The 72,089-nt window shown below is 36.0% G+C and overlaps 4 protein-coding genes across 21 annotated transcripts; 3 read left to right on the top strand and 1 right to left on the bottom strand.

Moving 5' to 3' along the window:
* Window positions 1–18,774: 18,774 nt before the first annotated feature.
* On the bottom strand, window positions 18,775–26,530 carry LOC113729053 (uncharacterized). 5 transcript variants are annotated; one of them, XM_072080507.1, is made up of 12 exons: window positions 26,391–26,530; window positions 26,187–26,241; window positions 24,718–24,752; window positions 24,075–24,395; window positions 23,932–23,985; window positions 23,628–23,711; window positions 20,186–20,311; window positions 19,740–19,807; window positions 19,410–19,479; window positions 19,213–19,278; window positions 19,064–19,141; window positions 18,775–18,983 (listed from the first exon to the last, which is right to left on the bottom strand). In XM_072080507.1, the coding sequence occupies exons 4-12, from the start codon at window positions 24,351–24,353 to the stop codon at window positions 18,942–18,944; spliced, it is 867 nt and encodes a 288-aa protein (XP_071936608.1). In that variant the 5' UTR covers window positions 24,354–24,395; window positions 24,718–24,752; window positions 26,187–26,241; window positions 26,391–26,530; the 3' UTR covers window positions 18,775–18,941. The 5 variants fall into 5 exon arrangements, with proteins under 5 accessions (XP_071936608.1, XP_071936607.1, XP_071936606.1 ...); XM_072080506.1 differs by having other exon boundaries at window positions 24,075–24,392; XM_072080505.1 differs by having other exon boundaries at window positions 24,075–24,392; window positions 26,363–26,505.
* Window positions 26,531–28,114: 1,584 nt separating this feature from the next.
* LOC113729052 (uncharacterized) lies at window positions 28,115–28,911 on the top strand. Its single transcript, XM_027253379.2, has 2 exons — window positions 28,115–28,696; window positions 28,771–28,911. Exons 1-2 carry the CDS (start codon window positions 28,115–28,117, stop codon window positions 28,909–28,911), a joined length of 723 nt encoding a protein of 240 aa, XP_027109180.2.
* Window positions 28,912–29,247: 336 nt separating this feature from the next.
* LOC113729051 (uncharacterized) lies at window positions 29,248–29,700 on the top strand. The gene has a single exon (XM_027253378.1). It carries the CDS (start codon window positions 29,248–29,250, stop codon window positions 29,698–29,700), a length of 453 nt encoding a protein of 150 aa, XP_027109179.1.
* A 27,273-nt stretch (window positions 29,701–56,973) lies between these two features.
* On the top strand, window positions 56,974–62,013 carry LOC113732503 (probable plastid-lipid-associated protein 10, chloroplastic). Of its 14 annotated transcripts, none has more exons than XM_027258321.2 (10): window positions 57,156–57,221; window positions 58,242–58,349; window positions 58,686–58,867; window positions 58,998–59,111; window positions 59,216–59,350; window positions 59,468–59,563; window positions 60,275–60,355; window positions 60,818–60,904; window positions 61,368–61,423; window positions 61,664–62,013. In XM_027258321.2, the coding sequence occupies exons 3-10, from the start codon at window positions 58,715–58,717 to the stop codon at window positions 61,779–61,781; spliced, it is 840 nt and encodes a 279-aa protein (XP_027114122.1). In that variant the 5' UTR covers window positions 57,156–57,221; window positions 58,242–58,349; window positions 58,686–58,714; the 3' UTR covers window positions 61,782–62,013. The 14 variants fall into 14 exon arrangements, with proteins under 14 accessions (XP_071936605.1, XP_027114121.1, XP_027114117.1 ...); XM_027258319.2 differs by having other exon boundaries at window positions 57,157–57,221; window positions 58,659–58,867; XM_072080504.1 differs by lacking the exons at window positions 57,156–57,221; window positions 58,242–58,349 and adding an exon at window positions 56,974–57,131 and having other exon boundaries at window positions 58,686–58,783.
* The last annotated feature ends 10,076 nt before the right edge of the window (window positions 62,014–72,089 follow it).

Here is a 72,089-nt window from a genome sequence, read left to right as displayed (position 1 = left end):
CACGCCGCTGTTCAGTTCGGATGCACTCTCGGCAGTCGCATCACTGGGCTATCACGCACAAAAATTATATCAATTTTGGACTAATCAACGTGCACAGGTACAGGATGGTAATGTAGTTGAACATCCTATATAATCGTCGGATAAGTACAGTCAGTGGCATCAAGAGCAGACAGTGCTTTATGTTTCAAACCGATGTGTCAAACTACCAAAATTAAAATTCTTACTCCAAAAACTTAAATTCAAGTATAGCGGTGAGTAGGGTCCTCTACTCAAGGACTAGATGATTTATTTCCATCCAAATCACTAAATAAAATGGGGATTTTAGAAATTTTAAATTTAACTAATTAACTAACTAATAAAACAATTAACGGAAATAAATAGGAATTAAATCAATAATAAACACGACTTTAGCTAAATATGCAACTTTTCAGATACGATTCACATAACTGATCATCAATGCAAAAATAGTTTAATTATTTATCAATAGATTGGTTATAACCATCAACAAGGTCTGATAGCCAACTTTTCCTTACTTTATCGGTAGTCAAGGTACGACCATTAACTATTTCCTTAACCAAGAAATAATCCTAACTACGACTATAGGATTTAATTTTTTGATTACATTAAAAACTAAAAAACCCCAACCCTAACCAACAAGCATGCTATAACGGTTTGTTTAAATTAAATTATATGTTTCCCTAACATGAAATCAATTGCACTAGTTACCCCTAGTATCAATCAATCAAACAATTACAGATTTAATTGGTTAATATGGTAGTAGATTATTAGGTTAATTTGAATATCGGGTTCTTGACATTCAAATAACAAAATAATCATAAGAAATTAAATCAAAAAATGTATGAATATCAATGAATTAAAAGAAACAATTAAAAATCAATTCAATCTCACAGATATTTGGAACCGCATCTTCAAGTTGATTCTTAACTAGAAAAGAAATTAGTTGTACATCGATTAGAAGAATCCCAAAACAAAAAAATGGTAAATCATAAAGGACACGTGGCTATGAAGAGTTGTCATTCTCTTCTTTTCCCAAGCAAAAGATATGACACAGAGTCGTTTCTGGCTTAGAAATATAAAGAGTCAAATAGCCCACGTATAGTTCCCTAACTAATCTCCTAGTTTTAGCTTGCTGAGAGAAAGTATATTCCTAATTGGAAAAGGAAACTTAAAAAGATAACGGCTCAATTATTTCCTAATTCAATAATCTATCTAATAAAGAAAGAAATCTTTTCAATCTTTAGCCAAGGTCCACTCAGAATTTGACTTGAACTAGGAACCTCTACGCATAGGAAAATTCCAAATTTTCTGGACTTGATAGTAGGTATTGACCGCGCTTGCGTCAAACTATGCGTAGAACTTTTAGAAAATACATTTTTTTGTTACTTTTTGCTCCACTTTCCTACAATTAAAACCATTTTCCAAATATGAGTAGAATCTACTAATTAATACAATATTTGGTCCAAAATCAAGGGAAAAATAATCACAAAATTATTAACAAAATGCACCCTATCAATTCTCCTTATATCTGAACTATGCTTGCCCTCAAGTACTAGAGTAGCTAATCAAGTACTACTAAGTAATTGAGTTCAAATAATAGTTATTACTCAAATCATCCATTGCCAAGGTACAATTAAAGCAAATGTCAAGTATTAATGACTAAGCTCCAAAAGATTTCTCTCCGATTAACTTTAAAACCAGGAACTCTTCCAATTTCTGACTAATTAATCTAAGAATATAAAATTCTCAACTAGCATTTGTCCACAAATGGTTCGACTATTAAGCAAAATCTCAATATTAAAACTCTTAGATTAGTAGGCTAACATAATCTTTCACATACTCTTACTCCCATTTGGTTCACATTAAGCAATGGCAATCATTATGACCCCTCAATCACAATCGATTTACATGGGATTCCTTCTGCCGAAAACTGATGTTTGGTGTGTTTGTATTGGTATAGGAATCAACATAATTAAGGTTTCTTTTTGTTTTTTTTTTCGGGCACTGTCTTCATGGCTCTATTCTCTGTCGCAACCTTCTGTTACAGTCCCGCTAGTCATCAACCCTTTGTCAAATGCTTGTGATCAGCTAATTTACACAACATCAATTGCTCTACCTCAAATCTCCGTAACCTCCAGATCTCTATCCAATTTTTCCCTTTAGTTTGACGTTTCAACAAAATCAAAAAATACCCAACAAAAAAGTTTCAAAACCACCTGCAACTCATGGCAGATCCATGGGTCTTCCCATCAAATCAAGATCAGAATCTATAAACCGCAACACCAGTTTGTTGCCCAATTCTTTGAATCCACCAAATACTTGTTATTGCTTTTAAAGTATGGTGTAGCTTTTGATAACTTGTAAGATTTTGCCTAGACAAGGTGTGTGATGTACACCGTATTTATTGGAATGTACAGCATGTTACTCATTAATAACATTATATCAAATGTTTTTACTAGATGGCTATTTGTTCCAATCGCCTATGAATTGACCATTAGTGCTTATGAGAGTGCATTAAATTAGATAGATTGACTTCAATGAGTGACAAGTACAAAAATACTTAGTGAATGTATAATCTGATTGAAATAATGTACACCATGTAATAGACCAAATACAATGCGTACAAATTATTGAATATGCGGTTAGTTGTCCACATGCATATTGTAATTAGTCGTTGCAGCCATAACTTGTACTGGTTTTTAGTAAATGTAATTTTACTTGTATGAGTAGTACTGATTTGTCTGTAAACACCTTATACAGTGTGATGTATAAATACAATCAGTTTATGAAAATGTACATCATCTTAAGTATTAGTTACTGGAATGTGTATAACTATAAAAGATAGTGCAATGGTATGCATACCTTTGGAATGGTTAACGGTGCTTTGACCAACTTGTGCATCTCCTTACACGCTGCAGTGGATATGTAATTTTACTTGTACGAATAATACTAATTTGCCTATAAGCACCTTATATGGGGTGATCTATAAGGTACAATCAATTTATAAAAATGTACATCATTTTAGCTATTAGTTACTTGACTTGTATATCTATAAAAGGTAGTGCAATGGTATGTATAACTTTGAAATGGTTATTGGCCTAGATAAGGTGTGTGATGTACACCATGTTTATTAGAATGTACAATATGTTATTCATCAAACATTATATCAAAAGCTTTTACTAGATGGTTATTTGTTCCAATCACCTATTAAATTAGCCACTACTGCTTAAGAGAGTGCATTAAATATTTAGTAGATAGGTAGTTTACTTCAATAAGTAGCATGTATATAAATACATAGTGAATATACAATCTAATTGAAATAATGTACACCATATTACCAACCAAGTACGATGCATAGAAATTGTTGAACATGCAGTTATTTGTTCACATGCATATTGCAATTAGTCATCACAGCCATATGCATAGTGCAATAGTATGCATATATTTGGAATGGTTATTGATGCTTTGACCTACTTGTGCATCTCCTTGCAGGTTGCAGTGGGTGTGTAATTTTATATGTATAATTAATACTAATTTGCCTATAAGCACCTTACACGGGATGATCTATAAGGTACAAACAGTTTACAAAAATATACATTATGTTAGATATTAGTTACTTGACTGTGTATATCTATAAAAGATAGTGCAATGGTATGCATAAAATTGGAATGATTATTGGCCCTTCGATCAATTTATGCATCTCCCTACAGTAGATGTATAATTTTACTTGTATGAATAGTCCTTGTTTATCTGTGAGTACCTTACACGGGCTAATCTACGAGGTACAGACAGTTTATAAAAATGTAAATCATGTTAGGTATTAGTTATTTGACTATGTATACATACAAAAGGGAGATAAGATATAGCGCAGCAAAAAGTAGTTATGTGAGTTGAAATGTATTCCACAAACTTTGGTATAGTTGATATTAGCATTTCTCTATAGAGTGTACATGTTGTTAGCCAATATGGAGTAGTGCTATATGTTGTGTATTCTTACATGGTCATAAATTTACAGAAATTAGTCTATTATTTGAATTTGTAATTGGTTGTTAACCTTTACACATTGTCACATGTATACACATAATGTAAAAATGAATTTAATATAGAGTTGTTCATTGGTTACATAGAGTTCATATAGGCGTACAAATTGGGGTCTGATTAGCTATACCCTGTATGTAATTGTTAATTCATTATATCTTATTCACCTTATTTTGCAGCATGTCATGGGCAAAGATAACTTCTTTTGACAAATCAATGGATTTCAATCAATGCTGGTGGAGCAAAGACATTAGATTGGATAATTTGATAGTTTCATTGTGCCAAACTTGTAACGCTCGTTAAAATATACTTACATGTAGTTCTTAGTGCATTACCACATGTTCAATCCATTTTACAATGTCCAAGAGGAAAAAAAGTTAAATCACTAATTTTAGATTCTGTTTTTCAGTATTGTACATTTAGTTAGTATTTAGTACTAGTTGTTGTTAATTTTTTATTGTTAGCTCGATCTGTTTTACAATATATCCAAAGCAATAACTTCTATTCTATCAATTGGTAAAAAAAAATTTTAACATTCTATTGCTAATCAGTAACATACCGATGTTGTACCCCATATTGGTATTTATTGACTTTCCATTTCTAATGTTTTACAAACTGTTTAGTCCATTATATGATATGTTTAAGGAAATAAAGATTTTTGTTTTACAAATTTGTGAAAACTAGTTACATTTAGTTACTTATAAGTTACATACATACTGATTTAACAAAAATTTAACTAGTCATCTACCACTTTTATGAAAATAGTGGTTTTAGATAAGATTTTAGTTGTCACTATATTATAATCTCAAAAAGCAGTAATTACCCATCAGCAAATTTGTAACACCCAACCATAGTGTCACTCGTTTCCACTTTTATCAAACCCCAAACTAAAAGCCTTAGAAAAGTGGTTGGGATGTCAATTTTGGCATATTTCTATCATTTAATTGCTCTTTGAACAAATATCTTTAGGTTGGTTGGGATATCAATTCTGACATACTTCTATCATTTAATTGTTTTTTGAATAAATATTTTTGGGTTTATTAGGTATGATGCCTATAAAAAAAATATATACATAAAGAGGGATGATGTGTCACTTAAAATGAAGAATGGATTCCTCAAAAAAAATGAAGAATGGAGAAGTTTGCTAAGTTTATAAACATAACAAAGTGCTTCTTTGTTAGATAATTTTATTATTTACAAACATTTCTAAAAATTGAACAAAAAATTAGCCAAATGTAAACTCTAGTTATAACAATATGTACAACAATTCTAATAGATATATACAATGTTTCAAACAAATCTACAAATTGAACAAAAATCTATGATTATTATAATGATATTGACAAGGATTCTTACCTATCACTACATAACATTTTCTATAAATCGAAAATTTACAAATGTTGTGATAACAAAAATCTGTCAAAAGAAGGTAAAAGAGTTGTACAATGCTGTTAACTAAGTTTCGCTTGCTCCATTTCTTCCTTCTCAAGTTGATTTCTTCTTTTCCTCTCTAATTATAAATGATGGGATTGGTTTTGCAAGTTTAGTAGTTCCCCCTATTTATATTTCTTCCTTGTCACTTGAATTCTTCTTTGTCCTTTTCCGTGCCATCTTGTCACTGCTCATGCAAATTGTAAAGGCCATTTACTATGTTCAACACATATCAGTTTGGCTAAAATTTCATATATTCTTATCTATGCAAATTAACACAGAGTGAGACCAATTCAACAACTCATAATTGCAATCAGTAAAACAGTTACATCTCACTATCCTACCAATATATTGGTGCAACATAAAAACATTGACAACTTACGTATTCAAGGATTTTGATGGTGTCTCAAGTTTTCATGTTAGTTGATTGTACATTTATGACCATATCAAAGTATTTCTACACTGTCACTGTTCTATCATATAATGTAATAGTTATCTAACAAGATGTACATGCACACTAATTAAGATAATTGGTAACCATTTTTTCACACTATAAGAAAGGCAGTCTAAACAATATGTCATTTGACCTACAAGATACAAATTACAATCTATACTCATACCGATCTAGTTTCAAGAAATGCATTTTATTTATTATACTACTATTCTACAAAAAGGTACAATGCTACAAGCATGAGGCAACAATAGTTACTGTTTAATATTGTGTGCACATCATCTTTCCCTCTCCTTCCCATCCTTTTATAAATTTACCTTCTATTGTCATTTAGATAGACATGGTTTTAGTGAAATACTAATTAACAACACCATAATAGTTTTACTCCGTGGTCACTATTTATTCACATAAAATAATACTTCTCCGACATGATGTCAAGAAACACTGAATTGTAACCAATTTCTTTCAGTAGGAAAGTCTAGCTAAACAATATGTACATAACATAACATGTGACAACCCCACCTTCCCCTAAGGCGAACCAGAGGGTTCGGCGGACCGCCTGCCCAACTTTCGCCGGGACTCAGTCGTTCACTTCAGTCCTCAATTAAAATCGAAATAAAACACAAGAATAAATATAACGACAATCCAAAACTTAACGCAAAACTTATATACATTAGAGTACAAACATCGAATATACAAAGGTTCTCAATTCTTCATACATCCAATCCGTGCCAAGCACTAGGGCGAGAACCATTACAAAAGAAAACCAAGAAACTAGTCTAGGCTAGTCTATCCAAAACTCCCGTCCTGGCTCGCCTTCCCTGTTAAGGAAAACAAAACTAAAGGGATGAGTTAAAAGCTCAGTAAGGTTCCGAACACATAACCAAACAATCAATCCAATGCATTAAACATAAAGTATCAATAATTCAAGAAACATTTACAATGGAAAGCGATAATACCACATTCATTAAAAGGATACGGGCTCACAGGGAGCCATGCTTTCGTTCGTTCATTCGTTCTCCTGACATTTTCCCTTATTCCTCCAATTGTTTGAAAATGCATTTTTGTAAGTAAAATCCTCGTTCGTTCGTTCGTTTCATTTCATTCACCCCCTCCTGGACGTTGGCCAGGCTCCACCAACCTACAAGGTAATATTCGAGTACACCAACTTTCACACCCAGGGTCACCATATCGCCCGACCAAGTCCGCTTCTGGCTCGAGTCGATCGGTAACGAAGAGCAGGGTTCAATTCAGCCAAACGGCTTACATTCATGCGCAACTAGCATTTAATCATTTAATCATTGAAAATTTCATATTTATTTAGGTCGAGTGCGATAAAGTACACACTCGCCTAGAAAACTCGTTTTAACAATCACTGAAAGCACTTAACACATTATCAATCAATAATAACAAGCCAATAAGTCAAGGAAATATAACAAACAAGGAACACTCACCTATATGCACAAAACAACGTGCAAAATATCCTTCCAGATATTATCTTTAGTCACCAAGAAAACCTAAGATTAAACAAGAAAGAATATTACAGCTCATCTAACACAAACAATTAGGTGAAATCAAAGAACTCGACAATTGATGAGTAGAACGTATAAAAGACTTTAAAGTGAAACGATGACATTTGGACCCGTGGACAAAAATAACTAGGGCTTCATAGTCGAAACGTAAAACCCAACTCAAAAGGGTTATAAAATTTTCCAATGGAAACACTTGAACCAATGACAAGTCGGAATCCAACTAGATAGGCTAAGAAATACTGTTTCGGGATCGTTTATATGGTTCAAAATCATCTCATATTCAAGTAGATATTATAGACTAAATGTCTTAATGAAATTCATGTAACAGGGAGGACAAAATATCCAAGAAAACTCTAAACCACTCCTTTTTATTTGGTAAGCGTAAGTAAACATTTGGAGTTTCCAATTGAAGAAGGATCATGTTTTAAGATGGAAAACGGTCATAGTATTTGCCAAACGAAAATATACAAATTTAAATAGAAACTTAGCCCTCGAGCTAAAATTTGGGCAGCACGCCCTTTGTATTTACCTATTTTTCCAGCCATTTATGACTTCATTGTTTTCCTCAATCAATCCCAAAGTCACACACAATATCATCTCATTTCAATAGCCATTCCATAGGTTCAAAGTCATATAAGTACAAAAATCAAGCTAGCGACATGTGCGGAAATGAAGTTTAACAAAAGACAGATTTGACGGGTTTTGCGTAACGGACATATCCGAAGCTACGCTTATCGGATTGGGATGTAATTTATACCGTTTCGAAGCTAAGACAAAGGTCTAAAATTTTGATGAAAATCACTTAGTCCAAATTCCAGTGTAACCTAGTCAAATTCCCAATTCCCAGAACCAAGTTCCAACTAATCGGCTAATTAACCGTACTACCTTTAAATGGCCATATCGCAGGCTACCAAAGTCTGTTTAAGGCGTTCTTAGAGGCGTTGAAAATCTAAGACAAAGACCTACAACTTTCATGAAGACCACTCAGTCCAGTTCTCACCCTAACTAGGTCAAATTTACCAAAACAACTCCAGATTTTCCAGTTCGAAATTCACTGCGGAAATGAACTAGCAGTTCTGCTTTATTCACTCATATCCCAGGACACACAACTCCAATTCAGGTAATTCCAAAGCCATTTGATAGCTAAGATACAACGTTATAATTCTTAAGAAGAAACCATCAACCAATTCGGTAATATTCCGGGTCAAACTAACCACTTACAGAGGCTGATTTTCATTCTCGGACAGAAACAGGGCAGCAGGGGTATTTTGGTCTTTTCACAGGCTACGTTGCTCCGATTGAGCTGAAATTTTGCAGGCAACTATAAAATATCATTCTCTACAACTTTTATGTTTTGTGCTAAGGCTATTTCGGCCTATAATAAGGTGAAATAGAACCGGGCAGAAGCAGGGCAGGTTATCATCCAAGTTGGAATTCATGCATTCAAGTGCTAATCTTCCACAAAACAACATCTAAAGCAACTAAAAACCACTAATAAGCAATTAATTGAAATAAAGAGGATGTTCTAGGCAAAATACCTTAAAACCACAAGAAAGGTAGTAGCTTGGAGCTTGTCCCTTCAAAATCACTCCAAATCACTCCACTCAATCCTTTAATCCACCTTAATAAACAACTTTGATGGAGGGTTTTGCAAAAATTCTGGTTAGAATTCAAGATTGGGCAAGAAATTAAATAGCAAATGAAGTTTCTCTCTTGGTTTCTTTCCCTCAAGGTGGCCGGCCAAGGAAGCTTAAAATGGGATAGAAATTGCGTCACAATTGAAGTTTAGGAAAGTGAAATACTCTTAGTCAAAGTCCACTCACTAATCGGGTCGCGACACGTGGCGACTCTAAGATTTAATCTTATTTTCTTGTCTCTCCATACTAATTAATCTAGCTAACATCTAATTGTCTCTTAACACCTCGTAAAATAATATCACTTAATATAAAACTCCAACAAGTTGCCAAAATATAACGCATTTCCGCACTAGCGGGTCCCACGTCAATAATACACTTCAAATTAACGTACACTAACTCATATTAGGAAGATGATTTTAAAATTGTACTTACTTGTAAAAATGCATAGAAAATTTAATATTTTCAAGGAAAGTATAAAATATAGTCAAAGAAATAAAATAATGCTGAGAAAATGTGAAAATTTTTTGGTCCTCACACTCTCTCCCCCTTAAGAAATTTCGTCCTCGAAATTTTTACCTTCAGATGGCTCAGGAGTTTGTTGGTTGTCTAAAGCATATACCCTTGCCGGTACTTTTGTTCGGTTCCCTCTTTCATTCGTTTGTTTTGATTTAGTGCCCTCCAGTTGTTGGGTACTACTTTCACGTGACTGATTCCTCGGACAGTTGCTAACCTGGTGGTCACCACTCCCGCAAATCAAACATTTCCGCCCTTTCCTCCAACAATCACTCTCAGTGTGATTAGCCTTTCCACAGTAGCCACAAGTCAAGGAAGAAGCCACTTGTTGGCTTTTTTGAAAAATCTTTCCGTGGCCTACTTGACTTCCTTTTGTAGATCGTTTATCTAACGCCCCTATTGTCCATGGTGGGTGGGACAAAAAATTCACTTTCTGCACTTTGGAAGGGACTATCGATTCACTTGGTTCCTCAGTCACACTACCAGGTGTACCCCTTTTTCGATTTTGGGAGGCTTTTATCTGTGCTTTTGCATTCTCGATTCGTTGGGCTTTCTTAAGAGTCTCCGTAAACGTATTCACTTGAACCGCCGCTAGTGCTTCTTGAATTTCTAGATTCAATCCCTGTATAAATCGTCTTACCCTTCTCGGTTCCGTGGCCACTAATTCGGAAGCAAACTTGGATAGTTTGGTGAATTTTGTTTCATATTCGGCCACATTTTGGGTTCCCTGGCGTAGTCCAATAAACTCATCCTTCCTCCTTTCTTGGACTAAAGGTGGGAGATACTTTTCATTAAATTCCCTTAGGAAGTTAGCCCATGTCCATATAGTTTGTTCTCTTTCCCACTTTGCCTTAATCACGTTCCACCATGCTCGGGCCGATCCTTCAAATTGAAATACCGTAAAGTTCACTTGCCTTTGTTCGGTATAGTTCAAAACTGCAAAGATATTGATCATGACCTCCAACTACTGTTCGGCTATATCCGGATCAGACCCTCCAAGGAATTTCGGATGAGCAAACTTCTGAAATCTCTCAAGAGCCCGATCTTCTCCTATTTCAGGGTTCGGAGGTTGATTCACAGGTATATGACCTTGTTGGTCCACCAACCTTGCTAAAATGTTTGTCATTTGTTGAATTGCCGTCGCCATTTGGTCCCCGGTTTCAACCCTCGGTCCTTGCTCTTGTGCAGCTGTTGTTTCCCTTTCCTCTCTTGGCTCTTGAGTTTGTTTATTCCCACGGCCACGTCCAAATCCACGACTACGTCTCCCGTCCATATATATGTTTTCCCTCTCTCTTTTCTTTTCTTTTTCCCCCAAAAAGGTAATTGAGTGAATAAACACAGTAAATTGACTAAAGTAACAAATTTCAGCATACCAAATACACAAATAAACATATACGCACATAACACACCATATATCAAGAAGATAGATGATCAAATACACAAAGGCATATCAAATTAGACAGATAATCATATGCACAAATACACCAACTAACGTCGTGTAATAATAATATAAGGACAAATCAAAAGACAAGGCGATATCGTCCTAGTTTCAATTGAATAACCCCGTCCGGTCTCTCACGTCACTTACTATCCAAACTAGATACCCATTGACCTCTTGTGCTCATTCTAGCCAGACAAAGCCTGTTCATGTTCCCAAAATACAATTTTCAAGTACTTAACGCCACCTCAACTTTGGAGTACTCGGGCACAAGAATCCGAAATAAGACAATTCACATCTCGAGCTAGTCAGTCCCAAGAGTAAACTATCTACAATCGAAATTCCTACCCGACGTACCAATCTATGATCCTTAGATACTACGGGAAAGATTTAGGGCCTATAACATTCGTAATTCATAACTTATGCTCGAACGAGTACTTAATCCTTCATATCTATTCACCACTCAGTCCAGACTCACTCCGCGCAGAGACCACGTGAAGCAGACTCTGATACCAACTGTGACAGCCCCACCTTCTCCTAAGGCGAACCAGAGGGTTCGGCGGACCGCCTGCCCAACTCTCACCGGGACTCAGTCGTTCACTTCAGTCCTCAATTAAAATCAAAATAAAACACAGGAATAAATATAACGACAATCCAAAACTTAACGCAAAACTTATGTACATTAGAGTACAAACATCGAATATACAAAGGTTCTCAATTCTTCATACATCCAACCCGTGCCAAGCACTAGGGCGATAACCATTACAAAAGAAAACCAAGAAACTAGTCTAGGCTAGTCTATCCAAAACTCCCGTCCTGGCTCGCCTTCCCTGTTAAGGAAAACAAAACTAAAGGGATGAGCTAAAAGTTCAGTGAGGTTCCGAACACATAACCAAACAATCAATCCAATGCATTAAACATAAAGTATCAATAATTCAAGAAACATTTACAATGGAAAGCGATAATACCACATTCATTAAAAGGATACGGGCTCACAGGGAGCCATGCTTTCGTTCGTTCATTCGTTCTCCTGACATTTTCCCTTATTCCTCCAATTGTTTGAAAATGCATTTTTGTAAGTAAAATCCTCGTTCGTTCGTTCGTTCGTTCGTTTCATTTCATTCACCCCCTCCTGGACGTTGGCCAGGCTCCACCAACCTACAAGGTAATATTCGAGTACACCAACTTTCACACCCAGGGTCACCATATCGCCCGACCAAGTCCGCTTCTGGCTCGAGTCGATCGGTAACGAAGGGCAGGGCCCAATTCAGCCAAACGGCTTACATTCATGCGCAACTAGTATTTAATCATTTAATCATTGAAAATTTCACATTTATTTAGGTCGAGTGCGATAAAATACACACTCGCCTAAAAAACTCGTTTTAACAATCATTGAAAGCACCTAACACATTATCAATCAATAATAACAAGCCAATAAGTCAAGGAAATATAACAAACAAGGAACACTCACCTATATACGCAAAACAACGTACAAAATATCCTTCCGGATATTATCTTTAGTCACCAAGAAAACCTAAGATTAAACAAGAAAGAATATTACAGCTCATCTAACACAAACGATTAGGTGAAATCAAAGAACTCGACAATTGATGAGTAGAACATATAAAAGACTTTAAAGTGAAACGAGGACATTTGGACCCGTGGACAAAAATAACTAGGGTTTCATAGTCGAAACGAAAAACTCAACTCAAAAGGGTTATAAAATTTTCCAATGGAAACACTTGAACCAAAGACAAGTCGGAATCCAACTAGATAGGCTAAGAAATACTGTTTTCGGGATCGTTTATATGGTTCAAAATCATTTCATATTCAAGTAGATATTATAGACTAAATGTCTTAATGAAATTCATGTAAAAGGGAGGACAAAATACCCAAGAAAATCCTAAACCACTCCTTTTTATTTGGTAAGCGTAAGTAAACATTTGGAGTTTCCAATTGAAGAAGGATCATGTTTTAAGATGGAAAACGGTCATAGTATTTGCCAAACGAAAATATACAATTTCAAATAGAAACTTAGTCCTCGAGCGAAAATTTGGGCAGCACGCCCTTTGTATTTACCTATTTTTCCAGCCATTTATGGCTTCATTGTTTTCCTCAATCAATCCCAAAGTCACACACAATATCATCTCATTTCAATAGCCATTCCATAAGCTCAAAGTCATATAAGTACAAAAATCAAGCTAACGACATGTGCGGAAATGAAGTTTAACAAAAGACAGATTTGACGGGTTTTGCGTAACGGACACATTCGAAGCTACGCTTATCGGATTGGGATGTAATTTATACCGTTTCGAAGCTAACATAAATGGCTACAATTTTGATGAAGACCACTTAGTCCAAATTCCAGTGTAACCTAGTCAAATTCCCAATTCGCAGAACCAAGTTCCAACTAATCGGCTAATTAACCGTACTACCTTTAAATGGCCATATCGCAGGCTACCAAAGTCTGTTTAAGGCGTTCTTGAAGGCGTTGAAAATCTAAGACAAAGACCTACAACTTTCATGAAGACCACTCAGTCCAGTTCTCACCCTAACTAGGTCAAATTTACCAAAACAACTCCAGATTTTCCAGTTTGAAATTCACTGCGGAAATCAACTAGCAGTTCTGCTTTATTCACTCATATCCCAGCACACACAACTTCAATTCAGGTAATTCCAAAGCCATTTGATAGCTAAGATACAACGCTATAATTCTTAAGAAGAAACCATCAACCAATTCGGTAATATTCCCGGTCAAACTAACCACTTACAGAGGCTGATTTTCATTCTCGGACAGAAACAGGGCAGCAGGGGTATTTTGGTCTTTTCACAGGCTACGTTACTCCGATTGAGCTGAAATTTTGCAGGCAACTATAAAATATCATTCTCTACAACTTTTATGTTTTGTGCTAAGGCTATTTCGGCCTATAATAAGGTGAAATAGAACCGGACAGAAGCAGGGCAGGTTATCATCCAAGTTGGAATTCATGCATTCAAGTGCTAATCTTCCACAAAACAACATCTAAAGCAACTAAAAACCACTAATAAGCAATTAATTGAAATAAAGAGGATGTTCTAGGCAAAATACCTTAAAACCACAAGAAAGGTAGTAGCTTGGAGCTTGTCCCTTCAAAATCACTCCAAATCACTCCACTCAATCCTTTAATCCACCTTAATAAACAACTTTGATGGAGGGTTTTGCAAAAATTCTGATTAGAATTCAAGATTGGGCAAGAAATTGAAGAACAAATGAAATTTCTCTCTTGGTTTCTTTCCCTCAAGGTGGCCGGCCAAGGAAGCTTAAAATGGGATAGAAATTGGGTCAGAATTGAAGTTTAGGAAAGTGAAATACTCTTAGTCAAAATCCACTCACTAATCGGGTCGCGACACGTGGCGTCTCTAAGCTTTAATCTTATCTTCTTGTCTCTCCATACTAATTAATCTAGCTAACATCTAATTGTCTCTTAACACCTCGTAAAATAATATCACTTAATACAAAACTCTAACAAGTTGCCAAAATATAACGCATTTCCACACTAGCGGGTCCCACGTCAATAATATACTTCAAATTAACGTACACTAACTCATATTAAGAAGATGATTTTAAAATTGTACTTACTTGTAAAAATGCATAGAAAATTTAATATTTTCAAGGAAAGTATAAAATATAGTCAAAGAAATAAAATAATGCTGAGAAAGTGTGAAAATTTTTTGGGTCCTCACATAACATGTATCTACAATCTATACTCATACCAAGTTTAAAAGAAATCCTCTTTAATTAATTCACTGCTATTGCATGAATAGGTACCAAATTTCTAACATGAGGTAGTAACCAGCAATGTTTAATTAATACAGTGTGCAATTCCCTTCCCTCTTGTACCCACTATTCCTTTTTTCATTTCTCGCTCCAATGTGATGCTCTACGTATATAAATGCCAAAACCCACTTAATTAGAGATACATAAGAGTATTTCTTAACTATCAGTAGTTTATCTCAAAAAATATTTACTATTAAGAAGTATAGTTAACCACAATTACTCAGATACCTCGTAATCCTAGAAGAATCCCTCTTTAGAGATATACATGAGTGTATTTCTCAATTGTCAATAGTTTATCTCAAAGAGTATTTGTGATCAAGAAGTACAGCTAGCCACAATCACTCAGGTACGTTTTAATCTTGAAGGAATCCCTCTTTGTTGTACGCCATATTTCATTTGTGTAATTTCAAATGCTTAGTTTGCTTATCTTTTATCTTTGTATGTGTCAGTCTACTGTGATGTGAGCATCCATACACAGTCGGTAATATAGTCTAAACTGTACGATGTCGCTACTATCCTGCAACAAGAATAAAAAAAAAGCAAGTAACAATTACCTTCATACTCTCCTTGTTATTTTATATGCCTATAAATATCCCAAGTCATTTAATTTGTCTACTGAGTCAAATTTACAAACACTTGGTGTGCTTAAGTTCCTTGTGCATACCTCCCCCAAGTTGGCTCTTAGAGTATCTAACTTGTACTACCCAAACGGTTTCCTTGTTTAGGAGTTTTCGCCAGAGTTCGAATTTCATTATTCATGTCACAGCGTCTTAAACAAGTTGTACAAACAAAACCATGAAAGTAAGTTCATCCCTCTTCAATCACAAAACAAGCCAAATATTGCAATGAGTTTGCAATATTCTTATCTATGGGGTTTATCCAATTCGATTAAGTGTATCTCTGCTTCAGATCTCACCAACTTTCACCATTTTGTAGCCTTTATGAAAAGTTCTTGTCCCGCAGCAGTTAGTTTTTGCATTCCCTCGGTACATTAACTGGTAACACTATGCTTCTGTAATACTTCCTCCGAAAACCTCTCATCTAAACCTTCCCAATTTGGGGCAGAGATATTATTCTTTCGATGCTCTGAAATTGTGAAGGAATGCTCACAAGATAAGTTTTTGGAGGGAGACCAAAAGTCTATTGCATTTGAAGATTTTAGAAGAATAGTTGCCGCTCATTAATTTGAGTTGGAATTCTTGGAACGAAAGCTGAGATTTTTTAACGGAGCCCATTAGCCCCTCATATGTTTTTTTTTTTATTTTTTTCCCTGCTAAGTTAGTGAAACGGCGTCCTTTGCTTTGACTGTTGCTCCCATTACACGTGGTCCATTGCAATCGTCTCATTCACTTTTGTGAGAGGACTGCTCAGGGACAGTCCACCTGATGACCGTCCCTGCCCCAAATCCCTATGTCTTGCTTCCTTTTACTGTATAGCATCATTCAAGACGTACATTCTATGGCAGCTGACTAATGGTGGGGTGACAACTCGAACAAGCAATAAATACACTGGATGAGCTGGAGCAAGCTGTGCACTTCCAAGGACCAAGGAGGTTTGGGTTTCAGGAACATGAAGGTGTTTAACTACGCAATGCTAGCAAGGCAAGCTTGGAGAATTCTTATCACCCCAACTTCCCTCCTTCACCGTGTTCTTAAAGCAAAGTATTTTCCTGATACTGATTTCTTCCAAGCAAAGTTAGGACATCATCCTTCCTTGACTTGGAGGGGAATAATTGAAGGCAGAAAAGGTTGCAGGTTGAGAGTTGGATCAGGTGAATCTATCAGCATTTGGCATGATCGTCGGCTTCCCAGACCAAGATCTTTTAAAATCTGTTCTCCTCCTCGCGTGTTGGATAGTCAAGCTCATGTCTCTGATCTTATCATTCGAGAGCTCCACATCTGGAACACAACCTTGATGGATGAAATATTCTGGGAAGAGGAAGCTAAATTGATTAAGAGCATACCACTTCCCAGAGTTTCTGCTAAGGACAGATGGATATGGCATTATTCGATTGGAAAATTATCTGTAAAAAGCGTTAACCATGCAATAATGGATTCAGACCTCCTTGATGTCGGACAAATTGACCTTCCAAGCTCAAGTTCCGGCAAAGATAATATTTGAAAGAAAATCTGGTCCCTTGAAATACCGAACCAAACCAAGCATCTTCTCTGGCGAATATGTCATAATTCCTTGTCTACGCCTGATAATCTCCATAAAAGAAGAATTTCTGTTGACTATAGCTGCGCGCTTTGCAAAAACCCACATGGAGATCTGTCTCACATTCTATTTGACTGCCCTATATTCCAGTACAGATATGGGCTATCACTTTGGTGGACAAAAAAAATCAATGCATGTCGCCAATTGGGACCTGATATTTGGACGAAGGAAATTCGTAGAACTTTGCCATCAAAAAATAGCGAACTTTTTGCTACTCTATATTGCGAGATACAGAGTAACAGGAATGATGCAATCTTTAAAGGTAAAGTTCGAGAACCTCTCTGACTATTGTCAATTTTGCTCTCCAACATCTAATAGCTTTCAAGGAAGCAAATGCTTGCGCTATGGTAATCCGTTATCAAAATCCATCCCTGTCCTGGTCGATGCCTGTTGCTCCCCACTACAAGGTGAATTTTGATGCTTCAATGTCTACCATCAAGCAAGTAATTGGTGTTGGTGTGGTCATCCGAAGTTATGATGGTCAATTTATTGCTGGCTTATAGGAAAAAAAATGGATGGTCTAGCCAGTGCAGAAATTGCTGAAACTCATGCTGCGAGGGAAGCGATTCTTTTTACACTGACGCTGATGATTCCTACTTTTATATCGGAGGGAGACGCATCCTCAGTCATAAAAACCGATTAATGGTACAGAACAGATCTTCTCGGATATTGGCTCAATTTCACTGTGGATAAAAGCATTGTTGATGTAATATGGATTTCTAAAGAGGCTAAAAAAGTTGTGTATATTTTAGCACATTTTGCTAAAACATCCAACCGAATTTCTTTGGAGCTCTCATCTGAACTTTGTTAAACAATTAGTGCTGGACGAATTCATGCAATCTAATGAATGAATCTTTTTCGCTTTTCAAAAAAAAAAAGAGTAAGTTATTAGGTTCAATGTATGGGTCGAGTTTTAAAACTTTAGTTTTATCCAATAATAAATTAATAAATTATGGAACCTGAAAGTTCAAAAGAGAGCGCAGGAATGTTCGCCCTGTGCCCTCAAGTTTCCTAAGCTCAATGCTTCCTGTGGTAATCCATCACCAGTTAGGATTGACCTTGTGATGCTAGTATTTAGATGGTCTATGGATGGTGCTCATATCCAATTAACAGTATATATAAAGTCGCTAGAGGGATGTAAATAAAATATGTCACTGGAGTATTCAAAACAAAAAATGTCACTTGATATTACTAAATTTACCCTTACCATCAGAAAGAATTATATCATTTAAGTACCTCACTTTCCTATAACCACTTCACTTTCTTACAACCATTAAACTTGTCTACCAATTCTCTCAAACATTTTGCAAGGGTTGATTGAATTCTTTCAGACTACCATTTTTCTTCATCAGTTGAATGCTTGCACAGAGACAATTTTAATCTTTCCAATATATATATATATATATATATATATATATATATATATATATATATCTCATTCATGTATCTTTCCATTATCACAATTGGCATACATGTAGAGAGGAAATCTTTGTAGAAGGATAATTTGGTACAGCAACAGAAAAAGATCTTTGTCGAACTCATTTGGTTTTCCATAATACTTAAAATTTCAACAAAAAATTACTTTTTTAACGTATGTTTTTATTTTCATTAGTCGTACACACATTGGGTGTGCTTCATGCACTAGTATCCGATTAAAGCTGAACCATGACACTACCTGAAGCTAAATGTAAGGGACTTCGACATTTTACTTGGTGGTTTGCCAGTGAAACAATCGTAGCTATGTTATAAAGACTTGTAACCACTTCCCAAATAAAGCTAATTCTCACAATAATAAGTTTCTTCCGCTTGTTGCATTTGCATGTGGGCAAAGAGTGTTTCCTTTGTTTATCTATCTCTTCCGACAAATTATCATGCCATCACCAATTGCAACCTACAGAAACACGGGGATTAAAGACAAATCTAGCTTGTGTTGTTAAGAATCATTAAACAAAAAAAAATGGATATACTTACCATACTAGTGCTTACACGCTCATCCTCCATCAAATTCTTGTTAAAATTCCTTATGCTAATAGTCTTTGCATCATTTACCTGCTCACTTATTGCAATTAGCATTGTATGATACCCAAATTAGGCAAAAATTTCAATGGCTATCATTTTACCAATGGATCAGCAACTTTCCCATGCCAGAGGACATTATCAAGCACAATAACCCCTCCAACTCTTACCTGCAAAAGAACAATGAGTTTCAACACTCAACCACCACTAAAAATTGTCCAAAAAAATCTTCCAAGAACCTAAGCATGTATTTGCATGCCAACAACACAAGGGAAAAATTTAAAAATGCTGTGTTGCAAACCAGCTGTAGCAGCAACTCGAAATATTCCTGATACATTCGCTTCTCAGCGTCCACAAAAGCAAAGTCATAACTACATGAAAGAGCTTAACTATTTGAGCGCACATACAGCAAAAGACAAGCTATGATTAAAAGAAGCAATGCTAGGAAGTGTTTGTGCACGTGTGTGCGTGCGTGTGTGTGAGAGAGAGAGAGAGCCTAAAATCATCCATTTGCAAAGCCATCAGCTATTAAAATCTTGAACATGCTATGTACAACAACAGGTGTTCCAGTGTCACAACACCATATAGTTATTCAAAATGCTAAGACAATCTTGCTGTTGACAAGGAGTACCTGCAACTTTCACCGTTCAAAATCATAGACTTCAAAGTATCTGCAGCAAGTCCATGTTTCACATCAACCTAATCGCACCAAATATGTTAGCAAAACAGAATTACTCCCAGAGATGCGTATCCGGTAGGATAAGCTTGATTAAAATGTAATTTGGTTCAGAAGCACGTTTAAGCATCACATAAGCAAAATAATATATATAAGAGGCTGCAAAATTCAACTATAACAAAGAGACCAAAAAAAATGATCAATTTATTTCTAATATTGTTCATAGTTTTCTAAGAATATGATCCTACTTCTTGGTGTTATACTGTTCTTGAATTTTGTAATTAATTTATATTGTTTAAAAGCTCTAGTTATGTCCTAAGAAATATGGCTTCTAGAATGTATTTTACACATGCTGATGTCTATTATGCAACACAAAGTATTATGTAAGACAAAATATTCACCTTGTGTGAAACACCAGCACGCTTGTAGTATCTTCTGGCAACTTCTAGTGATTTTGCATCTCTCTCACATGCAATTAACTCACCTCCTTCTGGCAGGGCCAAAGCAATAGCCAGAGATGAATATCCCTGTAGAGCAAGAATGTCATAACATATAGCAAAACTGTTCAGAAAGAAATGGTATACTCTTGAGATACTCTTTTCTTTCCACGTGCACATTTTTAAACCATGGAGAGCAATAAATTGTGAATACAGTCACAACAACAATTTGATGAAAGAAATGCTAAACAGAAAGATCATGTGTGCTTGATTAAAAATAACTACAGGGACAAGTAGTCTAGAGTTTGTGATCAAGAGAGATGACAATTATAGCTCTAAAAAACCTGCAAATTCCCAAAAAACAGCAACTGCATACTTAGTGCACAACCCGGCTTGTTAGGTTGCATGCAAGCCTACCAATACCCTATAAACTTTAGCTCAAAGTTCCAAATTTTGGTTCAAAATCTCTCAACTGTCTGTCGCTGACACAGTTCAGATCATGGATATTTCATTGACAAATAGGAAAGGCAACAGGTTTACAACTTTCAAAGAAGCAGAATGTCTTGCTAATTTTTAATCATATAACTAGTAGTAACAAGTACATAAAGAATATAAAGAGTTCCCACTTATTAACTAAAGTTGGGGATTCTTTTATTACTATGCTCTGCCTATTTGAAATATAATATTCAAAGTAAGCTAGTTTTAACATGGCAAAATGAATACAATGCTACTTATTCATAGCTCAATCTGCATTCACTGATTGATATTCAGCAGTGGATTGAATTGTGTCAAGCAGTAAAAAATATTGCCGGCGTGAAGGAATAATCTTTTGTTTCTTTCTGTTTTAAGAAACAAAACAAACCAGTATTAGCAGGTCAAATCATCAGCCGGGAAGACCAGAATAAGAACATTTATAGAATTATAAAACACGGTAATTGATGGACTTCTTGCTGTTTCAGTATCCCAGTCTAATTTATTGCAGAGTAATTTAATGCATACGCTAACATTTTGGTTATTTAGACTTTAGAGCTTCAAGGTTAAAGGTAATCCTGTAATTTGAGAAATGTTGGAATAGGCCATCAGAAAGTGTTTTTTAGAGTCAAAAGTTTTAGATGTTTTGGTGGCTTCTTCTGTGCTAGATAGATAGAATGAAACAGATTTGTTTTCTTGAATGTATTTATTGTGCTGTATCTTTGAGAAATGAAGGCTGCATCACTACTTCTAAGGAAATCTAGGAGTAATTTCTAGAATTTCTATATACTTCTTGCTTCCTTACTGCACCTAAACTCTTGCCGCAGCCCTCTCCTATCTCAAGTTCTTTCCTGAATAATATCTATTCATAGACAAAGACGCTTCCAAGGTTTTACAACTAAAAATCTTAGAATTAATAATATATCAAATGCTTCTTTAGTGCTGCATGAGTCCATTTGAATTAAGTAGTACTATTTGACTTATTGTGTAAAAAGACATAACAGCAAACTACGCAGAAGTATATCAATCAAGCAGTTGCAACTACCAATGCACAATTAATGGGAGAGATAAAATGGGGTCTGACTAAGGAAAAATGAAACAAATGGATGGTGCAGGGGGATCTTAAAGGACTTTACAAAAGCATCTAGAGAGTATTCTGCTTGATATACAAGTTTTCATGTCACTGCAGCCTCCCCACAACCTGCCTTACATCAAAAGCTTTCTCAGTTAGGTTGATCAACACATTTAGCCAATTGTCCCTGTCAACTAATCACATATGCAAGAAGCCATCAAAGAATTCTTATTTCCCAAATTCATTATCATTTAATCTCCTAAGAAATTGCAAAAAACAAGAACTTCCCACATGCATTGCCCTCTTTTTATTAAGGCAAGTTCAGCCAGGGTCTGGTTGGAGAATATTCTCTCAAAAGAATTTACTTTGTATAGTCAAATAGGATTAGCACACCCATCTACTCCTGGTGGAAAGACTCCCAGGACTGAAAAGAAAATGAGAACTCAAATATCCCAAAATTGTAGCCCCATTTACTTTGTCTACCCTGAAGATGGTTTGGATCAATGCCCAAAGTGCTACACTGGTGTACTTGGGAGTTTTTCTTCAGACCGTCACTGGACTAGTCAAAACAAGTGAAGATTCACCAAACACTGTGAAGTCAACAAATAAGCGAATTACAATAGCCTAACCTACAAATATTGATAAATGCGGAGAACTCAACTGGAAATGATTTAATTGCAGAATTAAGGCATACTAATTCAATATCTTACTCAATATATATTCAGAACCATACTGTATACACAAAACTAAAAACAGTAGATGTCAAAACCTCATGTTATTTTGATGTTAATTATAAATCATGTGTTATTGGATTAAATCTTGACAAGTAAATTATGCTACTCTTTCAACATTGGAAATACTCTATCAGGGTGGAAAGGTACATTCTGCCAATTTTATCTCTATGGGGCATTGAGGCTGAAAAAGTCTCTCAATGGATAACAATCCACCTCACTGATGCTCAATACCTTGGTGGGAGCTCATTGTGGATTCTTTACCAGGGGCGCCTGTCTACAATCATTAATTCCCCAATAGCATAACATGCTACATGTTCCAATATCAAATGACTTGTTTCCCTTCACCCAATAGATCAACAGAATATAAGCCTCTTCATTTCTAACATGAAAATCCAGTTACTGACATAATGCTCTAAAGCTGCTCTCCCAAAATCCTTTTTGCTTCACATGAGTCATCATCTCACTTTCTCACTCTAACAAGATGCAATTATTCTCTGTCTAACAAGATGCAATAATTGCAAATAGCAAGCCTATGGCTATGGCACAATCCTGTAGAAAAACTTTTGTGATAGACTAACAGATGTATGGAACTGTAATGATGTACATGAAGCAAGTCAACTTACTTTTCCTCTATATAGTCCTAAAAGAACTAAGGGCTTGTTTTCGGTTGACTACTTTAGCTGATTATAGATTCTGATTTTGGATAATCAGTTAATGTGATGTTCTCATTTGCTTTTATAATTAGATTATAGATTTTTTTTTATTGGCAAAAGGCTAAAATCCATAATCAACCACTGAGTAGCTTTTGCTGATTCTGATTATTCTCTATAATCACCTTCCATAATCAGATTTTGCAAAATCTAAAGCAAACGAGAACAAGGCCTAATACTCTCTAATCACACTCCCTAGTGAATACAGGTGGCAATTCAGATCAAGTAAATGTATTTGGAGATGCAAACATCCAGCTCAGTAGGAAATATTAGGCTTGAACACATCCTATGCAGCAAAATAACTTGACACTGAATTTACTCAAACACATCCTATGCAGCACACACATCCTATGAAACTTGACACTGAATTTACTCAATACTATTGATTATAAGTTGGACACAAGTGAACTCATACATACAGTGTAAACCCCAACTTCAATGCACCTTTTAGCTCCCAGGATTTGGACAAGCATACTGAGTAGTTGGGCTTGATCAGGAGAAACCTGTTAATAAAGATCAATTTAAAAAATAATACACCTGTCAACAGGAAAATAATGAAGCATGTAGGAATACACACACACACACACAAAATAATTTCTTTGTCTATGCAAAGTGAACAAAATCTAGAAGTGCGCACACACACACACACAGAATAATTTCTTTATCCATACAAAGTGAACAAAATCCAGAAGAGTCAGTAACTATGGAACAAACCCATCACACCTGCATCTGACTACCGTGCATGGTTGAAGTCTCCTCTCTAAGTTCACGCAATATCTGAAACAGAGTAAAACAAACTTCACATGATATAAGTCTCTATATGGAGAGACAGGGCATAAAGCAATGCAAATCAGAGGATCTTTGACCTTTGACTCTCTAACATTATTTAATATGTAGTCGTAGAGCCGCGGAGTAACACTGATAACCTGCTTACTCCCGTGCTTCTTGTCAGTTGCGGCAGTCACTGCATCTGATTTACTAGACTCAGAATTAGACCAAGGGGGGCTTGAAGCAGTAGCCAATGAGGCTACATCGCTGTTGCATTTGACAACAAATTGGGTAACCTGAAAACCACGGACAGACAGTCGAGAGGCCAGTGCTATCATTGGTATTGCCCAATGATGTTTGATCATGCAGCTGGACATTGTTAAATCCTACTGCAACCAATGACTTCACCACATGCTCTGCTAAAAAAATTGACGAGTTCAGTGTTCTCAGAACACACAGAAAATCACATGTTTATCTAAGACATGCTAAAGTCTTAACATATTTGGCTACATATTGGTATTGCAGCCATATCACATTAATCTTTCAAGGGTTTAGTCAATTATAAATATTGTCCCTCCATTTCTAAAAATTATCACTGCATTTGTTGCTTTTCCTTTTGAAGCTTTAGAACTGATTTTCCCAAAGACTCATTTATATTTAAGGCACATTATACGCTACAAGCAAAGATAGCATAACACTTAACAAAGTGCTTCGGCAGTATATGTAGTCAAACACACATACCTCAGAAAAGATTGAGTCTTCGACCAAACAGAGTCCTGCAGTATACGTAGTCAAACACACATACCTTCAGAAAAGATTGAGTCTCAACCAAACTAAAGAATTCTGAATTGTATATGACTTATCAGTAGCATAAAAAATGCACAGATTCTGAAGATCAGATGCTTATCTGAAAACAACTATCTTTTGTATTAGTGTGAACCGCCAACGTATTCGCACTGACTATTTTTAAAGAATGTAAGCACCATTAAGCATGATAGAAGATGCAATTTCTTTGTGTTTGGAGGATTAAGTCTTCTACTTTTCTTGAATTAGTTCAGATTTGTGAAATATAAAAGGGAAATTCATTAATGCTGAAAGTGCTTTCACGGACTGTAAATTTGTCAGGAAGTTTTTACAAAAGATGTATCTTTATGTAATCATTTGATCGAACTTCTTGATCCTCAAAGAAATTGAGAATTGTCTTTGAATACTCATTAAGTGTTTCTTCACACATGTTAGACGAAGTCTAGAATGGAGAGAAGAGTTAGCTAATGGAAACTTTTCCATTCAACCAATTTCACCCAAAACAACATAACTGTTTTAATACAATAAAAAAGGCAACACAACTAAAACTATTCCAATTTTCAATTTTCCATTCAAACACCAAAGAGAGGGAAAAAACAAAAAAGAAAATCTAGATTTTACGTTCCATTCCAAGAAAAGCTGCATATACATCTTTCTGGTTTTTCCTTGCATAAACTTTCCTTATCTTTTGTGCTCCTACCTGTTTTGTGTTTTTTTTTTCCTGAGTTCAAACATAGCTCTAGAAGGAAGAACCCAAAAAATTTCCAGAAGTGACATTGTCGAGTTTTGGGGAGAAAAGAGAGCCATTTCCTTTTCCCCACTGTCATGGCACAAAAGTTTCAGCCCAAACCAAGCGCCTCAAAGTTAGGAAAAGTTTCTTTTAACTCTGCCAGATGAAAACAAGCAGCACCTCCTTCCATTTTGAACTCTAATGATGCTCAAGTGTAAAAATTTAAAAGAAAAAAACTTTTTAAACCGTTAAATACATCCCTTACAGATGTCATGAACACATAGGGATGTCTTACAGTTGTTATGCATTATAACACAACAAGAATACCTATATGTTCATTTCGGAACTTAAATCAAATTATTCTCCATCAATTATTAATACATCTATTACGCCGTTGCCAAGGCCCTGTATGAACCCAGTTATCAGCATATTCATAACGATTTCACAATGCAAAAGCAGTACTGGGACTAATATCAAATCTGGGATAACTTAACCATAAGTAACTTCAGAAGTACATATCCCCACATATTTTAAACTGGAAACAATCATAACCACAGCAATGTTGGTTTAATTCCATTTGAACAACGAGAAAATTCATGAAGTAAAAGAACAAACACATAATATGCATAAACAGGAGTCCCTAGAGTAAAACTACCCCAAAAAAATGAATAAGTACCTTTTTCAGCACAATTGTCACCTGTTGCTTAAATGGCCTTTGCAATTGGCAAGTCCTGCAAGCGAAATCAAGGAAAACTGATTGAAACGAAATTTACCCAAAAAAATGTCCTTTAACGAAGAAAAACTAGTCTATGTCCTTTCACAAAGCATCCAATAAAGAAACAATTGGATTACCATAAAGATTTTGATGTTAATTCGTCACCTGAGGAAGAGTCATTAGGGAAGTAGAATAGCCATGAACGAACTTTATTGCAGAGAAGAACTTCATTCAAGGTAGGGAAAGTTAGGGATAATTTCATAAACCTTCCCTTAGGTTTCTGACACTTCCACTGACACCCGTCAAGGTTATAAAAATGTCACTGAGCTCCCCTAGCTGAGATTTGGGGCTCTTGCTGACATCATGAGTACCGAAATTACCAGTTTGTCCTCTGAAGTTGGGAATAACGACTGACGTTAATTTGGGGATCAAATGCATCTTCACATTCCTAATTATATTTAACTAGAATACTAGAAATTTAACTTCTAATTAAGGTGATTAAGAGTCCATTACACAAAGCGGCCAATAGAAGAAGGAATTTGGTGCCATTTTTGTGATTAGTACAATTTGACAAGGATGATTGAACAAATGCATCTTACTTTGTAGCCATATAACTAGAAAGGAAAAAATAGATAAGGAAAAAATGAAAGAAAAAGAAGAAAACAATGGACTTTATGTGAAGTTGGTCTTCATCTATTGGAAGTGAGGTTATTAAAAGCAAAAATCAAGGTACGAATATCCATTTTCAATGCGGCACTACTGTAATGAAGTGTTCTGGTGAATCAGTTTCAAGAATGGTAGCATGTTATCTAGTAGATTTTTTCTTGATCAATAGATTTTTTAGTTGGTGCCTGGTGGTAAAGCTTAATTCGTGTATTTTATATATGCTGATGTTATCTACAAATTTCATGTGTTTCTGTAAAAAAATAAAGGCTCAAACATGGACTTTTTTTTATCACCACTTTGCATCCAAATCTGAAAATGTAGGATAGGGACTCTTGCGCTGCCTATGACATTGATGTTCACTATAATAGAAACAAAATCAGGATTCCAAATGTTGATCCAAGTGACTACTCATACATTAACTTGTTGTTTGATGTAACCGAAAAAGCATTGAGCAAAATCCTTGGGAATGTTAGCATGATTATGCAGATGAGATGTGAAATTCTTGGAAAAAATTGCATGATGGATGTCAATGATAACTATGCAGTTAGTGAGACATTCAAAATACATCAATCTAAACTAGTGATAAACTTGCATGCCTCTGATATGGAAATTATACTTGCTGATGAAGAAAATGGCTTAGTGAATCCAACTGGTGTGAACATGCAAGATAATTTAGGCATTAAACAGAATACTAGTACAGCGGGTGTAGACCTTGGAGTCTCGAATGATGAGTATGGAGACTCTAGCTCTGATTCTTCATAGAAACGCAATCTGCACAGTAACTCTGAGGATAAAGTAGTTCTAGAAAGGGTTTCAAATGATGACAATGAGGATAGTGATACCAATTTTTTCTGAATTTGGGGACAGTGATGAAGTAGACCCTTTCTGGAACTACTTCAATGAATTTGCGGTTCCTGATTCTGAAAGTGAGGAGGAGGATGACCTTATGAGGTAAGTAATGAGACAAAAAATGTGGATTTACAACCCTAAAGATAACATAGAGTTTGAGAAGGAGTCAATTATTCACCAATGTGGATTCATTTAGAGTTGCCTTGAAAGATGTTATTCAAAAAGACTTTCCAATTCTAAGGTTGAAAAATGAGAAGAGTCGAGTGACTACTATCTATGGTGCCAAGGGATGCCAATGGAGAATACATGTATCACTAGTGGCTGATAATATCACTTTTTAGATTAAAACTTACCAACCACAGCACGTTTATGTGATGGATAAACACTGTGCTGAAGCTACATCTGACTGGATGGCCAAGAAGCCGGTTTGTGTACTAAGAGATCATCCTAATATGACTAGCAAAGGTGTAAAGGTAGAGTTGAGGAAGTGTGGTGTGAAGCCAAGTAAAATGCAGGTTTTTAGAGCTAAGAACAAAGCACCAGCTAAGATAGAAGGCACACATGCTGAATCTTATTCTAAAATTCCAAGATATGCTGAACTGTTAAGGAATAATAATCCCAACAATATTTGCAAAATACATTATGATAGGCCAAATCTTTTAGTTGAGCCTAAATTTTTAAGAATATTTATTAGCATTAGAGCTCAAAAGTTGGGGTTCGTGGAAGGTTGTAGGCCTGTTATAGGGTTTGATGGATGTTTCTTTAAGGGTCCATCTGGAGGTGTACTTCTCACAGCAGTTGCTTTGGATGCAAACAACAGCATATTTTCAATAGTCTTTGCTGTAACTAAATGTGAGAACAAGGAAACATGGAGGTGGTTCTTCTACTACTTTCAAGAGTTCTTTGGACCATTTGACAACAACATCCCTTTAACCTTCATGAGTGATAGGCAGAAAGTACACAAAATTTTGATTTAAGCCTTCAACTTAGTAATCAGAGTTTGTTATCGACTTATACTTTGCTAATGTAGGGATTGAATCTTGCTTATGAGGAGATATTTCCAGATGCAACTGGAAGGCACTGTTGTAGGCATATATGCAGCAATTTCAAGGCTCAATTTCTAGATATCTTAGCAGTTTCTATTGGAAGGCAACTAAAAGTTATGATGTAGTTGGCCATAATGAAGCAATGGCAAGTATTAAAGATATTAACATAGATGCTTGGAAATATTTGGATAAAATTCCAAGAAATGCCTAGTGTAGGCATGTCTTTTCACCTGAACTTAAGTGTGACCATGGACAAATAATTTCACCAAGTCCTTTAATAACTGGTTTGGTGATCCAAAGGGAAAGCCTATACTCACTTTGGTGGATGGCTTGAGAAGAAAATTCATGAAAAAGTTGCTTAAGAGATACTAGAAAGGTTGCACCTTGACTAGTAATATCACTCCTAGAATTGCCGAGAACTCATAGAAATTAGCCAAGCATCAAGAAAATGTAAGATGCATATGGCTAGTGAAGACACATTCAAGCTTGGTGATCTGGACAGAACCTACATAGTCAATCTCACTCAAAGAATCTATGATTGTGGTAGTTTTTGGATAGTTGGAATTCCGTGCAAACATGCAGCACTAGGAGTTATGTACAGGAGAGAGAAGTTGGAGTCCTATTGTGAAACTTGGTTCACAAAAGACAAGGCATACTCTGCAATGATTCATCCTATTCTTGATGTAAAGAGATGGCCTCCTATGCCTAAAGTGCTCCCAAAAGTTGTTTTGCCACCTATTTTGAGAAGAGCTCCTAGTAGACCAAGAGTAAATCGAAGGAGGGAAGCTAATGAAGGAGCATCTTCTGCACAAGCAAAAAGGTCAAGTACTTTCAAGTGTAGAAATTGTGGAGCTTTTGGTCATAATAAGATGACTTGCAAACGAGCACCTATGCTAAAAAGAACTGCAAAATAGAATTCTTGCTGAACTGGTAGAATTATTGCATAGTCATTACTCAATTATTAACTTATCATATGTCATAACTATTACTTACAGCTCATTTGAATTTGTTATCACAAATGACAAATAGAAGAGACAGACCAGGCAAAGGAATGGCCAGCATAGGCTTATCAGGAGTTGTTCTTTGCATAAACTATTAGCATTGTCTACCATTCCTTACCTATTCGAATTATGTACAAGAAGCTTTCAGTGCATTACTAACTCATTTTTCAAGATCATGCACAAGGAAATGTACCTATAATACACTCTAGTCAAGGGAGCAATCCTAGTCCTACATATCATAATGAAACACTTAATGTTCAAGATAATTGTCAAATTACTGCAGCAGTTTCTAATAGAAAGGTGTTAACATGTACAACATAACTTGTCTAACATAAAAAGTTCTAGATGTAATTTTTTATTAATGTTTATAGAGATGAAGGCCTGCTTAAAAAATCCTTCTACTTCAACAACAAGAGGTGCTGGTAGGACCAAATGAACTAGAAATGGTCACTGCAATTCTCAGGTGCTAGCTCAACTTGCTTCTAGATCTGCAAATGCTACATCTGTTAGCATGAATGCATCAGCAAATATGAACTCCAACAACATTAGTAATACTAGTACTTTTAGCTTATGGTTTTGAGTAACCAGTTAAACATGATAAGCTTAATATCTTTTTGTATTTAGTGTTGCTAGATGGGAAAGTACCAGTAGTTAAGGCACCAAAAATGTTTTTGTAAATGGCTGCTAACAATCTTTTTATAATAGTAGTGGTGCAATCCTCACCATTTGCATTACTATTTGTTGTAGATGGTGTTTTGTACTTGTGGATTGCATTGATGGAAATGTGGATTAGCTACTGATATAATTGGCATTTTAGCAAGCATAATGTCCCTGTTAGTGTCTTGAATGTGCCTTATTGTTTCATCGTTCATACGTGACTGGTTTCTATGTTGACATTCTGCACTTATTACTAAGTATCTAGGAGCAATTATGAATCAAATACTGTAGCTATTCATTACTTCATACATGAGTCTATACTGCTGCATACATGATTTTACATTGGTTTATGTAGAATTCTAATTGACATAGCTTGCATACATGAATTGCCTATCACTAGAAAAGGCATAATACAATTGGGAGAATGTTGCTGCAGATTTACATGACTTCATCCAATTGATTTGACTATTTGAATGAAATTAAATATAGCTAACAGTATGAGGTTGATGTTGAGTAGCATGTTTCCTAAGCCACCTGGTAGTAGAAATTGTTTTTGCTGTTCCACCGCAACATCAGTTTGCCTTTTTAAAATGCCAAGTACTCTTCTGCTAATGACTCCTTCCCTCTCTATGTCTCGATTGCTTCTTTTGCTATTAACTTCTTCTTCTTCTCCTCCATCATACAATTTAAAATACCTGTATTTTGAACTATAGAAATACAACTTGTCTAGATTCTTTTCGCTCTTCAATATCTTCATTGTGGCCTTGCGATTACAATAGCAATATCTATTTTTAATAGTGGAAGATGTTGGCGAATTCCATGATTCTTCCTTTTGGCTTGAAGAGGCCATAATTTCTGCTAAATATTTTTCACTATTTCCTGTAAATGCAAAACCCTTGCTCCTCCCAATCATAAACTTGAGGGTGTACATGCACTTCTGATGTTTATTTATAGTTGGAGTTGATAAATAATCTGGCCATTGGAAGGTTGCAGGTAGCCGTTGTTGTTCCTGTTAAAACAATGCTTATGTCTCCATGTAGTGCTGAAAATTTCTGAATTATATTTACACCCATTCAACTTTGACAATCATTTTAACCTTTTTAATAACTTGCAATCTTGTACTAATATAGGGTGCAAGAGGGCATTGATGGAATAAAAATGTCATCTTTGTCATGATAACAATATTTTAATCGTAGTTGGACTAAGTTATTGTGACGCCCCCACTTCTCCCTAAGGCGAACTAAAGGGTATCCGCGGGACACCTGTCGCGCCCCTTTTTTAAATAATAAAAGTATAATAAGTGAGTGAAATATGGTTTGAAAATGGTGATGTGTGTGAAAATGAAAGGGAAAGGCCATGGGACTTTGAAATGCGACGTTTTGGCCAAAAATAGTAATCTAAAAAGGTTTTGGTAAAATGTAGGAGTCGCCACTTGGTATTGAGTTATGGTGCACCAAGTCACCCAAAAAATGTGGATTTAAACGTAAAACCTTTTTAGATTGACTCCAAAATCTACGATAAATCAGAGAAAAATGGATCGGGGGTCATAGTTGAAGAGAGGGAAGGCAAAGACAATGTCTAAGGCACCTCTCAACCTAGCCTAAGCTAGTTGTATGATTTAGTCATGATTTTCCTAATTTCTAACCAGAAGATGTATCGCATTTGGATGTAACTAATATGAATGCAATCCTAAACGTAATAAGGAATTGAAAGGGACCAATATCTCTTAGAGGCTCGATCGGACTAAATCACATGAGTTATGATAGCCAAGAATAAGCCCTCCAAGAGGTCACGAGTAGTGCTAATGATGAAAAAATGAATGGAATGAATGTATGCAATGTGAAAACTTGAGCTTGTGTGAAGTGAAAAAAGTAATAATAATAATAATAATAATAAAAATAATAGTGTGTAAGTGGAAGTGTGCAAATAGGGGTGCAAGATGAGGTATGTAAAGTGACAGTGTGAAGTGCATGTGTGCTCAGTGGTAGCATGTAAAGTGCTAGTGGTAGAGTGAGAATGTGTAAGATAAGAGTCATGTGAAGTGAACATGTGAAAAAAGTAATAGTATATGAAGTGAGAGTGCAAAGTGATAGTGAGTAAATGAAATGCATGAACCCTAGAGGAATGCAAGCAAGACGGGTATGGGGAGACCCTAAATCGTGACTTTTACTTTTCCTTTTGGTTAAAAAAAGAATGAGCGTGCTAAGGCTATGTGTAGCCAAACTCGTCCATCCCCCTCACCAAAAGAGTAACTCCCTAACCTAATCAGGCAAATGACCCAAATGACTAGAGTGAAATGCAACATCCTAAAGATCATACATTGAATGTGGGAAAAGGGTAAAGGATCATGCAAAACGTAAAAAATACTAAGAAAAATGCATGAAAATGTAGTGAAGGCATGCGAGTATGTACTAGCGAGGGATGACCCTATTGGGTCTAATATTGGACTAGCCATTTACTAACGATCTCTCACAAGCATTGGACTTATGAGCGATTAGGAATAAATAGCCATGACTAGCATTGGACTAACCACGGTTATATCGTGCATTTGCATTCACCATATATACACAAGTAAATGGGCATAGTTAAAGCAAGTAGGCATATGAGCACGTAATTCACATAACACATAAACATGCATATCTAGATGCTAAATTCTAGGAAAGCGATAACACATAACAAGTAAGCATGCAAATCACACAGGGCAAATCAAGCAAATGAAGCCCTATCTATTACATTAGGGAGGCCCTATCTACTATAATCTAAAAAGGGAAATAAAATAAATAATAAGTACCTAACTATTACAAATTTGGCATTCAAGTGCCTTTCAAATGATCAAAATTGAACTAAAATAAATATACAAAACTAAAGCCAATAAAGCAAATAAATAAATAAATGAAATAAATAAATAAACATTTAAAAGGCATGCAATTAAACACGTAAAGTCACATAGGACACGTATGGTCAAATAAAGTAAGAAATAAGGGAAGGGTGTACCTCCCTTGAGTTAGGGCCCTAATGGAGTGAAATTACTTATTTGCCCTTCAAAATAAAAGAAAAGGTCAAGGCATCACAAATAGTAAAATAGAAGCAAAAAATAAATTAAACCAACAAATCACCGAATCCCTCCCAATTTGCAACTTAAATGTAATCAAATAGTGCATAGTTACAGAGAAAGGTAAATTATCAATCAAATTTCAAAAATAGAAACTTCTAAGAACCCAATAGCAAACATTAACAATCATTCAAGTCAATTAAAATATTTTGGGGACTTCAAGGGTCCATAAGAAATGAAAAAGTCAAGTAATGGTTCAAATTGCAATTATTTTATGACCTAATTTGCAAACAATTGGGCCTTTGTAGCATTGCTAGAAGTTAAGGGGAGTAAAGTGTAATTTTTGAAAACTATTTTGCATGCAAACTTCATGCAAAAAGGCTACGAAGAAAGCTTCTACTACCGAAAAAAAAAGAAGCTTGCTGCATTTCTTATTTTCAAGCTTTGATCAAAACCATTCCATCTAAGCATATAAACATGGAGCTAACAGCGATTCAACAAACTTCCACGTCCAACAAACGAAAACGTAGAAAGAAATTATGCAAGTTCTTAAAGAACTTTCTTTTCTACACCATTCCATCCATAAGTTTCTTTCCATTTCATCATGCAAACAAGTTCACCAACTACCAGGATTATTGACTAAATCAAACACGAAATTTTGTTGCAGGATTAAGGTAGAAAATCTGGTTTGACCGACAACAAAAAAAAGAAAGAAAAATGCAGCAAGAGTTTTTGCAAGAACAAAACAAGCAAACTGCTGCATTTTTGTTTCACTTAGCTGGGACACATCCATGCAAAGCAACCCAAGAAATTTCCAACGAATTTGATAACTCAACTCAAATACAAGAACTTGGGACGAAGGGGAGAGGAAAGATAACAACGGAACAGAATGCTATACTCACTTGCTGAAAAATTTTACTCAGACTTTCCAAGAAAAACAAACCAAGAACCAGATAATGAACACTGATGGCCTTTGACACTAAGTTCCCAATCACGCACATGACGTCTCAGTCAAACCGCAAACCAATCAAGCGTTTCAAACAAAGCCAAAACTTCGGCAATCTAAGGAAAAGAAAAGGGATCTGCGCACGCTGCTGCAACAGGACCGAGAGCTTTGAGCTTGTTGCAGCAGATTTTATGCGCAATGCAAACTGAACCCAGGTGACAGGATTATCAAACATTCCTCTTAGTTTAGACACAAAAGGAAATCAGAATAAAATAGCATGCAAAGATTAAATAGCATTTGTAATTTCTGATGCTTCAGGGACCTCCGCAATCTCACGTACAAACAGCCAGCAACAAAATCTAAGCTCCAAGTTCTCATTCAGTACTACAAACTTATCCTCCAAAAAATCATACAAGGGGAAGGAAAACCTGGGATGGGAAAAGCTTTACAAGATCCAAGTTCATGCACAAGTTTATGGGTTTGCTTTATCGAATTCACGGATCATACAAACAGTCTCAAAGCTAACGAAACTCAGGCAACTTATGCCTTTCGTCTTCTAAAAGCTCATGCCCAAGAATCAATAACACAAAGGATAAAGGAAGAAGGAAATCATAAAACGCAGCAAAATAATGAAACAGGTTCACCCATCCCCAACCAGAACCAAAAACTCATCACACTTATTGGCCAAAAACCACAAAAATTTCATTCTGACGTTGTCAACAACACACAAATGTAACTTCCTATTCTCAATAGATCCAATATTACTACTGGATAGGAAAAATGCAACCAAGACAGAAAACCAAAAGCCTGCGGTAAATGCGTATTTGGCATATCAATTAAATAGCAAGCGAATCACAAACTTTTGTCCCCAAACCCAGGCCAAATCCACGGGTTTCTCCACTCCAACCGGATTCACAAAACAAGACTCACAGGAAGGAAGAAAAACAGGCATGAAAGCAAAAGTTTCTGCACTTTGGACATAAACTCAGCGATCTACGAACAGCCAACGTAGAAGAACATTACCTTTAGCCTTTTGAACAAAGCAGATCAAGGCTTGATATGATTGAAAAAGGAAATCTTTGCTCGGCCCGTCACCCCCCTTTTCCTTGTGATTCCTGTAGCTTTCTTCCTTTCTTTTCTGGTCTTTCGTTTTCCTTCGCCCCAAAACCCTCTCAAAGTTCTCTCTTTTCCTTCACCATTTCCCTTCCTTTTTCCCCTGATCTGGCCCGTAGCTACCTCTCTTCCTCTTTGTTTTCTTTCTTGGTTTCTTTTCCCAGCAGACAACCTCTCTCAATCTCCTATCTTTCTTGCTCTTCAGGTTCTCTCCACAACCTTCCTTCAGCCGTCAATTAGCCTCTTCCCCCCCTAATCTTCTGTCCGCTCTTTCTTTTATACCCCATGAAAACCTTAAACCCTCACATCAAGGGTTGGTAAAAAACTTCAGCTCACCTCCTCCCTCTAGCCATTTGATTGGCTTCCCTCTCAAACCTTCTTAATTTTGGATGAAGCCAAGTGGAATGGATTAAAAGATCCAATGGTGGAAGAGAGAAATGGAGCTGTGATGCCTTTCTTCTGTACTTTCGTGCATGATTTTGCTCTCGATATAAAGCAAAGGCTTGGATTAAGTGCAAGTCACAGGCGTGAGCTTGCTCTCCCTTTTTTTTCTTAATAATAATAATGCTAAAAATGCCTTAAAATAAAATTAAGAGACTAATGAGCAAACATGGATAATAATAAATAAAATAACAACAAATAAAGCTAAATTAAAAAATTAATATCTAAAATGTCAAAAATAAAAATAGATGATAATTATTAAATAAAAAATAAAAATAAATTAAATTAAAAATTTGGTGTCTACAGTTTGCCCCTCTTTGTCTGAGTTTTCGAAAAAGTTGAGACAAAGAAGTAGACACCAAATACTTACCTGTGGTTATTCTGCCACCAACTACTCGAACAACTCATGCTTTTGAAACGAGGATTGACCCCTTTAACAAAAATTTTAAAATGGGATTGACCCGAACGAGAATTTTAAACATGGGACTGACTCGAACAGGGAATTTAAACATGGGACTGACCCGAACGAGAAATTTAAACATGGGACTGACCCGAACAAAAATTTAAACATGGGATTGACCCGAACGAGAAATTAAACATGGGACTGATCCGAACGAGAAATTTAAACATGGGACTGACCCGAACGAGAAATTAAACATGGGACTGACCCGAACGAAAAATGTAATCATGGGACTGACCCGAACAAAATTTAAACATGGGACTGACTCGAACAGGGAATTTAAACATGGGACTGACCCGAACGAGAAATTTAAATCTGGAATTGACCCGAACAAAAAATTTAAACATGGAACTGACCCGAACGAGAAATTTAAAATGAAAAATTCCAGTATATTTATCTGAAAATAGCCCAAAATTTTGCCCCAATAGAGGTTAAGTTTTTGCATCTGAGCCAATAGTTGATTCTGCATTACCATGTTGTTGCACCTTTTGATCAAACTTGCTTGCAACATTTTTCGATCAGCCTTTGTTCACTGGAGAACTCTTTCCGATACCGATTCCAGTGCAAGTTGTGATTGTTTTCATTTATGCATGAAATTTTCCTGCAAAAGAGAAAGAACAAAGAAATTGCCACCATCATTTGATCTGTTTCCCTTTGAGAATCGTGTAAACATGAGTCTTTTGATGCCTTCGTCAATTTTTGCTACGGCATCTGAGTTAGTTGGATTTGTCACTTCAAAACTTTCTGATTCTTTCCAGACTGACCAGGTATGCATTTTGTCATATTGTGAAACCTGCGTAGTCGGCTTTGCTGAATCTCAACCATTTTCAAGAGATGACTGAATCCAAATATGTTTCGAATAAAGCACGGGGATTGTTATTCACCAAAATGCAATGATTAAAAATGATGAATGCAAGGTAATTTCACATGTCATGCAGAAATGAATATGCAAAAGAATGCAAACACAACCAACTGTGCTTAAACCTACGAAATGCCATGAATACAGGCAATTGAGAAAAAATGAGTTTCATAAGAATGTATTTGCAAAAGAATATTTTTTACAAAATGACACAGTTTTTGGCCAACGGATGTCATATTCGAATTCCTGGACATCTTTGTTCCGGAATTCGACATTGGCAGAAGTATTACAACACGAACAGAAATCCCAAATGAACCAAGTCACCAGCTGTTCTTCCTCGTGCTTGCTTGCTGCAGAACCTTACCTCGGCGCTCTTTCGGGTTTTCACCAAGGTTGCCCCCACCTTTTTGTTTTTATTTTGCCTTTCTTTCTTTTTTCTTTTTTTTCTTTTTCTTTTCTTTTCTTTTTCGAGGTGCTCTTTCGGATTGACTCATGTGCGTTGAAGATTGCTGGCATCAGTAAAATGTGCTTCCCTTATAAATTTAGGCGAAGGCATTATGGACATCACCTGCCAATTGATTAGCGAACTGCCTAATAGAAATACAGCAAGTGACAAAAGTCAGGACTTTGGGCTTTTGTAATGAGGTCAGGTGGAGTGTTTTTCAAGAAAAGTTGAGGCTTGAAAGCAAATTTTTTGATAAGAGGTGTGAATAACCTGAGATTGCATCATTTTGAAATTATCTCCAATTTTTGAACGAAATCGAGGAAAATTTACCCTAGTTTGATTGGATTTTTCTCTCTTTGCATTTTTCATTGCATTTCCTCACTTTTTGCATTGTTCTTTAAAAAATTAAATTTGCCCCAGTGTGGGGTTTTTATTTTCTTTTTGATCATCTCTCTTTCAAAATAAATTTGCCCCAGTGTGGGATTTTCCTTCTTCTTTTTCCTCTTGATCATCTCTCTTCTCAAAATAAATTTGTCCCAGTATGGGGTTTGCAATTCTCAGGGGCTGCCAAATGAAAATTATTATTCTGATAGCTCAAAGGGGATGACTAGGGATGAAATATTTTGATTGGAAAGGAAGATGGCCTGACTTTTGTCTCGTCCCTTGCATGATTTCCAAAAGAAATTTGCATAATCAAAAAATAAAGAACTTCTTACACATGTCTAAGTTGATAGGTTGAGAGAATGTCTGCCCATCCATCTCTGCCAAAATGAGTGCCCCGCCAGGTAATACTTTTTGAACAATGAATGGCGCTTGCCAATTTGGAACAAATTTGTCTTTGGTTTCATCTTGCATTGGAAAAACTTGTTTTAGCACTTTGTCCCCTTCTTCAAAGGATTGTCGGTGGACCTTTCTTGTTGTAGGCCCGGGCCATGCGTTTCTGATAACATTGGCCATAGCATTCAGACGCTTTTCATCAATCAGGGCCAATTGTTCATGACGCTGCTTTAACCGATCAGTTTCTTTCAACTTGGCTCCCATTAGAATACGCAATGAAGGGATTTCTCAATGAAGGGTTTTCTTAATGAAGTGATATTTCAATGAAGGGATTTTTCAATGTATGGCTTTCTCAATGAAGGCTTTCTCAATGAAGAAATTTTTCAATGAAGGGATTTTTCAATGTATGGTTTTCTCAATGAAGGGATTTTTAGTGACAATGTTAACAATCTCTGTCTCTTCTAAGTTCGGTTTGGATTTTTCCTCATATTGTTCGAGGCCTTTTGAAAAATAATCAGATACTTCCTCACTATCACTTTCGTTTTGAATTTCAGATTCCATAATCTCAAAGCCGTGAGTGGTATCGAGATTGCCATCATCGGATTCCAGAACAGTGATATTCAAAGGGTCAAATAATTTCATCTTTGGCCATCTAAAAGAATTAAGAAATTCGAGACAATAATCAAATAAACAAGTAAAACAAATTGTGCATTTCATGAAACTCCAAATCAAAGCGGAAACAAGACAAAAGCTCAATTGCAAAAGATGCTTTCATTAAGCTATTTACATATGCAAGAAACAGTTTTCATGAACTTTAATAAATGACAACCCCTAGATTTACCGAAATTTCCTTCGAGAGGGAAGATATTCGGCCATCCAAATTGTGCAAAGCTCCTTCAAGATTTTCAAATTTCGTCATTGGAGGTGGATGCCTCAAAGGTGTCCTTGTGTTTGGGAAAGGGGTTTGTACTTATGCTCGGTCCTTGTTCACCCTTTTTTCTTAACACTATTTCTCCTGCCTCGATCATGTCTTGGACCTTGTGTTTAAGTGCTTTACAATCGGCGGTTGAGTGGTTAGGTGCTCCCGAGTGATAGGCACAAATAGCCTGTGGATCATATCCAACAGACATGCCATAAGAGTAAGTTGAAGGGGGAATCACACCTATTTTACCGGCAGCCTTTAGTTGCTCATACAATTGTCAAACGACCTGCCTATGTTGGTGAATGTTCAGGTACAGTTTTGATTGTAGGTTTCAGTGGGTTGGAGATAGTTATAGGTGGGTCTGTTTGGTGGGAGAAGTCTTTGGTGGTAAAGAGGTCGAGAACGAGTTTGTTGAAAATTTGGTTGAGATATTTGGAAAGAACTTGTAGGCGGGTTGGCATAATTTGGGCGAGGTCGGGGGTGGTTGATATTGGTGTTGTAGACAGGGTGAGGATTTGGATAGTAGGGATAAGGTGGTAAATATGTTGGGCTGTGTTGAAATCTAGGTCTCGGTGTGGGGTTTCGGTCCCAAATAAAGGCGGTTTCCCTCTCTTTCTTTTTGAATTGCGATTTTTTCCCACTACTCCCTTGTCCTTGCAGAGCATCCACTTACGATTTGAGAGCAGAGACATTAACGATCTTCCCACCTCTTACGAAGTCATCGTACTCTTCGAGCTTATTGACAATAGCAGCAAACGAGCATCTAGTCATGCGGAAGATTTCTTCGAAGTACGGAGGATCATGTGCCTTAATGAAGGTACGGATAATTTCATCTTCGGTCATTGGTGGCTCGACTTTTGCAGCGATTTTTCTCCATCTCTTAGCATAAGTTTTGTGATTCTCAGATGGTCTCCTCTTCGTTCCTTCCAGCGTTGTTCGTGTCGGAGCCAACTCATAATTATACTCATATTGCCTCACAAAAGCATTAGACAAGTCAAGTCAGGTCTTTACTTTCTCGGGTTTCAGATTGGAATATCAGTCGAGTGCATCCCCCTCCAGACTCTCCTGGAACAACCTTAGAGACAAATTCTCATCATCCACGGGTCTCCCCAACTTGTTAGCAAACAGTCGGAGGTGTGTCTTGGGATTACCTGTTCCATCATATTTATTAAATTTCGGGGTTTTGAACCCCGCAAGCAGTTGCACATTTGGGAAGAGACAAAGCTCATCGTAGTCCAGTACTTCTTATTTGTTTAACCCCTGATTTTTCCTCATAAATTCGTCAAAACGATCCAGACGCTTAAGCAACTTCATATCAACAGGAGCAGAAGATTCTCCTATCTCTTGTTTAGCTTGGACAGTATGGTCTGGCAAGAAGGACTCTGCAGCAGTGTGATAAAAGGTATGCAGCTCGGGGGGTATATTTGAAGTGATCTGGGGTTGTGGACCTTGCATGTGAGTAGGAAAGAATGAAAGATTAGGAGGGTAAGTGTATGTCAAATTTGCAGTGGTATAAGTGAAGGTTTTTTCGGGTGGAATAATGAAGAATGGAGTAAAAGTGGTTTGGGTCGTAAGTATGACAAATGGTTCTGGCTCCGGTTGACTGACAGGTGCGGGTTCGGGTTGAACACTACTACTGATAAGTTGATCAATCAATATCCTTTGGGCCGCTATCTCGGTTGTCATCTCACTGAACTTAGCAAGCATCTCGGTTAGCTGGACCCCCAAATTTGTAGTCTCAGGTTGAGCTGCAGTAGCGGACCTATCCGACGGTTCTGGTTGTGAACTCATGTTTACACGATTCCTCTGGGTTCGACTACGGGATCGCGTTATGATGGGGTTTCGACGAGAAGTTGTGTTTAAATATTACCTACAGATTTTTTTGAAAGGAATTGCCTTTAGATTTAGCCCTCGCTTAGCTTTTCCAACAAAATAGATAAAAATAAAGAAAAAGAAAAAGACAAGAGTTAGTAAATATCCACAAAATTCGGATGCATGTCCTATGGGGGACCCCCTTTTTGTGCCAAGGGTAGGCCTAGCATGAAAATGCAATCCTTCAGAGCAGGCACTATACAATACCTGATGAATCCGATCCAATGATTTAAAATTTGACCAATTGAAGTGAGGAAAGACACTTGTCCTAAAAATGAGGACAAAGTCCGAATGGATTGCTTGTTTTGATCAGCACATAAAATGATGTGTAAAAGAACCTACTATTGAAAGGATTGCAATGTCTCGACTAATTTATTCAATGAACCTTAAACTTAAAAGGGAATAAGCGGGTCAAATGAATAGGATGAAATTGCTAATTTATTCAAAATTGACTAGATCACCCTAAAAATAGATAAACTGGTCCAATGAATTGAATGGAATTGATGATTTATTCAAAATTGATCAGATCACCCTAAAAAGGGTAAATTGGTCGAATGAAATTGATGATTTATTCAAAATTGGTTGGACCACCCTAAAAAGGGGTAAATTGGTCAAATGAATTGAATGAAATTGATGATTTATTTCGAAATTGACTTGATTGTCCTAAAGATGAATGAATGGATTGACAAAATGAATTGGATGAAAATGAATAAATTGGTCAAATGGTTTGAATAGAATTCAAAATCGATTGAATTATCCACCCATTAGTAGTTTCAAAAAATTCATCGCGATACATTAGTTTATGAGCCTTCTAAAATCAAGATTTGTCCTCAGTTATATTTATCGTCTCAACAAAGTGGAATCGTTTGTAGATTTCTTCAAATTAATGTCCTTTACGCAAGGGATTTTTACCAGTTTTTGATAAATGGCCAAAAAGTGATTATTAGATGTTCATATTCTAACGTGTAAAAATTGCTCTATTATCTTCAAAAAGATCAGATCCTTACCTTACCTCTTGCACTACCCCTTCGGACAGTACAAGAAATATAAACGTGCAAGTCTCCTTAGATTAAATATCCGAGACACGAGGTGGCTTTATTCCTAAAACGGGATTCCCTATGTGGCATTCCCTCTCTAGGGTTTATGCATGATGCCAGTTTATCAAAACAATTTAAATATGCAAAATATGACCTAAGGAACCCTTTGTATGCCAGGGTGGGCCTAGAATGATGTTCAATTTTCAATCTATAAGTGCAATTCATTGGAATCTTAAACATGCTATAACCTATCTAAGAGGGTAAGTTTTAAAAGTGGATCATGCCAGATCTCTTATTTCCCAGAGTTTGTGAATGCAAAAGGCAAGAAAACAAGAAAATGTTAGTTCAACAAATAATCACATAACACATTGATGCAATTGATATAAAAGGCAATAAAGAAAAATAAGGAAAGAATGGTGGAATCCCTCTCCCTGTGCCTAGTGTTTCTAGTTCAGGATAAGGTCGACTCTAACCTAAGGCATTCCTAATATGGATGCATGAGATTTGGCTCACTAATGTATCTAGACTCGATAAGGTTTCGGCTCCCAAGCCTTCAGACCTAAAGGCGAAGAGTCATCACTCCCACGGCCTTCGGTCGGTGGCTCGAGTGATCCCTTAGGCATTGCTATGGGCGCAGTGCACACCATCCGCCTACCTAAGGAAATCGATCCTAATCCTACAGGGAGATGTGGGATAGCGCCCACGATAAAGAAAAAAATAGGGTAAATAAAACTATGCATGCACGTATGAGGTGCTTTTCTTTTGAGGGGAGGGATTATACCATCAAATGCGGTCGACGGTTCTAAGGTGACCACCCCTTACCCAAACAATGCAAACGCGATACAAGTAAAAAGCAAATAAATAAATAAACCATCCATTCATTACATACGCGGTGTGTGAGGGGTGAGTTGATACGCGCGCAATGCAAAAAATTCTAAAAAAGAGAAAATGCAACCCTAAACATCCAAATGCGATACATGAAAAGGGTAAAAAAAAGGAAAAGAATAACTAAATCAAGTGTTCGGATCCACTTAGGAAGTCCCCAGTGGAGTCGCCAAGCTGTCGCGCCCCTTTTTTAAATAATAAAAGTATTATAAGTGAGTGAAGTATGGTTTGAAAATGGTGATGTGTGTGAAAATGAAAGGGAAAGGCCATGGGACTTTGAAATGCGACGTTTTGGCAAAAAATAGTAATCTAAAAAGGTTTTGGTAAAATGTAACTCCCTAACCTAATCAGGCAAATGACCCAAATGACTAGAGTGAAATGCAACATCCTAAAGATCATACTTTGAATGTGGGAAAAGGGTAAAGGATCATGCAAAACGTAAAAAATACTAAGAAAAATGCATGAAAATGTAGTGAATGCATGCGAGTATGTACTAGCGAGGGATGGCCCTATTGGGTCTAGTATTGGACTAACCCTTTACTAACGCTCTCTCACAAGCATTGGATTTATGAGCGATCGGGAATAAATAACCATGACTAGCATTGGACTAGCCACGGTTATATCGTGCATTTGCATTCACCATATATACACAAGTAAATGGGCATAGTTAAAGCAAGTAGGCATGTGAGCACGTAATTCACATAACACATAAACTTGCATATCTAGATGCTAAACCCTAGGAAAGCGATAACACATAGCAAGTAAGCATGCAAATCACACAGGGCAAATCAAACAAAGGAAGCCCTATCTATTACATTAGGGAGGCCCTACTATAATCTAAAAGGGAAAATAAAATAAACAATAAGTACCTAACTATTACAAATTTGGCATTCAAGTGCCTTTCAAATGATCAAAATTGAACTAAAATAAATATACAAAACTAAAGCCAATAAAGAAAATAAATAAATAAATGAAAGAAATAAATAAACATTTAAGAGGCATGCAATTAAACACGTAAAGTCACATAGGGCACGTAGGGTCAAATAAAGTAAGAAATAAGGGATATGGTGTACCTCCCTTGAGTTGGGGGGAGTGAAATTACTTATTTGCCCTCCAAAATAAAAGAAAATGTCAAGGCATCAAAAATAGTAAAATAGAAGCAAAAAATAAATTAAACCAACAAATCACCGAATCCCTCCCAATTTGCAACTTAAATGTAATCAAATAGTGCATATTTACAGAGAAAGGTAAATTATCAATCAAATTTCAAAAATAGAAACTTCTAAGGATCCAATAGCAAACATTAACAATCATTCAAGTCAATTAAAATATTTTGGGGACTTCAAGGGTCCATAAGAAATGAAAAGGTCAAGTAATGCAATTATTTTATGACCTAATTTGCAAACAATTGGGCCTTTGTAGCATTGCTAGAAGTTAAGGGGAGTAAAGTGTAATTTTTGAAAACTATTTTGCATGCAAACTTCATGCAAAAAGGCTACGGAGAAAGCTTCTACTACCGAAAAAAAAAGAAGCCTGCTGCATTTCTTATTTTCAAGCTTTGATCAAAACCATTCCATCTAAGCTTATAAACATGGAGCTAACAGCGATTCAACAAACTTCCATGTCCAACAAACAAAAACGTAGAAAGAAATTATGCAAGTTCTTAAAGAACTTTCTTTTCTACACCATTCCATCCGTAACTTTCTTTCCATTTCATCATGCAAACAAGTTCACCAACTACCAGGATTATTGACTAAATCAAACACGAAATTTTGTTGCAGGATTAAGGTAGAAAATCTGGTTTGACCGACAACAAAAGAAAGAAAGAAAAATGCAGCAAGAGTTTTTGCAACAACAAAACAAGCAAACTGCTGCATTTTTGTTTCACTTAGCTGGGACACATCCATGCAAAGCAACCCAAGAAATTTCCAACGGATTTGATAACTCAACTCAAATACAAGAACTTGGGACGAAGGGGAGAGGAAAGATAACAACGGAACAGAATGCTATGATCACTTGCTGAAAAATTTTACTCAGACTTTCCAAGAAAAACAAACCAAGAACCAGATAATGAACACTGATGGCCTTTGACACTAAGTTCCCAATCACGCACATGACGTCTCAGTCAAACCGCAAACCAATCAAGCGTTTCAAACAAAGCCAAAACTTCAACAATCTAAGGAAAAGAAAAGGGATCTGCGCGTGCTGCTGCAACAGGACCGAGAGCTTTGAGCTTGTTGCAGCAGATTTTATGCGCAATGCAAACTGAACCCATGTGATAGGATTATCAAACATTCCTCTTAGTTTAGACACAAAAGGAAATCAGAATAAAATAGCATGCAAAGACTAACTAGCATTTGTAATTTCTGATGCTTCAGGGACCTCCGCAATCTCACGTACAAACAGCCAGCAACAAAATCTAAGCTCCAAGTTCTCATTCAGTACTACAAACTTATCCTCCAAAAAATCATACAAGGGGAAGGAAAACCTGGGATGGGAAAAGCTTTACAAGATCCAAGTTCATGCACAAGTTTATGGGTTTGCTTTATCGAATTCACGGATCATACAAACAGTCTCAAAGCTAACGAAACTCAGGCAACTTATGCCTTTCGTCTTCTAAAAGCTCATGCCCAAGAATCAATAACACAAAGGATAAAGGAAGAAGGAAATCATAAAACGCAGCAAAATAATGAAACAGGTTCACCCATCCCCAACCAGAACCAAAAACTCATCACACTTATTGGCCAAAAACCACAAAAATTTCATTCTGACGTTGTCAACAACACACAAATGTAACTTCCTATTCTCAATAGATCCAATATTACTACTGGATAGGAAAAATGCAACCAAGACAGAAAACCAAAAGCTTGCAGTAAATACGTATTTGGCATATCAATTAAATAGCAAGCAAATCACAAACTTTTGTCCCCAAACCTAGGCCAAATCCATGGGTTTCTCCACTCCAACCAGATTCACAAAACAAGACTCACAGGAAGGAAGAAAAACAGGCATGAAAGCAAAAGTTTTTGCACTTTAGACATAAACTCAGCGATCTACGAACAGCCAACGTAGAAGAACATTACCTTTAGCCTTTTGAACAAAGCAGATCAAGGCTTGATATGATTGAAAAAGGAAATCTTTGCTCGGCCCGTCACCCCCCTTTTCCTTGTGATTCCTGTAGCTTTCTTCCTTTCTTTTCTGGTCTTTCGTTTTCATCTGCCCCAAAACCCTCTCAAAGTTCTCTCTTTTCCTTCACCGTTTCCCTTCCTTTTTCCTCTGATCTGGCTCGTAGCTACCTCTCTTCCTCTTTGTTTTCTTTCTTGGTTTCTTTCCCCAGCAGACAACCTCTCTCAATCTCCTATCTCTCTTGCTCTTCAGGTTCTCTCCACAACCTTCCTTCAGCCGTCAACTTGCCTCTCCCCCCCTAATCTTCTGTCCACTCTTTCTTTTATACCCCATGAAAACCTTATATCCTCACATCAAGGGTTGGTAAAAAACTTCAGCTCACCTCCTCCCTCTAGCTATCCGATTGGCATCCCTCTCAAACCTTCTTAGTTTCGGATGAAGCTAGGTGGAATGGATTAAAAGATCCAATGGTGGAAGAGAGAAATGGAGCTGTGATGCCTTTCCTCTGTACTCCCGTGCATGATTTTGCTTCCGATATAAAGCAAAGGGTTGGATTAAGTGCAACTCACAGGCGTGAGCTTGCTCTCCCTTTTTTTTTCTTAATAATAATAATGGTAAAAATGCCTTAAAATAAAATTAAGAGACTAATGAGCAAACATGGATAATGATAAATAAAATAATAACAAATAAAGCTAAATTAAAAAATTAATATCTAAAATGCCAAAAATAAAAAATAAAATAAAAATAGATGATAATTATCAAATAAAAAAATAAAAATGAAATAAATTAAAATTTTGGTGTCTACAACGCCTGTCGAACTCTCGCCAGGATTCGAGACAAATCTAATTCAAACCTAGTCTAAGAAATTTTCAAGAAAATGAGGTTTAATTATTCGTAAATTGAGGCTCAAAAGTGGGATTTTAACACATAAGTAAAATCTGATTTACATCCTTAAAATCGAGTGTAAAACGATCAAATGACATTAAAAGGGAAAAGAGAGTTTGAACAACTCCATTTCCTTTCAGTTTCGAAATTTTCAGATTTGTAACACTTAATTTGAAAAATCGTATCTCACTCTCTACAAGTCCAAAATTAGAAAACTTGGAACCGTTGGAAACCTCTTGGAAAATACTAAAAGTTCCTAGAATACACTTTTCCATGATTCCAAATGGAAGGTATCCAAAATTTGACTTAAAGTTGCTGTTCTGGGGCATTGAAGACAGGTTTAGGTTGGTTTTTGACCAACTTTGAAAATTCGGCAACATTCACTTGATCCAAACTAACCTCTGAAATTTGGAACACTATTAGAGTTGCGATCCAAGTTTAAAACAAAATAAACAGAACAAGATTCGGAGTTTTGAGCACCAAGATATGGTAACTTAAAGATACTAAAATTTCCTTGTTAAACAAGGGTTTTCCAAACTCAAAACATGAACTTTGAAAGTTTAGTTGAGCAGCGAAACGGAGTCAGAATGGCACCAAATTTAGCAGTATAATACTACTATATAGGGACTATTCCTCTACCAATTTTCATAGAAAAATATGTACGGAAAGTTGGTTAATGAAACTACTAAAATCCCAAGAAGTTCCTCGGCAAATCTGCCTTGGACTTCCGTTTTTCCGTTTTCAAAATGTTTGGCCAATAAAACACCTCAAACACGGTTCATTCCAGTAGGCAATATCTAAAATATGTCCAAGGTACATTTGATAGGTGATTTACACCAAGAAGTTTTGGATAACAAGTCCCAAAGCATCGTTAATTTCAAATCTGTCCAAATGTATGGTTTTCCTTCACAAAACCAGTTTCGAATTTTGATCATAAATCACTCAATTCAACTCGGAATTGAGCATGGTTGGTGGCATTGGAAAATAGATTCATAAGGCTACATTTTCTTAGAAGAAACCATTTTCAAAATCTGTCCACAACCAGCTCATACGTGAGAATCAAATCGCAGTTCATAATCTGCCTCCCAGTGACAAACGAAACATGACAGCAATTTTCAAACGAATGGTTTGGCTCACTCGAGTGGAACCACAATGTGAATTTTATACCAAATGAAAGCTGGGAATGTCTAGTTTCCAATGCCACAAACGACACTCAATTTCGATATCGGAGCGATGAGTTATAGCCGAAACAAGGTGACTGCCTGGGCAGTGACGGGAATCATTTTCCAATTTTCTAAACTTTGGAAACCACTTCATTTAACCAACCAATTCATGTTATTTTTCCATGAAAATTTTTACACAATCAATATAACATGTAAACAATATAAACAAGCCATTAGATTCTCAAAATTTTGCACCAAAATACTCGAACAAGACAGGGCAAAACGGTCACTTTTGGTCAATGCACTATCCTTGAGTTTCTATAAATAACCCAACATTAATCCACTTGTTTAAGCACTAAATAAACATTATTACCATCAAAACACCACAAATCAGTCCATATATCCAAGGTGGGAGTTCATAGAGCCCACACAACTAATTTTTCATCACAAACAAACTACCCATAAACATGCAAGGGCTTAAACGTGCATTACTACTACCATGAAGCAAGATTTGAAGAGTTGATCGGGCTCACCTTCTTAGATGCACAAGGACAGAATTTTCGGTCCTCTCCTTGGCCAAGAAAACCGTGAAAACAGCCCCTCCTTCTTAGCTAGATACAAACTCCAAGGGTTAAGCTATGTGTAGTTCAATTTTGGTGTGATTTGGTGATGTTTTTGTGCAAGAAATGAAGAGGAAAAATTTGGAAGTTTGGAGCTCTCTTTTCTCTTTGTGTTGCTCGGCTGATGAGAGAGGGAAGAGAGGCAAAAAAAAAATGTGATGGACTAGCTCCTTAAAGGTAACTTAAAGGTTAAGTGTTTGGTGCACCAAAGTCAACCGCAATAGTGCGCGTATGCGCGCGTTTTGTGTTCGATCCCTCTTAAGTTTGTTGCACTAGTGCACTAAACCTCTAATGCACTTACATTCATATTAATATTATTCACTCTTAGTAGTCCCAAAATAATGGTCTAAAGACCCTCAATTAAATGCGCACGCGAAAACACGTACTTCCGATTTGTACGTGATAGAGTAAAATTTCTAAGAAATTCTTATAACGATAATATTACTAACTAATAATTGAGCACTTAAACATAAAAATACCTATTTTGAGACTAATGTACAAGTTTCCAATTTTTCAAACTTATTGTATTCTCGAATCAATTATTTACTCCATTCGCGTATTCACTATTTTCACTTAACGAGCCTTCAGAAATTAAATTTTGAAACGAGTTACTTTAAAAATATAACTAAGCTATAGATCCATATAATTAGGTCTAAAAGGGTTAGAAAATAATATTCGGGGCAATTGGCCAAATAAATAATTAAATGAGTTCGAAATAAGAATTTAATATGAGAAAATTTACGAGTTCTCATATCCTCTCCCCCTTAAGAGAATTTCGTTCTCGAAATTCACACTTAGGATAACATCATAGCTCTTCATAGTCGCGCCTATCAGATCAATCAGTAACTTACAATCGCTAACCCATATCTCACAATTTCTATCCACCTAAATTGTAGTCAAACTTTGATTCTATCTTATGAACATAAAATTTTGTAAAAGTGTGAATTGTACTAGGGTTACTTAGAACCTCAGATAGACAATGCAAAGCTAGAATCATACCTTCAACGATCGTAGCAGAGTTGGAAACCCGTTGATAGCCTAATGCATAAACCCTAACTGGTGCTTTAGATCGACTTCCTCCAGCACTAGACTGCTTAGCAGCTGACTTTTTAGGCCTTTGGGTATTACCTCCTTCTTTTGGTACGGTTGGGTATTTTGATATTTGGCGCTCGGTACTACCACAATACAAACATCTCCATTGTTTTCTAAAACAATCACTCTCCGTATGGTTGAACTTGCCACAATAACCACAAACAACTTGAGGAGCCACAGCTTGACCACTTAGAGGTGTCCCTCTCGATTGACCTCGTCCATTGCGATCTCCTCTTGATTGAGTCTCTTTTAGTGTGCTAGATATCTCCACTCCACCAGTTCCTTTTCCCTTTTTGAAAGGTGGGGCATTCTTATCTGCGTGAAATTCTCTAACTTGCAGCCTTGCACTCTTGACTCTCTGCGCTTTTTCTAAGACTTCAGTAAACGTAGAGATTTGGGCTGCTGCTAACCCCTCCTGAATCTCCACATTAAGTCCTTGTACAAAGCGTCTTATCCTCTTTCGTTCATTAGTCACCAATTCTGGAGCATACTTAGAAAGTTTAGTAAATTTTTCTTCATATTCGGCTACACTAGAAGTTCCTTGTCTCAACTTTATGAATTCATCTTCCCTTTTCTCTTGAACCAAGGATGGGAGAAATTTCTCATTAAATTCCCTCGTGAAATTTTCCCAAGTCCAAGGGGTCTGCGCTCTTTCGCACTTCCCCCTTATCAAATCCCACCAGGCACGTGCCATTCTCTCAAATTGAAAAGCAGCAAAATTTACTCGCCTATTTTCGGTATAGTCTAAAACAGCGAATATATTAGTCATTCTCTCTAACCTGTTCTCAGCTGCCTCGGGGTCGGGCTCTCCAGTGAACTTAGGTGGGTTAAACTTCAAGAATCTCTCCAAAGCCCTATCTTCTCCTCTATCCTGACCCCCAGGTTGTTTAAAGGGTCCAAGACCTTGTCTATCAGTTAAACGCTCTAGGATATCAGTGATCCTATTGATGGCAGTAGCCACTTGATTACCCTCAATATTTTCTTGTCCTTGGGTCGGTTCAGCTGCCGATCCCTGGTCATCACCATGAGGTTGGGCCTGTCTAGTCCTTCGCCCACGGTCTCGACCACCCCTTCGTCCGTCCATTATCCTAGGTGTGCCTAGTGCAAGGAATAAATTAATTACGAGGGAAAATTCTTGAAACAAGAACCAATCACGAAAATATCGAAAATAACAATAATTTACATTCATTAACACTTCAGATTCATACAATTAGCAAGTCAGGGAGAAGATCAAAAAATATAGCACACAGGTGCCACAAAATACTTTTAGTCACAGAAGACTAAAGTGAAAACAAGTGCCTCAAAAGTAAGCCATACATTCATGTAAAATACAATGGTCTCAGCACTTAGCATCACCCCCCAACTAAGTCAATCCTGTGTAACACTAATAGGTCTGATTTTCTCGTTCATTTCCGACTCATATCAAGCACTAGGATCCTATTAAGTTACATAGGACCATCCATCAGTCTTTCTCTACCTCCCTCTTTCAATTATTGTGCCACCTTAGCCAAACGACTATTAGTTTTTCTGTAACTATTCACGTGAAATATCGATTCGTTCTTTTTCCTGCAAATGAGAATCTCAAGTCCTTAACATTGCCCTCAACTCTTAAGTACTCGAGTACAAGAATCCGAAATAAGATAATTTACACTCGAACTGGCCAATCCCAAAAGTAAATCACCATATTTGAGATTCCTAGCCAGCATACATATCTAATCTTCCCCAAGTATTACGATAAAAGATTTATACCTATCACATTCATGATTCACAACTTATACTCTAGAAGAGTACTTAACCCTTTACTCATTCACATAATAAGGACCATAACACCACTTGACCCAATCTTACCCCGCGCACAGACTACGCGAAACGGCTCTGATTTTTATCCCTACAAGCAGTCACTTAATTTTAAAACCAGTCCCACAGTCCTGCATCCTAAACTTTTAAGTCTAGGAAACATTACAAAGATCTGAAACCTAAACTCTGATACCAACTGTGACGCCCCCACTTCTTCCTAAGGCGAACCAAAGGGTATCCGCGGGACGCCTGCCCAACTCTCGCCAGGACTCGAGACAAATGCAATTCAAATCTAGTCTAATACTAATAATGAAAATCGAAATAAAGGTGCGAAATCATTTCCATACGTAAATATCCAATCTTACATCACAATTCCAAATTTACAATCACTTTCCCCAAAATATATAACATCCAAAAGTGTCTAGTCGATTACAATTAAAACACTAATACAAAAGTGCCTCAAGTCGGCATTTGCTTAACTCCTTCCAATCGGGTTCCTGTTAAGGAAAACAAACTAATGGGATGAGCCAATACTCAGTGAGGCCAAGAAACACACATGCAAACACGTAATCCAAGTAGTCACAATTTATATAATAAATAAAGCTATCAACTTCGAATAATTCACATTTCGAATAGGAAAATTGAACAGAAACAATTCAAGGATATTGTAGCTCTCACGTAGTCGAATCAAAGTCTTCATCACATCTCATGTTGACACTCCGTCAACCACATAAGTATCAAATCCGTAGATACACCACTTTCTTCGAATCCCGTCACCGTTACACCCCCTTACCGGGCCCGCTCATCAAAATTTTGATAATACTCGAGTATATCATGGCAATACTGCGCGAGTAATGCCGAGCAAGATCTCTCCAATAGATCAGACTCTACGAATATCTCATGGTTTGCTAAGCTTATCGACCAAACCCATGCTGACTCGATTCGCAAAGTTAGCCAACGAGTTTGGGCGTCCCCCGAATACGAATACGAATATAAGTCGATGAGCAACGCTCAAATCGACGATTCTGACTAGGAATCACAAATACGAATCATATATACGAATCACATCCACATTACTATGTACAAGTCGAATATGAATTCACATAGCAAAATACGAATATAATTTCGTTCGAAAGAGAACGAGTGCGGTAAAATACACACTCGTCTCAAAATTTCAAATTCGCATAACAATAAATACATGCACTTGACACTCACAGTGATTCAAGTAGCAAGTTCAAATGATGGTTTAGGCGTCTCCCGCGAGATCTTCTGGAAGGTCCTCTTGAGCGCCTGAGCATTTAATAATAAACTATCACTTATAAACCCCAATTAATAAGGAAGATTGCACTCTTGTACAATCTAAGAAATTTTCACGAAAATGAGCCTCAATTATTAGTAAAGCGAAGCTCAAAAGTGGGGTTTTAACACATAAGCAAAATCTGATTTACATCCTTAAAATCGAGTGTAAAATGATCAAGTGACATTAAAAGGGAAAAGAGAGTTTGAACAACTCCATTTCCTTTCAGTTTTGAAATTTTTAGATTTGTAACACTTACTTTGAAAAATCGTATCTCACTCTCTACAAGTCCAAAATTGGAAAACTTGGTACCGTTGGAAACCTCTTAGAAATTACTAAAAGTTTCTAGAATACACTTTTCCATGATTCCAAATGAAAGGTATCCAAAATTTGGCTCAAAGTTTCTGTTCTGGGGCATTGAAGACAGGTTTAGGTTGGTTTTTGGCCAACTTTGAAAATTCGGTAAAATTCACTTGATTTGAACTAACCTCTAAAATTTGGAACTCTATTAGAGTTGCGATTCAAGTTTAAAACAAAATAAACGGAACAGGATTTGGAGTTTTGAGCACCAAGATATGGTAGTTTAAAGTTACTAAAATTTCCTTGTTAATCAAGGGTTTTCCGAACTCAAATAATGAACTTTGGAAGTTTAGTTGAGCAGCGAAACGGAGTCGGAATGGCACCAAATTTAGCAATATAATACTACCATATAGGGACTATTCCTCTGCCAATTTTCATAGAAAAATATGTAGGGAAAGTTGGTTAATGAAACCACTAAAGTCCCAAGAAGTTCCTCGGCAAATCTGCCTTGGACTTCCGTTTTTAAAATGTTTGGCCAATAAAACAACTCAGACACGGTTCATTCTAGTAGGCAATGTCTAAAATATGTCCAAGGTACATTTGATAGGTGATTTACACCAAGAAGTTTCGGATAACAAGTCCCAAAGCATCGTTAGTTTCAAATCTGTCCAAATGCATGGTTTTTCTTCACAAAACCAGTTTCGAATTTTGATCATAAATTACTCAATTTAACTCGGAATTGAGTATGGTTGGTGGCGTTGGAAAATAGATTGATAAGGCTACATTTTCTCGGAAGAAAATATTTTCAAAATCTGTCCATAAATAGCTCATACGTGAGCATCAAATAGCAGTTCATAATCTGCCTCCCAGTGACAAACGAAACTAGACAGCAATTTTCAAATGAATGGTTTGACTCACTCGAGTGGAACCAGAACGTGTATTTTTTACCAAATGAAAGCTGGAAATGTCTAGTTTCCAGTGCCACAAACAACACTCAATTCCGACATCGGAGCGATGAGTTATAGCCGAAACAAGGTGACTGCCTGGGCAGTGACGGGAATCATTTTCCAGTTTTCTAAACTTTGGAAATCACTTCATTTAACCAACCAATTCATGTTATTTTTCCATGAAAATTTTTACACAATCAATATAACATGTAAACAACATAAAAAAGGCATTAGATTCTCAAAATTTCGCACCAAAATGCTCAAACAAGATAGGGGCAAAACGGTCACTTTTGGTCAATGCACCATCCTTGAGTTTCTATCAATAATCCAACATTAATCCACTTGTTTAAGCACTAAATAAACATTATTACCATCAAAACACCACAAATCAGTCCATATATCCAAGGTGGGAGTTCATAGAGCCCACACAACCAATTTTCCATCACAAACAAGCTACCCATAAACATGCAAGGGCTTAAACGTGCATTACTACTACCATGAAGCAAGATTTGGAGAGTTGATCGGGCTCACCTTCTTAGATGCACAAGGACAGAATTTTCGGTCCTCTCCTTGGCCAAGAAAACCGTGAAAACAGCCCCTCCTTCTTAGCTAGATACAAACTCCAAGGGTTAAGTTATGTGTAGTTCAATTTTGGTGTGATTTGGTGATGTTTTTGTGCAAGAAATGAAGAGGAAAAACTTGGAAGCTTGGAGCTCTCTTTTCTCTTTGTGTTGCTCGGCTGATGAGAGAGGGAAGAGAGGCAAAAAAAAATGTGATGGACTAGCTCCTTAAAGGTAACTTAAAGGTTAAGTGTTTGGTGCACCAAAGTCAACCGCAATAGTGCACGTATGCGCGTGTTTTGTGTTCGATCCCTCTTAAGTTTGTTGCACTAGTGCACTAAACCTCTAATGCACTTACATTCATATTAATATTATTCACTCTTAGTAGTCCCAAAATAATGGTCTAAAGGCTCTCAATTAAATGCGCACGCAAAAATGCGTACTTACGATTTATACGTGATAGAGTGAAATTTCTAAGAAATTCTTAGAACGATAATATTACTAACTAATAATTGAGCACTTAAACATAAAAATACCTATTTTGAGACTAATGTACAAGTTTTCAATTTTTCAAACTTATTGTATCCTCGAATCAATTATTTACTCCATTCGCGTATTCACTATTTTCACTTAACGAGCCTTCAGAAATTAAATTTTGAAACGAGTCACTTTAAAAATATAACTAAGCTATAGATCCATATAATTAGGTCTAAAAAGGTTAGAAATAATATTCGAGGCAATTGGCCAAATAAATAATTAAATGAGCTCGAAATAAGAATTTAATATAAGAAAATTTACGAGTCCTCACAGTTATTACCAAAATCTCAAAAGCAAGGGAGCTGTGAAATTTTTAAAACCTTGAGAGGTGTCAGTGCAAGTGTCAAAAACCTCAGGAGGGTTTGTGAAATTATCCAGAAAAGTTAAGCGAAAGAAATGAATAGTTAGCTAGAAGAACAACTTGAAAAGACAATATTAACCCAAAAGAAATGAAATTTCAAGTATTAAGATGTCCCTCAAATTTCGTCAAATAAATTTTTCGTCATTTATTTTTAAAATGTTAATTTTACTTCCCTTACAATTATAGATCCAAATCGATAAAATTTGTTACCAATTTAAGTTTCTGATTACTTTTTAATTTGAAATCATCATGTAACCCACATGCAATCATTTTTTTTTTTGTGTTTAAAAAGGTGAGATCCCACTCTGGATCCCATTGAATTTCATTCGGAGGAGGAACCTTATAAAGATGGTATTGTTTCTTATCAAAAAAAGACAGGATTAACCAAGGCTGTTCAAACAGGCATAGGCCAACTAAACAGCATTCCTATAAAAGTTGGGGTTATGGATTTTCAGTTTATGGGGGATAGTATGGGATCCGTAGTTGGGAAAAAAAAACTCATTTGATTGAATACGCTACCAAAAAGTTGCTTCGTCTTATTATAATACTATGTGCTTTGAGGGTGGGGGAGGGGGGCACGCATGCAAGAAGGAAGTTTGAGCTTGATGCAATACAAAATAAATATGATTTGGGTCAGTCCTACAAAAGACAAAAATAAATATGGATTGTATTATTTCTTTAATTACAAATATTTTGACAGCTAAAAAATGAGCATGTGTGATCACGTGATGAATTCAGTATAAAAAGTGATTAAAAGATTAAGTTGAAACTAAATTTTATCTTGATTTTGTAAGAAATATAAAATTACTATTTTGTAAATAAAGGATGAAAATGAGTGTGTTTGGATAGTAAATTATTTAAGATAATTTTATGAATGTGAGATAAAAAAATAATTAAAAAATATATTAATGATACAATTAAATTAATGTATATAAATAAGATATAAATAATATGTATTCTAAATACGCTATTGATTTGACGAGACGTGAGAGACGTTTTGAATTTTTAAAAGGTACCTTCAATCAAAAAATGCGTCGGAGCACTGTGGCAATTTCGTCCATCGAGAGAGAAAAAAAAAAAAAGAAAAGAAAGGCACACAGTGGAAATGGAGGAGACCAGGACAACTCTGGAGCGGGAATTCTATCTCCAACTAACTCTTTAAGTCACTTTCTCGGTCTCTGTTTCGGTTTCTGGTAAGTCTGGCAATTTGTCTCCTCTTTTCCTCCTCCTCCTCCTAACAATCTTATTTGGCTTCTTCCTTCGATTTTGCTTCTTTTTTAGTAGTAAGCCTGCATTTCTTCACTTCCTTTTCTTGTTTGAGTGTCTCTATTTTCTTTTTTCTGAATTTTTATCTGCTGTTTTTCCTTTTCTTTTCAATCCCAACTGTAGTGATGATATGACATTATTCGTGTTGAAAATAATCATAAATTGTGATAAATTTGATCACTTTTGTTAGAATTTCGTTCTCAGAATTTTGCTTTAACAGCTTTATTTTGTAGCACTATGCATCAATAGTTACCCTCTTTTCCACCAGAATTCGTCCAATGGTTTAAAAGAAAAAGGAATAAAAGAAAAATGTTTTGAATGCCTCAGCAATGAATTGGTTAGCAATGATGCCTCAAAAAAAAAGTATTACTGATGAATCTAGAAAATGTAATTGGCGATATTAGAAAGAGTAGTTGATTATGTTTCCAAATAAATTTTCAATCCAAATGCGCTTGTAGTTATTTTTGTAAGGGAGAGCAACTAATCTTGTTGAGCTGCTTTTAATTAGTAAGTAGTAACTCACCGGGAACAACTATAATTCGTCCATTGTCATGATCAAATTTATGTGCATCAGCTTTTGAGATAGTTAGTTCTCACCCCTGATAGAGCCCTAGGATGGTTTTGCCTTGAATAGCTTATATTCGAGGTGGATAGATTCAAGGGATCTGGTACCTGATTTTCTTTGATTTTCGTATGTCTGTATCCACATCTGTCAAAAACTTTTGACGGGTTATATTACGCTTTTTGCAGTCTGGCAATTTGTCTTGCATTTCCTCTTATCAGTTTGCTTTCATGTTGGTTTTGTCATTTTCTTTCAGACATATAATTCTTTTCTTGTTATTTACTCCTATTTTCTGATTTTTGCATTTTATCTTGCATTTTTACTTTGCTGCTGAGTTTGGTATTTTCATTATAGTGGTTGTTTCTTTGCTCGATGATATAATTCTGGGATTTTCTTCTAAATACTGACTTTTTAGATGCGTACACTTTGAAGACTTTTTAGACTTTTCTGACATTGTAGTGTTTTGCTCTGGTAGTGGCTGCGCAGATATTTGTCTTTTACAGCTAGAATTGTCATTCTAGGTGAAGGTCGTTGTTGAATCAGCAGCGCATACTTTGAACTGCTATCGCATGTTTCACTTTAGGTTTGTCTTGGATTGACAAGCAAATTTTTTGTCAAGAGCATGATACAGATCGTCTTAGCTATTCAATCAGTTGTCCCCCCTACAGTTTGCCCTCATTTGTTTTCCCAACTTCTTCTCTTCTGCAGTATGCTTACAAATTTTGATATGCTTGTTAAGGAGATGTCAAATTGTATGTGGTATTAAATATATTGTTTTGAAGTGCACTAATGACCATTAGATCGAGAAAAGAAATATGTTGGCTAGTTTGGTCATCTGTGCTATCAAATTGGGCATAACAACACATAATTTGTTCCCATGCCAAAATGCCAGGTGACATATTCAGTGGTTTTCATACAGATGTGAGCAGAAGTAGATTGGCCCAGAAAATGGATGTAATTGCTTTTCCCGTGTGTTCTGCAGCAGTAATTAGGGCTGTACCATTCAAAAAGTCTCTGGTACCAACTCCAAACTCTTCTACCAATGTGCACCATCAAAAAGTGGTCCATTATTCGGCAACTGTAGGGCTGTCTCCTAGAAGGGTTCTGTCCTCAATCTTCTTTAATGGATAATATATTATTAGTATATTTCTGTTGGATTCTGAAACAGTGTTTTCCACGCCCATCTTTCTCTACTTTTCTCACTAGAAAAGCGGTCAATTGTCATTTTCAGGATGCTGAAACTGAACTGGAAGACAAGAAGTATGAATTGCTTGGAGTCATCCGGGACACTCAACGCGGACTTGTGACAACTGCCGACCAGCGCTCTGTAATTGAGGAAGCTCTAGTCAGTTTTTTTTTCCCTTTTCTCTTCTTAAGAGAAGGATATGTTTTTAAATGCTCCTTCTCTAATGTGGTTCTAATTTTTCATGAATTCCCCAAATGAGCCAGGTGAGCGTGGAAGCTTTTGATGCAGGTGAAGCCATTGACTTGGGTGAGTTGGATGGGACATGGCGTCTGCAATACACATCTGCTCCTGATGTCCTCATTCTTTTTGAGTCAGCTGCAAGGCTTCCCTTCTTTCAGGTTATATTCATTGGGGAACTACACATTAACCCATTTTCTTTTCCTTTATCCCTTTGTGACCTAAAGTAATCTCATTTCCTGCATCGTCATATCTGTGGTTGACATGGTTGTCAACAGGTCGGCCAGATTTTTCAAAAATTTGAATGCCGGGATGAATCCAATGGAGGAGTAGTACGTAATATTGTGAAGTGGAGTATTCCAAGTTTGTTGGAGGTAAAGTATCAATTCTGTTATTATTATTGATATGACTCTCTACATATTGTTCTTTTTCAAGTCTTGTGCTTAGCGAGGTATCATTTTGGAAACATAACGGTTCATGTAAGACTGCTAACTTGATTATCTTATGGAAATCCCAGTCTAAGGTATTGCTTCCAACTTTGAAATGCTGTTTCTTATGAAAGAGTATGTTTTTTTATTACAAATTATAGTGAACCAAGTAAAAGGTAAATGAAGCAAATCAAATCATCTTCTAGTTGCTCAAGCATTTTCCTATGTGAATCCAGCTTTTCATGGTGATCCCCTCTTAGCTGATAAGTTACTATAGATCAAATATTTAAGCAGATGTAACATAGAAGTAACCTCAGCCATAACCTCTTAGGATGATTATTTCCAGTTCTGAAGGAATATTCGAAACTTTGCTGGCATTTATGGAGGATATCGTGATGAGATTCTGCTGGTGTGATGGGAGGAGAGTATTTTTGGGGCCGCTTATGTTGTTTGTATGACTGCATTGTATTTCTGAAGCCTAAGAGTTGCCTCACTAACTGTTTGTTTTGCATTAAGTATAAATTAACGGTAGAAAAAAAGTTGTATTTTGACTGATACCCTTGTGTGCTTGACTCTGGTTTTCTTGGTCTATTATATTTTGATTCTTATCCTTTGTGAGCTTTCTGTTGAGACAATACGATTTTGGCATTCTGACAGGAGCAAGAAGGTGCAACTTTGCTTGTCTCTGCCAAATTCTCTGTTGTTTCGTCGCGCAACATTTATCTTCAGTTTGAAGAGGTTTGCTTCTCAATCAATAGTCAATATGAAATGCATATCAAGGATTAGCAAGTTTAAAAAATTATTAGCTGCATGCTTCTTTGAAGAACTTGTGATTTTTATGCCTGCTTTTCAAATGACTAATCTGGAATTGCATATTTACTCTTTTTTTCATGGATAAAGGCATTGTAAAAATTTTGTCTTCGTAAACTTAAATGTAAGATGGACCTTACTCCTTTTTTTCATTTTTTTTTAATTTATTTGTTTCATTGGAGGACCGCAAATCTCTTTAACAAACTAGTCTTTGGGTACAAACCTCAGTTAACATCATTTCTCAGGATGATGAACTGGATTTTATCAGAAACTGAATTCTTGGTTAATAACCAGCCTTTGAGCTTAGCATATGTGGAAATCTCAATAATACAAAAAGTATTGCAATTAACTTATTTGGAGTTTTTTTGGGATGCCAACTTTCTTTAACAGATAGCTCTTAACAACATAAATATTAGTGAAGAATTGCAAGCTCTGATAGCTCCAGCAATACTACCGAGGTCATTTATTAGCTTCCAGGTATATCCTATGCTCTTAAGCTGGAGATTTCCATTGTATAGTCTTGAATTTTATCTTCTGGTAAGATTTCGGTCTAAATTCTGTTTAATTTAAACTGAAAACTAACTATATGCTAAACTTTTCATGAGGTTAAAATTTTTGAAACAAACTGATAAACAAAGAAAAAGAAGCTAAATCCTTATTGACACTGATATCTTTATTTTTTTGTTTTTATTTTCTGTGGTCTATTTGAGTTTAAAGGTTAGAACAAAGGTGACCTGAAAAACATGTAAACATTTGTTTGTTTATGCTGCTATTCCTTTCTGCCTGCTTGACGTGTGCTACAGTTAAACAAAGCATGCCACGTTTGGACTAGGCCCAAGGCCATATTTACATGACCGCTTCAATTTGCAGATTACCTTAAGTAACTCTTTACACTATTATCCAATGCTTTTGCTCAAAAGTTGCATGATGAATTACACAGATCTTACAGTTCATCCGAGCTTTCAAAGCTGAATTTCCTGTGAGAAACCCAGGAAGGTATGTAGAGGCACATTTAATTGCCATCATTGTTGATCTGTGTTTTTTGTAGATTTTTGAGTAAATCTTACATACACTGTTACTATGTACATTATTGCGATTGGATTTATGATACATGTGCAAAAATTATATTTTAAATTCAAATTTTATATAATTGTCATTTATCTGAAACTGACAATATAATCATTGTCAGTAGGTAGAAGATTAACCCTTCATTTTCACATGTAATGGAATATGCAGGACTTCTGTGGGAGGTCTGTATTACCTATCGTATCTGGACAAGAATATGCTTTTAGGTCGTGCTGTTGGAGGTGGGGGGGTTTTTGTATTCACTAGAGCTCAAGCAATTGTATTATAAGAAGTTGAAATCACGAGTTAAGTGGTTGTATTTTGTCCATCCTTTTTGTATTGTTCTCGTCGATTTTGTGAGTTACTTCACCTTTTTTTTTTAAAAAAAAAAAAAAAAACTGACAAACTCTATAGACGAGGGAGGAATTTGGGGGATCTTTAGTTGAAATTCTCCTTACAGAACGGTTTTGTTTGAACTTTTTCTCTAATTGTTTGAATACATACAATACAATTTGGTTCCACCCTCTGGCTCTGATACCATATGAGAGATATCTGAGCTATAGCTATTTTATAATAGCAAGAATAAACTTGTTGAAGATAAATTAGGCCAAATAGAAGCCCCAATGGCAATGATTAATGGTATCAAACCGACAAAAATAAAAATTTCTACCCAAAAATATATACTCAAATATAGTAATGAATAGGGTCATATCCTCGAGAATTGTATGATTTATTTCTTTGTAAAACAATTAAATTAAAGGGGAACTATTGAGAAATTAATCTAAGTAACTCACTTGAATACAGACAATGATGCAAAATTTTAAATAAAAATAAATCAATTTGAAACAAGCTTCTAGTCAAAGGATTAATCGTTATTTTGGTTCATTTAACTGATCTTCAATGCAAATATAAAAATTATTTATTTATAAATAAATTGGTTATGGTTGTCAATAAATTCAGATAGTCTGTCTCTTGTTACTGCATCAATAATCAAAATAAAGTTTGTGATTTTTTTTTTTACCAATTGGACAATCTAAACAAACTCTTAGAATTTAATTTATTGACAGCATTCATTATTAGAAAGACTACCAGTTATCAACAACAAACTGACAAGTTCAGTTCATTTATATTAGATTATATATTCTCATGATATATATTCAAAAGTTTTTATTACAATTATATTATATCATTTTTCATAAACGCTAAAATTACCAAACAATTACGGATTTGATATTTAAGATGACAATAGATTATTCCAATAATTAAATAGTGATCAGTTATTTAATTATATAAAATAATCATTTCAAGAACGAATAGAGAATATATAAATACTTATAAATAAATGAAACAATAAAATCAAATTAGATCTCACAATATTCAATGAACCACAACTTTGATTATTCTTTCATTAAAACAGGAATTTAGCCACTTTTCATGGTGAAATTGCAGATAAAACGAATATTAGAGTTTATTGTTAAAGAGAAAAGAAAGAAAAAGAATAATGACAAAATTTTTTTTTTTTTTTAACGAACGAAGAAAGGGTTGGATAAAAGGAAATTTTAGGCTAACATATCAAAGGAAATGCCAACAATTAATTGCCTGGATTGGATGACTATCTTCAATCACATGGGTAACTTCCAAGCTTATCAGCAACTTACTCCAATTCGGCAGGTGCAAACATCACAAATGACTTTGTCTAAATATAACACAACACATTTACAAAGGCACTTCACAACATTTCTTTTTTCTGCTTTTTCTCTTCTTTTTTTTTTTTTCAAACTTTCCATTTTTTTTTTCTTTTTCATTTTCTCGCAACAAGACATAGATAACCACAAATACACTTGCCAACTTCAAGCACGACCTTGCAACAGAGCTATAACTTTTCATGCAATGAAATAAAGGTTTCCTTTGATACAAGGTTCAAACGAGAGAGTATAAACACAATGTTTAAAGTAAAAATTATGGTAATTAAACAAAAGCAAATGAAAGGGTTAAACATGGTGAACTATAGGAAAACATACTCAAGGTAGGCCTTTAGATTATTAAACTTAATTGCCTTTGTCATTTTAATACATCAAATTCAAATGTGGTCTTGACATGCATAATAAAGCAAAATCTGGAATGATCAAATCATGTGTGATAACCACTCAACAAAAGAAGATGGAGCAAATTTAAATGAAGTGCTCATTAGGTTCAAAAGCTCACAAATTGATTAAAATTACGTCAAATCTGGTACATCCATCATTCAAGTCAATTGTTAAGGAAATAGAATATTCATGCTAGTAACATTATACTTCTTGATATTTGCATCTTGATTGCATTTTCACAACACCAAAGATAATCCTAAGAAACTTGAAAATTTGAAAAATTAAACTAAAAATTTAGAAACTGAAATAAAACTTTAAAAATACCAAAAATAGAAATTAGAAATTAAAGATTAAACTAAAGACTTTCACCATAGATATCCCAAAAATTGCAACCATCCCCCTCCCCACAGCTAAACACTTCTTTTGGATTAGCTGTTTTTAGGGGGTATTTTTGAAAAATTTTACTGTAGTAGTGTATATGAAAAGTTTTTATTATAATTTTTTTTTTGAAATCTTTGATATATTGTAGGGAAAATGACCTGTGGGATCCCTCACATTTCGCAAAAATATTCTTTTCGTCCCTCACTTTTAAAACGAAGCAAATTCGTCCCTAACATTTAAAAATTAAAACTATTACATCCCTGAACCTAATTTTCAATCTGAATCAAACTATCCAATAATTCTGTAATAAATTTCGGAGTTAGAATTGATGGATCATTCAGTCAACTCCATCATATTCACGTGACATTTATTAAACCAAAAAAAATAAAAAATTATAACATAAAAGACCATTCTTTGTTTTGGAATAGTAAGGTTTCTTTTTTGAATAAATCTTTTCATGCATCGTTAGTATATACGCTTGCGAGTCTAGATGTATATCACAAATACAAAATTTGGTGTTTAAATTTAAATTGAAATGATGTGGCAGGTACATAAACCCGTCAATGTATACAATGACAATGTAGGAAAGATTAATCCTTCTTTTTTATGTTATAATTTTTTTTTGTGGTACATTAAATTTCAATTGAATATCAAGTTGAGTTAACCAAGTGATCTGCCAATTATACCTCCAAAATTTGTAATCAGGTTGATAGGTGATTTGATTCAGATTGAAAATTAGGTTCAGGGATGTAATAGTTTTACTTTTTAAATGTTAGGGATGAATTTGCTTCGTTTTAAAAGTGAGGAACGAAAAGAATATTTTTGCGAAATATAAAGGATGAAACAGGTCATTTTCCCTATATTGTATGAATGAGATTTTTTTTAGTTGTTGTGTATTACTGTAGTATTGTATTTGAAAAACTTGTTTTTGAAAAAATGACCAATCCAAATGGAGCCAAAGAACAAAAGAAAAGTAAATGAAACTTTGATACAAACTCAAATCTCCAAACTCTCGCTCTTGAAGAAACAAATTGCACAAGCAGCGGAAGGATTTATCTTGATCAGGCTATGGACAAAATTGGATGGATTCTAATCCAATCAAGGATAGCTTGAGATTGATTAGAAGGGTAGAAGGCTCCACAATTCAACGCGTTATTGAATTAATAAGTCAAAACTTGAACAAAAGAGACACGACTCATCACTTTGTATCAAGGGCGTTCACAAACGAACAAGAAAGATAAAACTCTCAATTTTCATTCATAATCATCTACCCTTATTTGAACTAAAATGGTGCCTTTTATAGGCTTACAAGACTCAACTCCTAACTTAAGTAGAACTAGGACTTAACTAAACTAAACCTAATTCCGCTATACAAAAATTAACTCAAGTTCGGCTAATAACATTGGTCCACATGACCTAGCCGTAGGGGTGGGCACGGGTCGGGTACCCGTCCCTAACAAGATTTGGCTGACTCGACCCTAAAATATCGGATCAGCCATTTTGCGACCCTAACCAGCTCCTAATGTTTTTGGGTACCCGCTATTCGGGTACCTGAAAAAAAGGGGCGGGTCATAGGGTACCCGCCCCTAAAAAAAAAACTATTTTCCAATAAAAAAAAATTTTTCACTTAATATCAACATGTTTTCCAATAAAAAAAGTATGCTTTCCAATTAACATTGGTAGAGATATTATAATTAAAATCCATACATCACCATTCTCACACATTTCATCCAATAATCAAATTGATTTCATAAATTTAGTACATATTAGAATTATAATATCTAATAGATAAAACGAAATTTTATGATAATTTTGAGTATATCACCATTCTCATGCATTTCATCATTCTGCAATATAACAAACACAAGGATAATAAGTATATGGCAACTTTTCCAAGTATAACAAACACAAGGATAAAACGAAATTTTATGATAATTTTGAGTACATCACCATTCTCATGCATTTCATCTTTTTACAACATAACAAAGACAAGGATAATAAATATATGGTAACTTTTCCAACTTCCTTAAGGATATTATGGTACAAGATTGCATCCAAAATGAGTCGATTGTAGAATCAAGTCCGGAAAAGAATTGAACAGAGTTAATAATTTTTTTAGAAAGTATAACCAAAATAATCTTGAAAAATTTTCTCCAACTTTCTTACATCTTTGAAATAGACCTTGTTGCATTAAAGGTGATGAAAAAGAAAAATAAATTTCTTGCACTAAAATAAAGGAGACAAATTTAAGAGACACAATTGCAATAAAATAAATAAATAAATGAAAGACACAAATGCTTTAATTATCTAACTAATAGAAAATTGGAGCTCCAAACACAAATTTTTGATTGAATTGATGAAAAATTTGCAAGAAAGATCGATGGAAGTAGAATAAAAATGAAAAAGGATGAAAGGGATGAACAATTTTTATGACAGAGTTTCACAAATTTTTCTTTGTTTTATTCATTTGATTCAGGTTTCACCAAGAATTTTCACTTTTTTTAGACAAGATGAGGAGAGGCGGATCATATGAGATTAAAAATTATAAAATTATATAATGAACCCTTATTTTTTTAATATTTATATAATATACCTTGCGGGTCGGGTACCCGCGGGTTTTTATTTTGCTGATCCGGTTTTGCGGGTACCCGACCCGCATCTGTCCCACTAAGAAAAATCAGATCGGATATCCTATTTTTCGGATTGGATCGAGTTAGTCGGGTTTCGGATCGGATCGAATTTTTTGCCTACCCCTACCTAGCCGTGTATCTATAAACATAACCAATCCATGACCCTTAGCTAGGTCTTAAGCCACTGTTCTTATGGTTCTTACTCAAGTCATGCACTTGTTTTTAACTCTATTCATTGGACCCCAATGAACCATGAGTGGATCTTGAAATAAGGTACGGGCAGCTCTTAGAACTCATTTCATTCCCCTCCTCTTGAAAAGATTTGCCATCAAATTGTTGGATCGCTTAAGGTGCAATAACGATGGAATCATGTGAATGAAGACAATCCTAGTAGCATGGCGTCTAGACAGCCTCTTGATGCTCATGAACTCAAGTTGCACATAAAACTCAACTTTTATTGGTAGCAACATGATGGATTCGACAGCTTCATTTTCATGTGAACCAAGAAATGATGAAGACATCAAGGGTGAAGAAAGACTACTCAAATCCACAGGCTGATTGAGACTGAAATAACCGTGGATCGCAGCTTGTTTTGGATCCTCATTTGCGACATGAACAAGCAAAAAATCAGTTTGCAGTCCTTTAATCAAAGCTGGAAGTTCACGGACAGCTTTACAACCTACGAAAACGAAAAACCTTTCATCTTGATTTGAACAAAAAATTGGACATATAAGCAATGGAACATCATTAGTTAAGTGATAAGAAGGTTTAGAACGAGATTTAAATGTGAAAACTCCCTTTGACACTTCATGTCTCTTTCCATCAACCACTTCAACTAGATTAGCATTTGCTGGTTCGTCACACTCTCCTTCAAAGTCTGCATAAAAATGACAAGAGTTATGACTGAAACTATGCTCAAAATATGATGAAAACGATGAATGACCCAAAGTTAAAGAATGAGAATCCTAGTCTAGAATTTTCCCTTCAAGATGAGTTCAAATTAACTCTCTATTGGTGCGAATAGATTTGAATTGACATTGTTCCATGAATTGATACCAAAGAGATTTAACTCCTAGAAGACAAACTCTATGGAAACTCACAAAGTGTACAAGTGACTTCGGGATGGAACATTGCATAACTAACTCCACTTGATTTTGCTTAATCTGCACAAAAGAAGAAACACTAAACAAAGTAAAGGTAAGTTGGTTAGGAAAGCAATAAGTTTGCACATTCTCACTCAAAAGTAGCTCACTTGATTTTGCACTCAACTAATCAGAATTTCCCATCTCTTGTTCTAACTCATTGCCCTTGGTTTTTACCTCATGTTCAAGCTCTATAACGTTACTCACAGTCTCATGTGTTACAAGTGTGACAGCCCAACCTCACCCTAAGGCGAATCAAAGGGTTCGGCGGACCGCCTGCCCAACTCTCGCCAGAACTCACTCACTCGCATCAATGAAAATAAGGTGCAACCTCAAAAATAAACGAAATAACGGTTCCCAAGTTTGGAACATACGAATACATTCATTTCTATCTCAACCATCCATACAGTCCCAATTACATCAAAAGATTTAAGTTCTCAGTACATTCAACCCTAATCGAGCGACTAGTGCGAGTACAATTACAAAATTCAAAACAACTAGACTATGCTAGTCTGTACGCGTCTCACACCTCGCTCGTACCCCTGTAAGGAAAACAAATGGCGTGGAATGAGCTAAAAACCCAGTGAGGTTCCAAATAGCAAGTTAACCCTTATTTAAAAGTGCAAGTATCACGTAGCAAAGTAATGAGTATGAATAGTTCATTAAAGTGAGCAATAATACTTCAAGTAGCAAATCTCAAAGTGAGCGAGTGTAAAAGTTTTTCAAAAGAAACAATAATCCAATAAACAATAATCACTCCAAAGTATAAGGATACGGATGGTTCTCAGGAGCCAAATTCCCATTGCATCACCAGAGCTTGATCAAGTAATAGTTGACACTCCGTCAACCTTCAAGTAAGTAACCAATCCAGTAGAGCACCACTTACACTACTCTCCGTCCACCATTCACACCCCCTACTGGGCCCAAAATCCTCAATAAACACGGGTGGTAATACTCGAGTATACCGATTAGTCGAGGAGATATCACTCCACTCGACAAAACGAAAGACCTATGGTTCGTTACCCAATCGACCAAGCCCTTGCCGGCTCGACTCGATTAACTAGCCAATGGGGTTTGGGGTCCCCAAAAAGTCGACGAGGCAACACTCCAATTGACTGAATTAAAACAAAAGTATGGAGACGGGAATGAGAGGCACCTCCCACTCGGATAGAGTGTGGTACATGCTGCCGCTCCACACTTACAAATCAAGTACAAGTATATCAAGTTAATTGCAACAATAAACAAGTAGATATCATATTAGGGCAAGTGCGATAAAGTACACCCTTGCCCGATCAACAAATCTCGTATCATGTATTTTCATGGATCAAGTATTAAAACAAGTGTTCAGTTCAACCAGATATTTGGAAGCACTCACCAAAAGTCTAGTGCCTCTCAAAAACCACGTTCAGGTCCAACTCCTTGGTTGGAGTCCAAATCTGCGATAAAATATCATTTACGAATGTAAAACTTTCTAGAGTTCGAAACATAGAAGTTTCGCTTCAAGAAAATCAAGTAAATGCAACTCGTTTAAGTAGTATTCAAGATACTTATCAAATTCTAAGAAATTCATGCTCGCTCTCAAGGCTTTGAAACTTGGAAACAATTATACTTTGAAATACCATTTAGGTCGACGAAATGGCGGAAAAGTATTTCTATTAGTCATAAATTTCATTTTTCCAAGGGTACAAGGTCGGCCAAGTTCTAACTTATATATCTCGATAAAAGAAGGTGCAAATATCCTAGATGGTTCAAGTGGTAATCGCTCTTAACCCTTACTCAAGTTACAAATATGTTTACCTAGCCCTCGAGCGTAAATTTGGGCAGCATGCCCTTTGTATTTACCTAATTTTCCAGCCATTTATGGCTTCATTCTTTTCCTCAATCAAACCCAAAGTTACACACAACATAATCTCATTTTATTAGCCGTCCAATAGGCTCCAGGTCATACATGTACAATATCAAGCTAAGAACATGTACGGAAATGAAGTTTAAGTTAGGAAACAAAAGGCAGATTTGACGTTGTTTTGCGTAACGGACACAACCGGAGCTACGCTTATCGGATTGAGGTGAAAATTATACTGTTTCGAAGCTAAGACAAAGGGATACAATTTTCATGAAGATCACTTAGTCCAAATTCCAGTGTAACCCAGTCAAATTCCCAATTCACAGAACCAAATTCCAACTAATAGACCAGTTAACCGCACTACCTTTAAATGGCCATATCTCAAGCTACCAAAGTCCGTTTAAGGCGTTCTTGGAGGTGTTGAAAAGCTAAGACAACGTAATAAAACTTTCATGTTTTGGCAAATGGCTAAATCAGCACGGATCATAATGAATAGACACGGTCAATTGGATGAACTGTCTAAAACTGATCACTAAATGCATCCTAGGGCAGTGAGGGTATTTTGGTCTTTTCACAGGATACGTTGCTCCGATTGAGGTAAAATTTTGTAGGCAACCATAAAATGTCATTCTCTACAACTTTCATGTTTTGTGCTAAGCTTAGTTCGGCCTCTAACTCGATGAAATAGAACCGGACAGAACTGAAGCTAAGATTTCCAGAAATCTGAAATTTTACGGTTTCAAAGGAAACTTTCTTCATTTCTTGCTTCAATCACCACCACAACCTCTTATATAAGCTCAGATACAACATATACTATCCATACAGCAAGCATAGGCAAAAAATCATTCAAACCCTAACTCATTGTCATCACTACAATCACCCAAAATCACATGAACTAAACATCACAAGCAAGTTTACAAGGTATCACTCAACTTAGACAAAACTAAAGGAAATAAATGTGAAGGTCAGCCCATATACCTCTCAAAGATGCTTCCAAGAATTATCCACCGCCTCTTCTTGTGATCTTTTTCTCCACCAAGCTATCCAAGTACTCAAAGAAGGATTTAACCGGTTTAAAATCCTGTTTTTTTTTTCTTTTCCCACTCAAATGCTTCAAACTCAAGATGAAGTGAGGTTGTTCTCTCTTGCTCTCCTCTCTCTCACTCTCGGCTGTTATGGTGCAGAAATGAAGAGCTTTTGGAGTTGTTTTTAGAGATAAATATGGTGATAAGAAGGCAAGACAAAAGGTTTGGCAAGAAACCATAGGTGAGTGACACTTGTCACCACCAAAGCCATCCAAAAATTCTCTTTCTTTTCCTTGCATTTTGGGCCACATGTTTCGGTTATAAGGCTGAGGATGAGGGGGGATATTTTGCAAAAATATCAAGGGTATGTGGTGGTAAGGAAGTGGTGGTCAAGTGGTGGGTTCAATCGGTAGTGATCGATACCCGTCGGTTCGAGCCGTTTTTTCTTAAATCACGTATACTAGGGTTTTAACTTATAATCACTAACTTATTTTTATCACTTCTAATTACACTCTTAATATCATCTAAAACTCACTCTAAATTACAAAATTTGATCCCTATTCGGTACCGGATAGTCACACTTCGGATAGACGTAAAAACCCTAATTTGCTCTAACTTGAAAACGAAAAGTGAAACCCTACTTTCTAGGTTCATTTGCACTTATTGTGGGGTGATTGAGTAGTAAAGCTATTAGAAAGGAATAAATGCCAAATAAAAGGACATTTAAGAAAAATGTGAGGGATTTTACAATTCCCTTGATTCCAGTTAGGGTTTCGGGTAAAATACGAGAGATTTGAGAAAATCGAGTAGTCACAAGTAAAACTAGGGTTTTTTATTAGAATTTAGGGTTTCTAGTCTTTAGAATAAAACAATGTCTTAAAATAAAAATAAACTAAAGGAAGCGTAATATTTTTTTTTTTTTGAGACTAAGCAACAATAGTATCCTAAAAGTTGGGGTATCACAACAAGAATTTCCTCACATCTCTTTGGTGGACTAGAAGGAACATCTCCTTGATTATCATCGATTGACACGTGATTAAGTTGCTCGAAGTATGAATTCATCACTTCTCTAAATTCCTCCTCCATAGCATCAACCCAGTTTTTAAGTCCAACTTCGGAAATCATCCTTTGGTTCATGAGGCTTTGACTCAATTCGAGAATTCTTAGGCTCCAGGACTCGATTGTCACAACTCACAACACTCCTTAGATAAATCTCATTTGCTTGAGGATGACCTCGACTTAGATGCTTGACGCAAACTTTTTTGCTCTTCCTCATACTCATTACAAGTACGTTTATATTTTTCATATACACACAAAGCACGGAAATGATCCATTTCCTCTCGAAGTGAACGAAACTCATGTTGTGAATGCGACAATCTCGAAGAAGTTTTGGAACTAGAGTGATCAAAATCCCTCCTCTTAGAAGGTTCGTACTCCAAGAATTATTGATGATATGAACAAAATGCAGCTCCATGAGGCATGGTTAATT

The sequence above is a fragment of the Coffea arabica genome, chromosome 2e (assembly GCF_036785885.1).
Source record: "Coffea arabica cultivar ET-39 chromosome 2e, Coffea Arabica ET-39 HiFi, whole genome shotgun sequence".
Taxonomy (NCBI): Eukaryota; Viridiplantae; Streptophyta; class Magnoliopsida; order Gentianales; family Rubiaceae; genus Coffea; species Coffea arabica.
Note: the sequence above shows the minus strand (reverse complement) of the source record. Positions and strands in the feature narration are given on the sequence as shown.

Coding starts and splice junctions, on each gene's coding strand:
- LOC113729053 (XM_072080507.1), bottom strand. CDS start 24,353: ATGTCCAGCTGCATGATCAAACATCATTGGGCAATACCAATGATAGCA. Junction 19,808..20,185: donor GTGCTGGTGTTTCACACAAG/GTGAATATTTTG, acceptor TGGTGCGATTAG/GTTGATGTGAAACATGGACT. Junction 18,984..19,063: donor AGCGTGTAAGCACTAGTATG/GTAAGTATATCC, acceptor GTGTTTCTGTAG/GTTGCAATTGGTGATGGCAT.
- LOC113732503 (XM_027258312.2), top strand. CDS start 58,652: ATGCCAGGTGACATATTCAGTGGTTTTCATACAGATGTGAGCAGAAGT. Junction 59,112..59,215: donor CTGTAATTGAGGAAGCTCTA/GTCAGTTTTTTT, acceptor CAAATGAGCCAG/GTGAGCGTGGAAGCTTTTGA. Junction 60,905..61,367: donor GGTCATTTATTAGCTTCCAG/GTATATCCTATG, acceptor TGAATTACACAG/ATCTTACAGTTCATCCGAGC.
- LOC113729051 (XM_027253378.1), top strand. CDS start 29,248: ATGGCTAGTGAAGACACATTCAAGCTTGGTGATCTGGACAGAACCTAC.
- LOC113729052 (XM_027253379.2), top strand. CDS start 28,115: ATGGATAAACACTGTGCTGAAGCTACATCTGACTGGATGGCCAAGAAG. Junction 28,697..28,770: donor TCATGAGTGATAGGCAGAAA/GTACACAAAATT, acceptor TTGCTAATGTAG/GGATTGAATCTTGCTTATGA.